The 51,670-nt window shown below is 45.8% G+C and overlaps 2 protein-coding genes and 1 long non-coding RNA gene across 9 annotated transcripts; 2 read left to right on the top strand and 1 right to left on the bottom strand.

The window, feature by feature from the left end:
• The first annotated feature begins 6,800 nt into the window (after positions 1 to 6,800).
• Positions 6,801 to 29,454, top strand: LOC311531809 (C-type lectin domain family 2 member L-like). Of its 2 annotated transcripts, XM_084649537.1 has the most exons (6): positions 6,801 to 7,391; positions 10,407 to 10,481; positions 14,116 to 14,276; positions 22,983 to 23,086; positions 23,388 to 23,546; positions 23,964 to 29,454. In XM_084649537.1, the coding sequence occupies exons 1-5, from the start codon at positions 7,013 to 7,015 to the stop codon at positions 23,503 to 23,505; spliced, it is 837 nt and encodes a 278-aa protein (XP_084505663.1). In that variant the 5' UTR covers positions 6,801 to 7,012; the 3' UTR covers positions 23,506 to 23,546; positions 23,964 to 29,454. The 2 variants fall into 2 exon arrangements, with proteins under 2 accessions (XP_084505663.1, XP_084505662.1); XM_084649536.1 differs by having other exon boundaries at positions 23,388 to 29,454.
• Positions 29,455 to 30,939: 1,485 nt separating this feature from the next.
• On the bottom strand, positions 30,940 to 36,564 carry LOC311531251. 4 transcript variants are annotated; one of them, XR_014714161.1, is made up of 4 exons: positions 36,467 to 36,564; positions 36,347 to 36,389; positions 32,396 to 32,673; positions 30,940 to 31,295 (listed from the first exon to the last, which is right to left on the bottom strand). It is a non-coding gene; the product is annotated as an uncharacterized lncRNA (long non-coding RNA). The 4 variants fall into 4 exon arrangements; XR_014714162.1 differs by lacking the exon at positions 36,467 to 36,564 and having other exon boundaries at positions 36,347 to 36,458; XR_014714163.1 differs by lacking the exons at positions 36,347 to 36,389; positions 36,467 to 36,564 and adding an exon at positions 36,135 to 36,337 and having other exon boundaries at positions 31,371 to 32,673.
• LOC311531234 (C-type lectin domain family 2 member B-like) lies at positions 35,998 to 51,342 on the top strand. 3 transcript variants are annotated; one of them, XM_084648460.1, is made up of 7 exons: positions 35,998 to 36,062; positions 36,611 to 36,725; positions 41,269 to 41,367; positions 42,677 to 42,841; positions 43,710 to 43,864; positions 45,945 to 46,054; positions 49,190 to 51,334. In XM_084648460.1, the coding sequence occupies exons 2-7, from the start codon at positions 36,659 to 36,661 to the stop codon at positions 49,338 to 49,340; spliced, it is 747 nt and encodes a 248-aa protein (XP_084504586.1). In that variant the 5' UTR covers positions 35,998 to 36,062; positions 36,611 to 36,658; the 3' UTR covers positions 49,341 to 51,334. The 3 variants fall into 3 exon arrangements, with proteins under 3 accessions (XP_084504586.1, XP_084504585.1, XP_084504587.1); XM_084648459.1 differs by lacking the exon at positions 35,998 to 36,062 and having other exon boundaries at positions 36,642 to 36,725; positions 49,190 to 51,333; XM_084648461.1 differs by lacking the exons at positions 35,998 to 36,062; positions 41,269 to 41,367 and having other exon boundaries at positions 36,648 to 36,725; positions 49,190 to 51,342.
• Positions 51,343 to 51,670: the final 328 nt, after the last annotated feature.

Below are 51,670 nucleotides of genomic sequence, written 5' to 3'. Positions count from 1 at the left end.
CAACCACACACCACACAACAAAAACACTAACCCAGGAACCTATCCTTGCAACAAAGCCCGATGCCAACTCTGTCCACATATTTATTCAAGTGACACCATCATAGGACCTAACCACATCAGCTACACCATCAGGGGCTCGTTCACCTGCACATCTACCAATGTGATATATGCCACCATGTACAAGCAATGCCCCTCTGCCATGTACATTGGCCAAAATGGATAGTCTCTACGCAAAAGAATAAATGGACACAAATCTGACGTCAGGAATCATAACATTCAAAAACCAGTAGGAGAACACTTCAACCTCTCTGGCCACTCAGTAAAAGACTTAAGGGTGGCAATTTTGCAGCAGAAAAGCTTCAAAAACAGACTGCAATGAGAAACTGCTGAGCTTGAATTAACATGCAAACTAGATACCATTAACTTGGGTTTGAATAGAGACTGGGAGTGGCTGGATCATTACACATATTGAATCTATTTCCCCATGTTAAGTATCCTCACACCTTCTTGTCAACTGTCTAAATGGACCATCTTGATTATCACTACAAAAGTTTTTTTTCTCCTGCTGATAATAGCTCATCTTAATTAATTAGCTTCTTACAGTTTATATAGCAACTTCCACCTTCTCTGTATGTATATATATATCTTCTTACTATATGTTCCATTCTATGCATCCGATGAAGTGGGCTGTAGCCCATGAAAGCTTATGCTCTAATAAATTTGTTAGTCTCTAAGGTGCCACAAGTACTTCTGTTCTTTTTGCGGATACAGACTAACACGGCTGCTACTCTGAAACCTCTCCTCTAGTAGCTTTCTCCACCTTCTGAAATAAAAAATTGTCTCCAATACATTCCAAGAACCTGTTGGATAATCTGTGCCCTGCTGTGTTATTTTCCCAACAGATGTCTGGGTAGTTAAAGTCCCCCAACACCACCAAGAACGTAAGGTTGTGCTTATTTGCTGACTTGTCCTAATTTGCTAAAAACTGCTAGCTGATGTAGCTAATTCCTACAGAGAGCAGTTTTGCACACCATAGCGTGTGTGAAACTGCTATCTGTAGGAATGTGCTACCTGTAGTAGCAACAGGTCCTACTTCGCTAAAAACTGCTATCTGATGTAGTTTCTCACACTCGGGGATGTGTGAAACTGCTATTGGTAGGAATTTGCTACCTGTAGCAGGGAGAGGTAGTGAATTGTTACCATTAGTAGTTACTGATACATATGATTGTTCTTATATGCTGACTTGTCCTAATTTGCTAAAACTTGACAGTGGTGTGGGATGGAAGCATAAACTGTTCAGCTTCCAAACGACCCTGCCTGGATTCATGTTAGTGGGACACGGGACATGTGGAGGATAATTTAAACTCTTAATTTTATTAGGGTTCACCTTCAATATACTTCTATGCTGGTGTGATCTCTGACCATTTCAGTTCATCAACGCAGCAGGCAGGCACAGGCAGCAAGTCACTTACCCTGTTGCCTTGACTGAGAAAGGTTTCTGATCAAAGGGCGTGTAGATTCCAGCAAGCTCCCGGGATAATATCTCATTGGAGATGAAAGGGCTTGTTCAGAAAGAGATTTTGAAGTCTGTAGGGTAAATATGAGCCAGATGGGTTTGTCCCCATGCAGCTATATTTTATTCTCTGGTGGCTGGGTAGAAAGGAGAGAGAAGTATTTTGGATTTCCTATTTCCCTTACTGAGGAGCATCTATGCTCACCTGAAATTTTTCCTGGCAGAAGCAGTTCCTATCTATTTATTACAGGGTCAAAATATGGCTGCCATCACACAGAAGCATTAGCGGTGGCGGAGGTGAGAAGAGGGCCAAAAAGTCCTTTCTCTCCCCCAAACACTCCCATGCATGTGGAAGCCATAATGTTGCTGCTGCCTAAATACCCTGATGGCAAATGGGTAGGGGCAGAAGGCACTGCCAGTTATACTGAGCACCCCAGAGGAGCCATGCACTGTGTGGAGTGTATGCTGCTACACTTATTCTGTACTGGTGAGGGCAACCCGCACTCCCCAGTGCTCCTGGTGACTCCAGGGCTTCCCCTGGCTTCCACCAGCACAAACACCTCTCCTACCACCATTGCTTGAAGACGTACCACCTTCTCGTCCTCCTCAACATTGCTCAAGCTTTAGAGCCATAACTGAGCCTGCAGTTGGTAAAGTGCTCATGATCTCTATAAAACATGACATAGATTGATTATAACTGTTGCTACTGAGGATCTCAAACTCAGAGAAACCTTAGTGGAGAGGCAAAGAGTTCTATTGAAAAACTGATGTGAGATGAATAGCTCTTTAGAGGTTCAGACTTCTCCCACAAACAAATGAGCCAGCCAAGCAGCCTAGCAAAATAAACAAACCTACCCTGCTATTTACATTAGGAGGATAATTGATGCTGAATACTACAGTTGACAGAATGTGATGTAAACAAGTATCGCACAGAAAAAATATTTCACTGCAGTGTTTTCCACAGAAATTGAGATGGGGTGGAGGGGGTGTTCAAAAATACAGGGGGAGGGGTGAGGACTGATGAGAGGTGAGACTGTTAGGGTAAAGGTGGGCTGTATGGCACCATAGTAAACACTGAAAAATGTTTCACAACCATTTTATTAGATTTAACTCATGTTTTTAAATCATCACACAAATTAAAGTTGGCTATGCAAGCCTACTATGAAGCACTATATGTACATCCTTCTTGGTTTCTTGTTGTAATTTTGCACAACTTTGTTAATGAACTTCTCGCATGCAGTGCATTCATTTTTGGTGTCTTATCATGTGTCAGATACTTCCAGTCCTTTATGATATGCTCATGATCGGGCAGAAGGCGACTTCTTTCAGAATACAAAATTATATTCAATGAGGAAAAAGAATGCTCAACTGTAGCTATTGTGACTGGGAGTAGAAAGAGATGAATTCCTACTTCTTTCATTCCAGGAAACATAGCACAAAATTGGGTTGCACCATTAGTGATGATAAAGAAGAAGTTGAAACCAAATCTACATTGGTTCATCGTATGATATTCCAGTCTGTGTTCAAATGTTCTATTCTGTCCTGATCACATGGCAGCCCCATTGCTGGTAGTGCCCCACTCCACTCAATTCTCAGTGTTTTATAAGACAGGCATCTGTAAAAGCTACATAGAGGTTGATGGAATCCAAAAGTTGTTGTAAGAATCAAGTCAGTGTACTTTACTTTTTCAGCTGTCTTAACAAAAACATTTCTTTTCTTCTTCATTTAAGGAATTCATACAAGTGCCCTAATTAGTCAACTTCTGAATGGAAGTCTTTGCTTTTTCCAGTATGTTTTCAATGGATATCTCTCTCGATTGATCCAAGTGTAACTTCCATTGCTGGACAGAGATCTACTATTGTTGTAGCAGATGCCTGCTTGGCATTGTTTAATGACGTGAGTGGTTTCACCAGTAGACTTACAAGAGAGACTGGAGATTGTGTTCTCTAAACTTAGTAGCAAAAGTAGTCCACCAGCCTCACTACTTAGATCTGTCCCATCTCGATCAATACTTTCCAAAGCCAATAATAATGTTTACAGTAATTTTAAGACAACAGCCAAGGATCGCTCATGAGAAAGCCAGTAGATTTTCCCAGGTTGGACTCATTTGAACTTCTGTCCCAATGTATCGTCTATGTTTTCCAAGTCATTCAGTCCTTTTGGACTCTTTCTGAAAAAGAACGAGAAATACTTGTGGCACCTTACAGACTAACAAATTTATTTGTGCATAAACTTTCATGGGCTAAAACCCACTCATACAGACTAACACGGCTACCACCCTGAAAACTTTCTGGAAAAGAGTATAATGATGACATTAAATTTATATCTTTTGAAATGCCTTTTCAAGATTCTGCAGCTTGTACTAGTGCTAGCTGGAATAGATGGCCCCCTGAGGTGTGTATTGGAGAGATTAGAGTTACACTTTTCTCTGAGCAAAGCTTGTACTCCACTATGTCTTCCAGGGAGGTTTGCAGCTCAATCACATGCACAAGCAGCCATCTGTTTGGCGTTCAATTGACAGGCATTTAACTCTTCTAAGATGTGGGTTTTAGAGATGCAGCCGATGTGTCTTCTATAACCTGAACATCTAGAAATTCATCTACTGACCTACCACTTATATCAAGATAACATAGGCAGTGACTTAATACTTGACAACCATTTGCATCAGTGCATTCATCAGCCATGTATGCACATTTTCTGAATGCAGTGAGAAATTCTTCACTTTTTCAACTGCTGAGTCACTGTGGCACTGCATGCTTCTAACCAGTCAGTTGAATTTCTTGTAGAAAGATAGTGAGCATTTGCTGGTCTTGGTAGGAAACAGTGTCCAACTTCTGGATTAACAAATGACAATGCACTTAACATTGTCCTCCAGTTTGTAGAGTGTGGTATCGCTTGCTTAAAGAGAAAGTATGATGTGACAGCCATGTTTGTTCACATAAACTGTTGTATCTCCAGCATTCTTAACAGCCTCATTAAGTACTTCTAAAATTGGCTTTGACAATGACACAGCTGCTACGCTGAAACCTGGCTTATAAGGCTTTCTGCATGTCGATGCAGACCAGAGGACTGGTGTTTTGCAGCCTTTTCACATAGTTTGTCAGCACTGGATTTGCTGATCAGTCTGGCAAACCAAGCTCCTCCACTTTTACTATATAAATCCATGGTATGCTCACATCTTGAATACTGTGCAGTCCTAATTGCCTCATCTCAAAAAAAAAAAATAGTGGAGTTGGAAAAGGTACAGAGAAGGGCAATTAAAATGATTAGGCGTATGGAAGAGCTTCCATATGAGGAAAGATTAAAAAGACTGGGGGACTTTCCGGCTTGGACAAGAGACTACTATGTGGGGGATATAAAATTTTGACTGATGTGGAGAAAGTGAAAAGCTCCCTCACATAACACAAGAATTAGGGGTCTCCCAATGACATTAATAGGCAGCAGGTTTAAAACAAACAAAAGGAAGTACTTTTTCATACAACATACAGTCAACCTGTGGAACTTTTTGCCAGGGGCTGTTGTAAAGGCCAAAACTAAAGAAGGATTCAAAAAAGAACTAGATAAGTTCATGGAAGGTATGTCTATCAATGTCTGTTAGCCAGGATGGGCAGGGATGCAACACCATGCTCTGAGAGCATCTGTTTGCCCGAAGCTGGGAGTAGACGACAGGGGGATGGATCACTCAATAATTGCCCTGTTATGTTAATTCCTTTTGAAGCAGGTGGCACTGGCCTCTGTTGGAAGACAGGTTTCAGAGTAACAGCTGTGTTAGTCTGTATTCGCAAAAAGAAAAGGAGTACTTGTGGCACCTTAGAGACTAACCAATTTATTTGAGCATAAGCTTTCATGAGCTGTAGCTCACGAAAGCTTATGCTCAAATAAGTTGGTTAGTCTCTAAGGTGCCACAAGTACTCCTTTTCTTGTTGGAAGACAGAATACTGGGCTAGATGGACCATTGGTCTGACCCAATATGGCCATTCTTATATTCTTATGTAAAAATTAATTATAATATAATAAAAATGTTTAGTACAGAAATTCCCAACACCAGCCAAAATTGATCACTTGGGCAACACAACTCTTCCTGGTGGATACCTAGGAAAGGTAGGTGAGTTCATGGAAATACAATCTGGTCCTGAAGCCTTCCCCCCACCCTGGCTCATCATTAGCTGTCAGGGGAGAGTTCATTCAGACCTTGCTTACAAATCATAATTTTAAATGATAAGGTTGGCCAATTTGCCGAAACCAAGGCGCCAACATTGTCAGAAAAAACAACAGCTATGTGAGGAAGCTAGTCTTTCTTCATACTTTTCAAACCTATTATACTTTTTCAGGTACAAGTATTTTATCATATGTTGTATAGGCTTTTAAAGTGTATATTACTGTTTCAATTTCAATTCAAATTTCCAACCAATGACAAAATTGGCGACATTGTTGTAACTAGTTGATCACTGGGGGGTTGTGGGGGGGTATAGGGAAGGCCCAGTTTCACTGAGTTAAGTCTTCTGCTGCAGCACCTCAGTAGGTTACATCAAAGAGGAGCTGCAGTGACTAGGCATTCAGTTGCCTGTGCCTTTAAGAACCCAGCCCTAGGAAACCCATGTTGAGAAGTACTGTCTGTGGGAGGGGAACTAAAAAAGCCCCTCTGCTTCCCCTACCCTATTTTTTGCCAAACACTGGTGTCTCAGTCCACTGGGGTAACTGTTACCCCCTCTGCCGGGGTTTTGCCCTCTGACATCCCCTGGCAGCGCCTCACCCTGGGGCTTAACTCCATCTCCTTTCCTCCCTCACCCCTTATTTTGCCTTCAGTTCCTATCCTAACCCTGCTTCCAGCTGCTTGACACCCCCCCCACACCAGTCAATTTTCACCACTTGCTCAGACCTTGGCCACCCCCCTCCTTTGATTTGCCCCCTTTGCAAGCCCTGTAAAAAGCAGTCAGCAGAATCTTACGGCTAACAAGGGCAGGGTGAAGAGTAGTGGCTTCAGCAGATGTTTCTGAGCATGTTCAATTTGTGTGACGTGCAAAAAAGCCCCTCTGCTCCACACACCTATTTTTTTTTTTAAAACAAACACTGGTGTCTCACTCCAGAAGGGGAGCTGTTACCCCCTCTGCCCCTCCTTGTGCTGGGGTTTTACCCTCTGGCAGCGCCTCACCCCAGGGTTTAACTCCGTCTTCCCCCCCCCCCCCCATCATCCCTGATTTTGCCTTCAGCCACTATCCTAACCCTACTTCCAGCTACTCGAGCCCCCCCAACCGGTCAATTTCCGCCCCCTGTTCAGTCGCTGCCGCCCCCCTTTGCAAGCCCTGTAAAAAGCAGTCCGCAGACTCTTAGGGCTGAGAAGGGCAGGGAGAAGGGCGGCGGCGCCTCCCGTGGGGGTTACTGAGCCTGCTCTGTAAACCACAAGCGGCACAGGGCCACCAGGGGGAGTTTCCCCGCCGCGGCGCTCGCGCCAAATTTGAATTTTTATTTTCCCCCTTTCCGGAGCAGGCGGCCGTGCTGATGGAGGCGGTTCCGGAGCTGGAGCTGCGGACGCCTGTGCAAGGACCGAAGACAGCGGAAAGGCCGGGCCCGGACTCCGGCTATGACTCCAGCATCCGCTGGCATCCGCGGCGCCGGCAGGACTCGCCCGAGGCGGTGGTGGGAAAGTTCTCGCTCTCCGGAGCCGAGTGCGATTCCGGCCCCAGTAGCCCCGCAGCCGCCGCCTCGGATGCGGAGGGACGCGCGGACACCTCCGGCTGCAGCCTCCTGGCGAAGGCCGAGCCGCCTGCGAGCGGCAGCTGCTCCCCGCTCGGCGATGGCGACGGGCGGCTCCCCCGGGGCGGCGACGGGCAAGGAGAGACTCCGAGCCCCCAGCGCCTGCCGCTGAAGCGCCGTTGTGGTGAGAGGAGAGGGAAGGCAGCAGGGCAGCTCCGTGGGGTCACTTTCCAGCCGCCCCGCTCCTGGTGCTGGCGGGCCTGTGGGCGGGTGTCCCGCCTGGGGAGGGCAGGGGGATCCCTACAGGGTCCCCCTCGAGGACCGTCCCAGGCCGGGCCAGCTCCAGGATTTTTGCTGCCCCCAAGCAAAACAATTTTTGGATGCCCCTATTTTTTTTTCGTGCCCCCCGCTCCTTCCCCAATCCCCAGCCCTACCGCCTCCTCCCCTGGGCCTGCCGCATTCTTTCCCCATGGCTTCCGGCGGCTCCTCAACTTCTCCTCCCTCCCAGGCTTCCGGCGCCAAAGGGGCAAGCCTAGGAGGGAGGAGAAGCGGCGTGGTGGGGGGGGGTGCTCAGGGGAGCAGGCGGAGGCGAGCTGGGGGCACATTTCTAGGGGCGGCATAGCCAGCACCGGAATTAATGTAAATGGGGGAGGTTAGGTTCTAGGGAAATTTTTTTCACCAGACAAAAAACTATATATATTTAAACTATATATATATCACACACACAGTATAAGTTTTAAACAATTTAATACTGTACACAGCAATGATGATTGTGAAGCTTGGATAAGGTAGTTAAGTTAGAGGGTAGGATATTTCCCAGGGAATGTCTTACTGCTAAATGATGAACTAGCACTCGGCTGAGCCCTCAAGGGTTAACACGTTGTTAATGTAGCCTCACACTCTACAAGGGGGCACGAATGGAGGGAGGGGATACGGTATGGCAGACAGAGACACACACCCTGTCTGTGTGAGAGAGAGACGCATTGCTCCGTTAAGTATTCTGACACCATTCTAAGTACCTTGCCTTTAAAACGATCAGGAAGTTGAGACAGCAGCTGCCGCCACCAAGCTTCCCCTGGCCTGTCCCCATCCTGCTCTATATGGAGAAGGCGTAAGCAGGGGGCAGAAGTAGGGGGGAGGGGGACATCCTGACATTAATCCCCCTCCTCCCCCCTCCCTTGCACAGCAAGCAGGAGGCTCTGGAGAGCAGCTCCAAGGAAGAGGGCAGGAGCAGCACATGGCAGTGGTGGGAGGAACAACTGAACTGCCAGCAATTGATAGCCTGCTGGGCAGCTGCTGCACAGCGAAATTAGGGGAGTGGGGAGCTGATAGGGGGGCTGTCAGTCCACCCTGGTTCCAAGCCCCCACCAGCTAGCTCCAACGGGCTGCTCTTTCTTCAAGCAGTGGACAAAGCAGACAGCTGCCAAACAACGTCTTAAGGGAGCATTGTACAACTTTAAATGAGCATGTTCCCTAATTGATCAGCAAGGAAACAACATTAACTGGGATGACTTTCATTGAGGGGTTACTCTGTGTGTGTGTGTGGTCCCATCAGCAAGGGAGAAACAGACTTTCAAAGGAGATATGTACAAAGTTATTGCAAATGCACAAAAAATCTGAAAAAATAGGGTTTTTTCTTCTAATCTCTCAATTCTAGTAATTCTAATAGACAAAATAATTCAGAGATGTATGAAACTCCAGTCCTGTAAATTGTTCCATGCAAGCATGGAACTTGGACAACTAGTAACTAATAGCTCAGTGGTTCTCAAACTTTTGTATTGGTGACTCCTTTCACACAGCAAGTCTTTGAGTGTGACCACCTCCTTATATATTAAAAACACATTTTTTATATTTAACAGTTAAAAATGCTGCAGGCGAAACAAGGTTTGGGGGTGGAGGCTGACAGCTCATGACCCTCACATAATAACCTCACGACCCCCAGTTTGAGAACCCCTGTAATAGCTGAATCTGCTTTTTAAATTTTTGAAATGACTAGATTTCAACTAATGGTGTCCCTTTTTAAACAACAAAAAGACTGGTTTAGTGCTTCAGTCTGGGAATTTATCCTTACAAGGCCCATGTTCTGTACCTGGCTCTGCCACTGACTGTGAGGCCTTGTCTATACTGCAAATGCTTTGCCAATATAACTGTTCTGGTATAGACTGGCAGAGCCTGTTAGTATAGATGCAGGATATGCCAAAAGAAGATTTTTTTTGTCACTACCATAGTGGCACCTCCCTGCATGATGTTAGCTCTCTTCTGTCAACACAGCTGGGTCTATGATGGGGGTTTTGCTGGCACAGTTGTGTCTGCTGGGGAGGAGGATTCACATCCCTGACCTCATAGCGAGGCTGACAAAACCTTATAGTGTAGGCCTGACCTCATGATAGTGATCTTGGGAAAGTGACTATGGGTATGTCAAGGCTATGTCTACACTGCAGTCAGGAGATGTGATTGCAGCACTTCTTACACAAGCTAGCTTTGATCTAGCTACAATGCAATAGCATGGCAACTCAAAGCCAAGCAGTCTCTGATCTGGATGAGTGATACGGAAGAAGTTTCTTACAGAGGGAGCAGCTTGTTCCCATTCTGCACATTGCAGCATGTATCATCTGCCATGCAGATGGTTGGTAACATAGTGCAGATTGGTCTTCTGCTGATGTGTTGTTGCAAGGCACCTCCCATATATTTAAATCTCCATATCTCTGTTTACCCATATTTGCTTCACAAGGATGTTGTAGGCCTTACAGAGATACTGCCAACCTGAAACTTAGTCAGTTTCAAAAAAAAAAAAAAAAAAAAAAAGACTTTAAAAGTAGTTCCTGGTCCCACACTTAATCTTGAGTCCCCATGATACTGTATCTAACTTTACCATTATAGTTTTCTGTTTTTAAAATGTTTTCTTTTCTCTTGCTATCTGAAAGTAACACAGAGACTGACTGACAATGAAGAGTGCTATCACATAAATAAAATATATTGAAAAATAGAAGTAACTAATTTTTTCTTTAATTTTTCACTTATCATCATTGGGATTACTTGTTACAATGTTCAGACAATGTCACTGTTTAAAGTAGATGTAGTCATTTTAATTCCTTAAGTGCTCTGAGAACCTCCAATGGAAAGTAATGTAAAAAGACAAGGCATTCATAAGCATTATATTCAGAATAATAAGACTTGGTGCTGACTCTTCTGATTTCAGGTCAGTACTCCAACATCCTCTGGAAAGTAATAGCTGGTGTACAGACTGTGGTTATTTTGGTGTTGCTTCTGACAGGTAAGGGCTTTAGAATAAGGGGAGAACATCTCCTTGGACATTTTCATCTTCTGGCTTGTTTCTAGAACTGTGAGAGTGAAACTAATGCAAATGCCCACAATATGAAGAAGGCTTAGATTCTCCCTTGCATCCCTGGCCAAAACTCCTGATGGTACATTAAGTAATATATAGCACTTGCATGACACTTCCTGGTTATCGGATACACATTTAAAATCTGAACACCTATCTCAGGTTAAGTATCGGTATTTCCATTTTATTCAAGCTTCCCAACCTTAGTTTGTTCCACCCCATACTCCATTCACTAAACAATGTTGATTTTTGAGACCGCTAAATTCTTACTGTAGCAGCTCCCTGTTAATTTGTATTGTGTGCTCACTCTCAGGAGAGTTCAAATTTGGCATTTTCTTTTCTTTTGTATACTCCTTTTTAAACAGCAGCAGAATTCAAATTGGTTTATCAGTTCATGATCCAAAATACTTAAAGCATTCTAGTTCCAACTTGAATTACTATATTTTCTTTCTCTGAAATTCCCCTCATCAGCTTAATTGGATTCAGTAGTCGTTTTGTCCCCTCAAACTGTTTTATAGTGTTCTGTGTGCAGCTAACCAGAAAGGATTGAAAACTACAAAGTTACAAGGACTGGTAACTGATATCAAATCCTGAATCAATGCCTAGAAAACAATCAAGTCACAGTTCTGAGGTCTGATACCTTAGAAAACCAGCAGGACTAGAGAGTTCTGCTATGTATTTTAGGGTAGAGCCCATTATTAGCAAATGCACAAGTGGTACAATAAAGATGGGAAAAGGTTCAAAATATAAAGCAGAGAAATAAAACAGAAATGTATAAATAAAAAAGTCAAAAGAGCTAGGTAGATATGACACATATTTTAGCCATTCGATAGCTTCAGGGTCAGCAGTATGGAGTATGAAAAGGTCTCCTGGTAGACCAGCAGAAGATGAGCAGCCATTCAGTAGATGTATGGTGTCTCCAGGTGCACGTCAGCTACACAGATGGCTGTTCCTGAGTCCCGAGGTGTGGTCATTTCCTGCACTTCACCCTGCATCTGAACTGGTTGAGCTTGCCCCAGAGATAGCATGGCAGCTCAAAGCCAGGCAGTCTCTGATCTGCATGAGTGATGTAGAAGGAGTTTCTTACAAAGGGAGCAACTTGTTCCCATTCTGCTCACCACAGTGTGATCACATCTGTTGTGGAGATGGTTGGTAATGTAGTACAAGATTGGTCTTCTGCTGATGAGTTGTGGCGAGGTGCCTTGTACATATCTTTGAAAAGTGGCAATTGTGGTGTCAGGTTTTTTGCTGCAATATAATGCCTGAATTAGGTGATGAGATATTTGAAAGGACTGGCAGCTGCTCTGTGCTGGTTGGTCTCATAGCCCTTGTTGTTCTCATTGTCTGATTCAATTGCACATCAACTAGCGTTGTGCTTTGGTGTGGTTAAGCTCTCCCTGCACAATACTATATTCTCCAACTGAGTAGCAGAGAGCTACATCACTGTACTATATAAACAGCATATGCCAATGGAAAGCTGGAAACAAATGTTGTGTGCCATCACGGTAGATACAAGCCTTTAAATCACACAATTCATTAATATCATCCCTTTTCTTCCTAGTTCTCAATTCTGAACTGATTTTGGTAGCTGCTGTGTCAAATTATTGGAGCTCGTAACCAAAGCTTTATGCTACATGAAAGCAACTGGGAATTGCAGTGGGAGTATGTGGCGGTTCAATGACAAGACAGGACACAGCTTTTAGCAAGCAAGCAGGCTGGTCTACTAACCGACTTCTGCCTGTCAGCTTTCCACGTTCCCCTTTATTCTCTCTCTCCCCCCGCGCATTACATTCTCCAACAGATAAAAGGAATACACTGGCTTTGTTTAACATTCTCATTTACCAATTTCTATCTACCGCATTCCTTGCTCTCGGGCCTTGAGCCCAGTCCTGGGAGGCTTCCCACGGTTCATGCCATCTGGGCGAGATTCCAAGGTTGATGCCCTTGAGAGGAGCTGTGTGTGCACAGGTCCAGCACAACACTCCGGGTGTGCCCTGAATTTTGCCAAGCGCATGAACCTTGTATGAATCCTACAGGAGTACATGGGTATGAGTGAGACTGGAATTTGGTTCCTGTCTCTTGCTTCATTTTCTTCAGTGTATTCACTTTTCTGTCTCATCTGATGCTTTCTTTTGTATCTCTTTGTTTCTTTTCTTTCCCTTTCATTAGCTACTTTCTTTCTGTCTCTCACATTACGTTTTACTCTCCACTCTGCTTCTTCACTTTTTTTTTCCTTCTAGCTTTAGAGGTAAACTGCAAAAGAAAAATAAGGGATATGGGCACTTTATTCCCTGCTGCATTATTATTTATAGAGAAGGACTATGAGATTATTTTTAAATGAAGGGGTTTGTTCTGCTTGGTTTTTTAAATGAAAACTTCAGCTCTTGCCTTCTCGGAAAAACACTGTGAGCTCTATGCATAAGATAAGTTGCCAGAGGAATAACTTTAAAAAATGTTTGTTTGTTTTTTCTGGGTTTTTATATGTCATAAGAAACTAAAGACAACTTCCCCACCCTTTTCTTTGCGTGTCACCTTTAACCAGTTTTTCCTGTCCTTTTTTCCTCCGTTCCTGTCCTTTCTTCCTCACCCATGCTCCCTCCTCCTCCTCTACTCCAAATGTGTTCAGAGGAAAACCAAAAGCTGCTTTCCTTCTCCTTTAGTCTGTGAGGAGACAAGTCAAGACTTAACTGCAGCTCCAGATTGCCAAATGCAGCATTTTGTTCTTTCTGCATCCTGTGTGCAGCACAGAGGGAATGACGGTCACTTCAACTGCCTGCAGAGAGCAGCACTGCTACTAGCTTCAGAAGGAGAAGAGGGAGCACTATGCCACTGACTTGCTGTCTTCTGGCCTTTGGGAAAATGACTTGCTCTTCTGTCTCAATTTCCCCATCTACAAAATGGAGATAATATTTGCCCACCTGCCTAGGGTTGTGAGGATTAATTAATAGCTGTATAGTGCTTTGAACATATAAATCACTATTTATAAAAAAAAATGCTAAGTATTCTGAAAAATCAGGCACTCTTATTCTGGCATAAGAACATCCACACATGGAGTTAATCAGGAACAGCTATTTTGGAATAACTCCCTCTGAAGACAAGCTCTTATTTGGATTTTTGAAGCTATCACACACTAGTGCTTTACAGCCTATAGAGAGAGGAATCATTTCTCCCACCAGTGAAATGCAGCTATCACTGTAAGTGCTATGTGGCAGCTGTTTAACAATACACAGCAACATTGCAGAAAATTTGGGACAGAAAGTGGGTCTATCTTTTTATGGCTTTCATACCACGGCTTATCACTAGGGTAGCAGAGCCCCTAGTGAAGAACATTGTGCCCTTGTGAAATTGCAAGACACAGGTAGGGTGGTTGCACTAGGTACCTATTCAAATTTAGTTTGTCCAGGACAACGGGCACTCTAGAACTTCAGCTGGAATTTCAATGATATTCAGACTGAGGTTTAGTGATATTCAGGTGTTCTACTCTATCTCAGCAGCCTGTAATATGGCTGAGGAGAAAATAACATGTCTTAGAATGTGACTACGCTGTTTGCCTTATGTCTCCCAGGAACTCTCTCTCCACAGGTCAGGCAGTGTCCAGAAGACTGGATATGTTTTGGAGGGAACTGTTATTATTTTTCCACTGATACAAAGAGCTGGGATGCCAGTAAGGAGTACTGCACCTCACATGGTGCAACACTTCCTGTGATAAAAGAGAAACTGCAACTGGTGAGAATGTGAAACTACTGTACCTGTTTTAACAAACATCCCATTACTGACTTATCTTATGTACCTAATGAAGTCCGTTCTGGAGGTTTCCTGTATTGATTATTTGTACAGCAATATAAATGACTGTGGGAGAATTATAGACAAGACAATGCTGCACCCACAGTCTAAAGGTAAAATATTGCATTATCATCCTCTAGAAATAGAGCAGGTGGGGAATGTTCCAGAAAGTCAAAACAGAAGGTCAGTGTGGTGGCAGGTGAGAGAGAGGATTAATAGGTATTTGGGATGGACCACTTATCTTCACAGTCACTTGTAAAATAGTGGAACAAATATTCAGAGGAGAAAACATGCTATTCTTCCACTACAGGATATGAATAATTCCAGTTGAAATCAATGACTTATGTCTTTTGGGATAATTGGGGCTCAGAGTGGAGCCAATAGTAATGGCATGAACATAAGAAAGTGGAGACTGAATGTTTGGGTATGGGGTATAATAGGATATGAAGTAGGGAAATGATGGCAACCCCATTGCTTCAGAACCTCAAAACTAGAGTTGACAGAACACTAGAAAATGAACTACAGGGAATAGTCCTTCACTGGCCCTTTGGAGATGCAGTAAATGACCTCATAGTGTTTCTGGGATCAGTCAACCAAGAAACTCTGTTATTTAAAGGGTGAGTGCCTGCTGAAAAACTGTTCTTAAATAATCCTTACATGGAAAAGCCCAGTGGCTATCTCCTTCCCATGCATGGGTGATAAAATGACAATCAAAGTTTATAGTGCAGACAAGAGCTAAGTATGGGCAATGGGATGCAAATTTAGGAATAATGGCAGTTGAATAGGGTAAGAGGAATTTGTGGAGATGTGCAGGAAAGTATGGTAGTGAGAGCCCTGGAGCTGGGGCTTTCTGAGGACTTTTAGAATAAAGTGGTGACTATGTGGAAACAATCTCATTAGCCTCTGCTGTTGATGGAAATGACGTTTTTTTTTTTTTTTTGTGAATTACGGTGGAAGTTAGTTCTATGTTGTGCAAGTCTTCCCCTTCAAAATAGATCTTTTCAATTCCATCTGTGGAGACAATGGCGGCCTTCCAAGATTGCATCTATCCCTACGTTTTTATCTACAAGCCCTATAAAATACTGAAAAGAGTAAGGAGGAAGCAAATGGATTTCAATAGAAATCTCCGTGGACACAATATTAGGAACAGGAAGAAATTAATCCCCTGTCTTTTTTAATAAGTAGACTACTTCGTTTGAAATACCACTTACTCAAGTCATAATGCCAATAATCAATACTCCTGAATAAGGCTGCGAGTCTTTCACGGAGGTCACAGATTCCATGAATTTCCGGGACCTCCATGGCTTCCACAGTGAATGGTGGGGCTGACCCCTGAGCTGCTGGCCCCGAGCAGCGGCTGGCCTGAGGGACTGCCTGAACAGTGGCCCCAGGGGCCTCGGAGCAGTGGGTGGCTGGTGCCCTCCAGATCAGCTACAGTAGTCATGGGTATTTATAGTAAAAGTCATGGACAGGTTACAGGCCATTAATTTTTGTTTATTGTCCGTGACCTGTCCATGACTTTTACTAAAAATACCCATGACTAAATCTTAGCCTTACTCATGAACCAAGAGTAGGATTTGTGAGGGAGTGTCATTCCCCCAGGAATCCATAGCAGTGAGTGGGGAAAAACAGTTAGTCACCTTTTTTAACTGTTCGAGATATGTTGCTCATAGCCATTCCAATTAGGTGTGCGCGCGCTGCGTGCACGGCTGTCAGAAAGTTTTTCACCCAGCAGCATCCGTTGGGTCAGCTGTGGAGCCCCCTGGTGTGGCGCCTCCATGGCACTCAATATATGACCCTGACGACCTGGCACCCCCTCAGTTCCTTCTTGCCGGCTACTCCAACAGAGGGGAAGGGGGGCAGGTTTGGAATGGATGTGAGCAACACATTGAAGAACAACAGTTACAAGAGGTGAGTAACCATTTTTTCTTCTTCGAGTGATTGCGCATATCGATTCCAATTAGATGACTCCCAAGCCTTACTTAAGCGGTGGGGTCGGAGTTAAGGAATGCTGATTGTAGTACCACCCTACCGAAAGCCATGTTGTCCCTGGCGTGCTGGACAATGGCGTAGTGCGAGGTGAAGGTATGCACCAAGGACCAAGTTGCTGCCCTGCAGAGTTCTTGGATCGGTATTTGGGCCAGGAACGCCACTGGCGAGGTCTTGGCCCTAGTGGAGTGTGCGGTAAGAGCTGGGGTCAGCACCTCAGCCAGCTCATAGCAAGTGCGGATGCAGGACGTGATCCAGGAGGTTATTCCTTGAGAGGAGACTGGGAGGCCTTTCATCCGGTCCGCCACTGCTACGAATAGCTGGGTCAATTTTCTGAACGGCTTAGTGCACTCTGTGTAGAAAGCTAGGGCTCTGCAGACATCAAGGGAATGCAGCCACTGTTCCCGGGGACGAGCATGAGGTTTTGGGGAAAAGACGGGTAGGAAAATGTCCTGGCTGGTGTGAAAGTTCGACACCACCTTGGGGAGGAAGGCTGGGTGCGGTCTGAGTTGCACCTTATTATCCCTGTGGAGACCGTGTAAGGCGGTGCTGAGGTGAGGGCCTTCAGCTTGGAGACATGTCTCGCGGACATAATGGAGACCAAGAAAGATACAGGAGGGAGCACATGGCCAGTGGTTTGAACAGGGGCCCCATGCGCCTTGAAAGGGCCAGGTTAAGATCCTACGCAGGGACAGGCTGACAGATCTGAGGGTATAGATAGTCCAAGCCTTTGAGAAAGCGACCAACCATAGGGTAGGCGAAGACAGAGTGGCCAGATGTGCCCAGGTGGAAGGCTGAGATGGCAGCGAGGTGAACCCTTACAGACGACACTGCCAGGCCTTGCTGTTTCAGGTGCAGGCAGTACTCTAAAATAAGGGGTACCGGTGAGGGTGTGCAGCACTGGTCACACCAACACAAAATATATGATGGCTCTAGTAGAGGGCTTCCTGCTGCCTAGCAGGACCTGCTTTACTTGGTCCAAACACAGAAGCTCCACGAGGTTCAGCCATGCAGTGTCCAAGCTGTGAGGTGGAGGGACCGCAGGTCAGGAAGACACAGGCAAGCATGGTCCTCAGTGAGTAGATCGGGAAGGAGAGGCAACATGACCAGTATGTCCACAGACAGCTCCAGCAGCATGGTGTACCAGTGCTGGCGAGGCCATGCTGGAGCTATCAGAATCCGCTTTGCCCTCTCCCTGCAGATTTTCAGCAGGACTTTGTGCACGAGAGGGAACGGAGGAAAGGTGCAGAGCAGACGACCTGTCCAGGGTAGCAGGAATGCATCCGTGAGGGAGCCTGGGCTGCAACCCTGGAAGGAGCGGAATGCTGGGCACTTCGTGTTGCATCGGGTGGCAAACAGGTTGACTGGGGAAACCTCCATCTTTGGAAGATGGGGTGTACAACATCCGGTCGGAGAGACCATTCGTGCAAGTGGAAGGATCTGCTGAGGCGGTCCACCAGCGTGTTCTGGATCCCAGGAAGAAAGGATGCTACCAAGTGAATGGAATGGGCTATGCAGAACTCACATAGTCAGATGGCTTCCTGGCAGAGGGGGGTCGAACGCCGCCCCCTTGCTTGGTGATGTAAAACATGGCCGTGATGTTGTCCGTTAGAACCGCCATGCAGTGACCATGCAGTTGGGCCTGGAAGGCTTAGCAAGCAAGGTGCACCGCCGTTAGCTCCCTGACGTTGATATGGAGGAAGAGCTCAGTCTGTGACCATAGGCCCTGAGTCTGAAGGTTCCCCAGATGTGCTCCCCACCCCATAGCTGACGCATCCGTAACCAGGGACAAGGAAGGCTGGGGGCTGTGGAAGGGGACTCCATCGCACACCGCTCAGGGGTTGAGCTACCAGCGAAGGGAGGTGAACACCTGTCCCGGCACAATGACCACTGAATTCAAGCTGTTGTGCCCCGGCTGGTAGGCCAAGGTGAGCCACGCCTGCAACGGCCTGAGCCGGAGCTTGGCATGCCGGGTCATGTACGTGCAAGAAGCCATGTGGCCAAGGAGACTCATTCACGCTCTTGCTGTCGAGGTTGGGTTTTGCTGAAGGCCTTGAATGATGCCCGTGATAGCTTGGAAACGGGACTCCGGTAGGAGGGCTCAGGCCTGAACTGTGTCCAGCACCGCCCCCAATGAATTCTATCCTCTGGGTCGGTTCCAGGGTCGACTTTTCCACGTTGAGGAGGAGACCCAGCCGTTTGAACGTACACCTGACCAGGCAGAGTTGGGACTGCACCTGTTTTCTGGTGCGGCCCCGAAATAGCCAGTCGTCGAGGTAGGGATACGCTTGCACCTGCTGTTGACGGAGGGAGGCAGCCACGACCGACATGCACTTGGTGAACACTCGGGGGGGGGGGAGGGGAAGGGGGGCTGTTGAAAGGCCAAATTGAAGGACCGTAAACTGGTAATGTTCACGGTTGACCAGGAAGCACCTGTGCGCCGGATGAATTGATATGTGGAAGTACACATCCTTCATGTCGAGGGCGGCATTTGAAGATCCAGGGAGGGGATAATAGTGCCTCGGGAGACCATGCGGAACTTCAAATTTACCATGAATTTGTTGAGCCTGTGCAAGTCCAGGATGGACCTGAGGCCCCCTTTGGCCTTGGCGATTAGGAAATATTGGGAGTAGAACCCCTGGCCCCTTAGCTCCCACGGAACCTTCCCTACCGCTCCCATGGCGAGGAGTGCCTGACCATCCTGAATAAGGAGTTGCTCGTGAGAGGGGTCCCTGAAGAGGGACAGGGAAGGGGGATGGGAGGGTGCGTAGGAGCAGAATTGAAGAGAGTATCCCGCTTCCACCTTGTGAAGGACCCATTGGTCCAAAGTTATTTGGGACCACGCACAGTGGAAGTGGGATAGACTATTCAAAAATGGTGGGGAAGGATCCGGGGGTAAGTCCGGTACGCCATCCTCGAGCGTCCCTTCAAAAGGTCTGCTTGGAACCCGACGATGGTTTGGTTGGGCCCTGGCCTTGTCCAGACGGGGGTTGGAAGGCTTCCTTCTGCTATTCCGTCCCCTATGCCTGTAAAAGTCCTGCTTTGGTCAAAGAGGGTAGGAGTGCTGTTGCGGCTGCTGGGGCTTGAAGTCCTTCTGTTGGGTTGCCAGGGCGTGCATACCGAGGGACTTCATAGTTGCCCTCAAGTCCTTTAGGGTATGCAGCCTAGAATCAGTCTGTTCCGCCAACAAGCCCACCTCGTCGAAGGGCAGGTCCTGCAGAGTCTGCTGAACCTCAGGCAGCAGGCCCGAGGCTTGCAACCAAGAGGTGCGCCTCATGACAACTCCAGAGGACAAAGTATGCGCTGCCGAGTCCGCAGCATCCAGTGAGGACTGCAAAGAGATCTGTACCACCGTTTTGCGTTCATCAACAAGGGCCCCAAACTCCTCCCGGACTCAAGGGGAACAAGCTCCTTGAACTTGAGCATTGAGTTCCAGGAGTTGAAGTTATAACGGCTCAGGCATGCCTGCTTGTTGGCAATCCTGAGCTGGAGCCCCCCACGTGGAGTCCAGCTTGCGGCCAAACAAGTCCAGCCACTTGGCCTCTTTCGACTTGGACACTGGGGCCTGCTGACCCTGCCTCTCTTTCTCATTCATGGTTGCAACCACCAGGAAGCAGGGCTGCGGGTGCATAAAGAGATAATCATGCCCCTTCAAGGGCACGAAGTACTTGTGTTTGACCCCCTTGGCCGTAGGGGGGATGGAGGCCAGGGTCTGCCCGATGGTTTTGGCATTGGCCTGAATGGTTTTGATGGGGGGCAGGGCGGACCTTCCGGAGCCAAAATGTCTACCAGCGGATCCTCCAATTCTACCACCTCCTCTGCCTGCAGGCCCATATTGCGCACCACCCTGCGCAGAAGGTCCTGGTGGGCGCAGCTGTCTATGAGGGGTGGCCCAGAGACAGAGGTGCCTGCTACGGCCTCTTCAGGGGAGGATGACAAAGAGGCCAAGGGGGAGGAGAGGGTCATCCCAATCTTCCTGCTCTTTGGGAGCTCAATGCCCTCTGTCGCTGACCACCTCCGGCTCAGGAACCGGAGTTGGAAGTGGTTCCGAGGGGGGAAGGAGGCATGATGCCTCCTCTGCACCCCTAGAGATGGGCCGACTGGTTGAGGCTTCCGGCACCCTCTGTTCAGAGGTGGGCGACCAGGAAGCTGGGTCTGGTGGTATGCCCACGGAGTCCAAAATGGCCACTGAGTTGGCCCCTGCTATGGCCCTGCTCCCACATCAGGGCACCCACGGTCCAACCGGCGCCAGTCCTGCTCTGAGTACTGAGACGCTCTCTCCAACCCCGAGGAACAGGATCGGGACCACGAGGACCAGGGCAGCGCCGCAAGGCTGGGGAGCTGTGCCGGGACTGGGAGCTGTTCTGCAAAGGCGACTGGTGTGCGGAGTGGTGCCATGACTGGTAGCATTGACGCAACCGGCGTGCGGAGTGCTGCAGGGACTCCTAGCAGTGCCGAGATCTTGAGTGGTGCTGAGGCTCGACCAACAGTGCTGACCGTAGGATCAATGCTGGCTTGCCTCAAGACGGTGCCATATACTGAGGCACTGGAGGCTTGGTGTGGAGCAGAGGAGACCCTGGTGCCGTCATGGCAATGAGGTCCCTCGCGGCCGCAAATGTGTCTGGGGTGGACGGCAGCTGGACATCCACAATGCTCGGGGTTGGGGAGTCCAAGGGCACCAGACTCTACGGCTCCCCTGTGGGGCCGAAGTCGATAATGCCGTGGCCACAGACTGCCCCTGGGCACTCCTCTCTGGGACGTACCACAGCGGCCGGCTCCAGAGGGATGGGTCTCTGGGACGGAGAGCCACTTTTCTCCTGCTTCCAGTGCCGCTTCAGTGCCGGGGCGTGGGAGTGGTGCCAGGTAGATGCCACCGGCTTTGGTGCTGAGAACAGCAGTGCCGCAGGTCTCGGCCAGAGTCCATCCATGGTGCTGCTTCCACTACTGCTGCCGGGGCGCTGCGCACCAAAGAACTTGGTGCTGGATCCTGCCACACCAAAGGAGGCTGGGAGGTGCTTAAGGCGAAAGTTCCACTCCTTTTTGGTCCTAGGATAAAACCTTTTGCAGATCCTGCACTTTTCGGCTTGGTGAGCCTCCCACAGACGCTTCAGACAAGAGTCATGGGGGTCGCCTGTTGGCATGGGCTTGGAGCAGGACTTGCAGGGCTTGAATCCCGGGGACTTGGGCATGAGAGCCCTCTCAAGGAAAAGCAGTCGGGTGGAGGGTAACCCCCAGCCCCGCAACCCAACTGCCACTAACTATATAAGTAAGAAAACAAGAAGAACTACACCTCTACCCCGATATAACACAGGTTCGCATACAACGTGGTAAAGCTCCGACACGCTGCTCTGGGCAGTGTGTTAAGGGTGCTGGGCCAGGCTGGGACCAAGGAGTTGGATAAGGGGCGGAGGGTCTCGGGGGCAGTCAGGGGCTCCCGCGCCCCCAGGGTCTGGGAGACAGGAGCTGTTGGGGGGCACTTTTGGGGGCCCTGCAGTCCCAGAGTGGCTTGGGGGATTAGCGGGGGGCCGGGAGCAGCCTGCTCCGCTTCCCTCGCCCCAGCCCCAGCCGTGTCGCTCGCGGAAGGGGGCTTGGGGGAAGGGATCCCCCCACACCCACCGCCAGCTCCCAGCCATGGCGCTCAGTTTCCCGCCGCAGGTGAGTGTGGGGGGGCCTCCTTTCCCCAACTTCCCGCCGCGGCTGGGAGGTGGCGGAGTGGAGCGGGTTGGTCTCCACTTCCCACCGCTGCCAGGGGGTGGGAGGTGTGTATAGGGGTCAGAGCAGTCAGGGGACTGTGAACAGGGGGGTTGAGTATGGGGTGGGGTCTTGGGGGTGATTAGGGATGGGGGTCTCTGGAGTGGGCGGTCAGGGAACAAGGAACGCGGGGGGGCAAAGCAAGTTCGATATAACGCGGTCTCACCTATAAGGCGGTGACCTTTTTTTGTCTCCCGAGGACTGCGTTACATCGGGTAGAGGTGTACTAACAGAACCACTATGAAACAAGCTAGGGAAAACATGGAGAACTTGCTAAGCAAGATGCCACAGTTCCAACAACCGTCACGGAACTGATGGGGTGCCAGGTCAGCAGGGTCATTTTTTGAGCACCATGGAAGTGCCACTCAAGGGGGCTCCGCAGCTAACCCGATGGATGCTGCTAGGGGAGAAAATTTCCGACGGCTGTGCATGAGGCGTGTGCACACCTAATTGGAATCAATATGAGCAATCACTCAAAGAAAAAATGTTCATGTTGACAGTGGCTTCTTGAATGATTGACTAGCATCCAGTGGGTTTTTTTGCTGCCTTAGTTATCACCCCCCCCAACCCCGATACCCAGTAAAAATAGTAAGTTTATTAGCAGCTTATGCAGGGAAATGCAGAGACTTAAGTTGGTATTGGTTGACTCCTGCTTTGTAAATGTTCATGCACATCTTTTTGTCAACTGCCTGGAATCTAGTTTTCTTAAATATATTCATGTATTGAGGCCTGAGGTCCCTTTTACCCAAAGGAATAATTGTTTTGGTGGTAATGGGTAAGTATTTTTTTTAAATTCAAATCAATAGTGAAAGCTATTCCTGTCCTGTGTAGAGCAAATTGCATAAGAAGGGAGGTTCAATTTAGGATGGGCCACGAAGGAAAAAAAAATTCTGCTATTCTCAATTACAGGAGAACATCGAACGCTTGAGACAGAACCATTACTACTGGATTGGGCTAAGAAAGGAAGCAGCAGAATGGCAGTGGGATGATGGATCTCCATTTACTAATGATGTGTATGTTTTTTCAGCTGTGACTAGAAACTTGGTGGGGGGTATCGGCATATGTCTGACTGAAACCAGAAAGAAAATGAGTTGCTGTCAAAGCAGAGTTGAGAGACATTGTATGTAATTATTTGTAACTCATCAAGACACTTAACTTCTGCAACAACAACAAATAGGTTGTTTGCTGATTGCTTCTGTCTTTAGTTGCATAAATCTGGAGCTGTAGAAATGATTGGTGATCCTGGCTTTTCACAAACATTTATCTTCAGAACAGAAGTGATTCATTCCCATTTATTTTTTTTCTTCTCCCTAGCATCCAATTGGAAAATGAAGACGCGAAGCTGAAGTGTTCTTTCCTAAACAGTGACAAAATTGTTACTGTAGATTGCACATCTTCAAGACGCTGGATCTGTGTCAAAGAGTCCAAATGAGTAGTAGTCATCTCCAGTGAAGGGTTTGTTAGTAGTGCAAGGTACAAACATAATCTGATTTTTCCCAGTGGAGTTTATTACAACTTCTAAATTCTAACAAGAGTTTTTAGAGAAATGTAGCAGATAGAGCTCTCCTGAACATAAGATCTAAAGTGCTGTAATTGGAGGCCTGTTGCAAGGTGCATTGGGGATGCCTGTAACTGATGTGCCATCACAAGCAAAATCCAGCTCCTGTAGACATCTGCACTTATTTATTTGTATGTGTGTATATATACCTACATATGTATTATGATAGTGTTCAAAGTCAAGATCTGGATTATGCTAGATGCTGTACAAACTCAGTGAAGACATTGTCCTGAAGAGTCAGCACCCAAAAGTGTACTTTTGTTGGGGAGTGGGTGTGTGTGTGTGTGTGTGTATACACATAGTGATTCATATGTCCATGTAATACATTATAGGTCATTGAGCCCTGGTATGAATGACGCGTGCTTGACATGAATGCATGTGTTGCAAGTTAGCAACTGAAGCAAGAACTTAAGGTCAAGGACTATTAGAACTCTTTGTGCAAAAACAATCTTATGCTCCGAGGAAAAATACTGAAAATCATCAGAAAAGGAAATAACAACAGCTGGACTGATATAATATTGTATAAGAATTGGAGGAAATGGCATGTCTTGGATCATGGCAGCCCACCCAGGATTGTCTCTTTGGAGTTGTGTGGGTAGAAGGCCTAATAAAGGCAAAGGACCGATGACGCGACGGAATGGATTATGAATGGGTGCCTATTTTTTTTTTTTTGCAAATCGAAGTTGTTTATTGATCCAGAGAACCATGTGGATATAGATGTGATTTTCACCAGCTCCCCGCATCTTATGATCTTATCCTGATGGAAGGAACCTCGACTGGCCATTGGGAACATTCTGACTTTTGGACTCCGGTATAGTATGTTTGGGGTGTGAATATGGAGTGAGTAAGGTTTGTTTTGTAATCAGTGAAGAGCATTTAGAGTATTATATACCAACACTGTTTCCGGTATCTGCTTGCTCCCCATCTCGTAGGGAGACCTCTATTACAGGTCTAACACTTAGGTAATTCACAGACACATAAAAAGATTACATTGTTTAAAAAAAAAACACAAAAAAACCACAATGTGGGGAGAGAGAGTCTCAGCATGAGCTTTTCCCCGCCATTTATATTTTCTCTTCTCTGTCTTGCCTGTTGTTTTGTTTTTAGTCATTGTCCATGTCACTTTTTTAGTTTTTATCTCACGCCATTTGCCTCTTTGTCAGTGATGTTATTTCTAAGAAGCTAGGCAACAGTTACATACTAGGAATTTTGGTAATCTTTAATTTTTTCTTAGGAATTCTGCCCTTTCCTCACCATTTACCCTACTAGAACCTTTGGCTCCTTGGTTATATGACTTTATAACCTTTCCCTGCTCTTCCCAAATGCTCCTGCTACCTCCTCCCCATGCTTCAACTACATCACTCACCCCTTGAAACCCTCATTTTGTTGTTAACAGAAAAAAGTCTGTCTGGATTTTTTTCTTAATTTCTAACACTGACAAGGGATTAAGGGGAAAAATAACTTTTGTTTTGTGAACAGCATTTTATGTAAATTAATGTTCACTCTTTTCCCAGCAATTTGTGTGGATTTTTCCAACAGCAACAGGGAGAAAAACTTTTATTTTTTTTTTTTAATTGACTAGATTTCAAGTTCATGTTACCCACTTCAATTCAGTCCATTTCAGAGATTTGGGTGTGTGTGTGTGTTTGTTTTATAAATGTACTTGAATCTATAGCAGGATTTCCAATTTACCACAGACACAAAAGAGTTTTGTTGCAGAATTCAGCTCCCACTTGCTGGGCCTTCCTTAACATAAAATGCTCTAGAAAGCCAATTATAACTTAAGTGCTATATCATGGCTGTTTTAAGGCAATGGGTCTAAACTTCTTCTATACAGTGATCCTATGTGAAAACAGAAACAATTTTCAAGATCCTCCTTCTATCTAGCTATAAAGAAGGGAAAGGTGGTTGCAACTTCCTGAAACTTGTTTGTGACCTGACAAGGGTCACAGCTCCCAGGTTGAAAACCTGTTATCTCAGGTATCTGCCGTTATCAATCTGTGTAGCCAGGGGTGAGTTCCAGTGCCATATCTTGAATCTGTTGTTATAATTTTTACTAATTGTTTGTTCAGCTTTAGATTTCTGGGTTATTTGCCAGACACACTTCAGAAGCTAGGATCACGCTCCTCTGACAAGCTGCAAAATCAATTCTAAATCTGCAAAGCCTACAACTCTAACCTGCCTAGAAACCCAAATTGCATATTAAGGCCATGTGAGAATAGATGTAGTATGGTGTTTAGGATCCTCATGTCCCACTGAAGGTACCTGGCAGTATTAGACACTTTTAAACAGTTGGATACTTGAAGTTTGTATATTTTTAACACAACCCTTTTATCAATAACTATTTTTTAAACTAGATCATGTACACTTTTCTCAATGTATTCATTATTTTTAATTCAGAATGTGAAGCATCTTTCAGAACAGGGAGGGACAAAAATGTATAGAAGTAGCAAAGAAAGTGAGGGTGGCATTTGGCTTCTGTTTTATGTATCTACAGTGTTTGCTCATCCTGGGAAATAATTGGACATGGGGCCAAATTTCAAAGTCTTTTAGGCACCTAAAGATGCAGGTAGGCGCCTAGTGGGATTTTAGAAAACACATGAGTAAGTTGGGTGCCTAAGTCTGACTCAGTCCCATCTTAACCTTCTTAGGTGCTTTTGAAAATCCCACTAGGTGTTTATCTGCATCTTTAGGCACCCGAGTGCTTTTGAAAATCTGATCCATACATGTTTTTAAAATACCTTGTTTTCCAAACTGTATGGTAAATATAGTTCAGTTGACCATCTTATCAGAAATAATTATTATAATAAAAATCTAATCAAAGACCCTAGATCACTTTTTATAATGGTCTGGGAAAAAATATGTACATTGCAGAGATACATCCATAGAAAACCTGTGTATAGAAGTTCAGCATATTTGAATTTGATAATCTTTGATTAAAATAATTCCATTTGAATCTGTTATTTGATAATCTCAAATCATTATCAATCAGATTAATACAGGAAAGAAGACATATTTTACCACCTCCTGTACTACACGAATAGATAAGCTAAAAGAGTTCTAATGTGGTCATAATTAATAACATCTGTGACAACTGACAGTTCTTAATGAGTTAAACATCTTTTAATGGGTCCTTAATTTCAGTCATTACAAAAAACATTTGCTCTAACAAGTACCTCTTATTAATCACAGAACATAATTAGAGCATAGGCATCCCTTATCAATCACCCAGTCTTATTTGTAACATACTTTTGTAGACACACATTAGTTTGAGGGGTCTTTTCCTTAGACATTCAGATTCCCACAAGCTTGAAGACACCAGCAATAATGAGATACAGCCCAATACGGGAAATTCCTGAACACAAGTCACTCACAGGCTAAGAACCAATACTCTGGGACTTAGAATTCAAAGACAGTCTTTGCTAATATAAAAGATTCTGGGGTAATAGTTAATATGAAAATTAATTTAATATACAAGAAAGAGGACTAAAAAGATTAATATTTACCAACAAGTAGTTGTATGTAAAACTCAGCTATATAATGTCTTTGTATATATTTTTTTGTCTGTCTGTGTCTTGTCTCTTGCTCTCTCTATTTGTTTTATCATAACTGACTGAGAAATTGAGGATTAACACAAATATCTCCTGCAATTATTCTGATCCTATTCATGCTTTCTTGCGGGGTATGGATTACTACATGGCAGTGTTTATGGAAGGGTACAGCGGTGATGCAAAGATATTGTAAACAGCTGCATCTGATGCCAATGAACTAAGCACTGAATAACTCCCATGTTTTAACACACTCGAAAATCAGACAAGTGCCTAAATATGGATGTAACCTAACTTCAGGCTCTTATTTTTAAAAAACAAATTATAAAAACATTACAATAGCCTGGGGCTCAAAACTTAATGTGACCTTTTCATAAGAGTGCAAAGTCACCAAAGCTTGTAGCCTGAGCTGGGCATACTCCAGTGTAGATGGCTAATCAGTTCTGACAAGCTTAATTCTATGAGTCCAGACCAACTAACTGCTGTATGCTCCATAGGACCAGTAGGCCTGGGATTAAGAACATAAGAATGGCCATACTGGGTCAGACCAAAGGTCCATCTAGTCCAGTATCCTGTCTTCTGACAGTGACCAATGCCAGGTGCCCCAGAGGGAATGAACAGAACAGGTGGTAATCGAGTGATCCATTCCCAGCTTCTGGCAAACAGAGGCTAGGGACACCATCACTGCCCAACCTGGCTAATAGCCATTGATGGACCTATCCTCCATGAATTTATCAAGTCCTTTCTTGAACCCTGTTATAGTCTTGGCCTTCACAACATCCTCTGGCAAAGAGTTCCACAGGTTGTCTGTGCATTGTGTGAAGAACTACTTCCTTTTGTTTGTTTTAAACCTCCTGCCTATTAATTTCATTTGGTGACCCTGTGATGTTCTGTACCTCACGGGAATACCTTGCACTCCCATGTTCATCCTTATAAGATGATTGTGTGGTATCCACTGCAAAGCTTGTCATGTCAGGTGTCTTCGGAAGGCTCATGATGCACTGAGCATTGTTATAGTCATGTTATAAGTTGTAATTTCATGTATATAGTTATGGGGCTGAAAATGTCCTCATGGCTTAAAACAAGCACAGGCAAAACTCCAGGAACAGAGGAGCAGTTCACACCTCATCAGGGCATGTATGGGACAAACCCAGCCCAACCTCACAGGAACAAAGGACACTGGCCTAGGCAGCAACAAAGGATCTGTTGGACTCTCCAGTGAGTCACCCCTCTTCCCTTGGTCAGTCAGGGACTATGATGAGGTAATGCCCACCTGACCATGAATGGGGTGGGGGGTGCGAAAGGGGAGAGCCTGGCTGGGTCTGGTGAGAAGCATCTAAGTTTGTAAGAGCACTGAAAGTGTTAAGATCAGCTTAGAATGTGTTTTGCTTTTATTTCATTTGACCAAATTCAACTTGTTATGCTTTGATTTATAATCACTTAAAATCTATCTTTGTAGTTAATAAATTTGTTCATTCTACCTGAAGCAGTGCGTTTGGTTTGAAGTGTGTTAGAGATTCCCTTTGTGATAACAAGCCTGGTACATATCAATTTCTTTGATAAACTGAAAAACTCATATAAGCTTGCAGTGTCCAGGGTGAATAACTGGACACTGGAAGACAGAGGTTCCTAGGGTTGTGTCTGGGATCGGAGATATTGGCTAGTGTCATTTGGTTGCACAATCCAAGCAGCCCAGGAGTAGAAGCTGTCACAGCAGAGCAGGGTAAGCTGGCTCCCAGAGTAAAGGATTGGAGTGACCTAGCAGATCACCGGTCCAGATAACACCAGGGGAACATCAAAGACCCCTAGTTCTTGTGTTATGAGAAGAAGTAAATAATACTTCCTTATTTACTTTCTCCACACCAGTTGTTATTTCATAGACCTCTATCATATCCCCCTTTAGTCGTCTCTTTTCCAAGCTGAAAAGGCCCAGTCTTATTAATCTCTCCTCAACGGAAGCTGTTTGATACTCCTAATCATTTTTGTTGCCCTTTTCTGAACCTTTTCCAATTCCAATATATCTTTTTTGTGATGGGGCGACCACATCTGCACACAGTATTCAAGATGTGGGCATACCATGGATTTATATAGAAGCAATACGATATTTGCTTGTCTTATTATCTATCCCTTTTTTAATGATTCCCAACATTGTTTGCTTTTTTGACTGCTGCTGCACATCAAGTGGACGTTTTCAGAGAACTATCCACAATAACTCCAAGATTTTTCATGAGTTGGAGAACACTTCAATCTCTTTGGTCACTCGATTACAGACCTAAAAGTTGCAATTCTTCAACAAAAAAACTTCAGAAACAGCCTCCAATGAGAGACTGCTGAATTAATTTGAATACTGGATACAATTAACTTAGGCTTGAATAAAGACTGGGAGTGGATGGGTCATTACACAAAGTAAAACTATTTCCCCATGTTTATTCCCCCCTCCCACTGTTCCTCAGAAGTTCTTGTCAACTGCTGGATATGGCCCACCTTGATTATCACTACAAAAGGTTCCCCTCTCCCCCCGCTCTCCTGCTGGTAATAGCTCACCTTAAGTGATCACTCTCTTGTTACAGTGTGTATGGTAACACCCATTGTTTCATGTTCTCTGTGTATATAAATCTCCCCACTGTATTTTCCACTGAATGCATCCGATGAAGTGAGCTGTAGCTCACGAAAGCTTAGGCTCAAATAAATTGGTTAGTCTCTAAGGTGCCACAAGTACTCCTTTACATTTTGCGAATATAGACTAATACGGCTGCTACTCTGAAACCTTTCTGTAACTGTTGTTCTTCAAGATATGTTGCATATATCCATTCTAAGACCCACCCTACAACCCCTCTTTTGGAATTGGCCGGAAAGAAGGAACTGAGGGGGCACAGGGTCAGCTGGGCCCTTTATACTAGTGCTATGAGTGTGCACCAGAGCTAACCCAATGGCTACCACTGAGGGAAAAATTTCTGGGAGCTGTGTTTGGGGTGCTGTAGCAAAGGGGAGTGCCCTCCCTCAGAGACTGACAGCGAGGGAGAGTCCGACGTCCCCTGGTGTGCGGAACCCAGAAGGCTTAGGCCACCATGCCAGAAGTGGAATGGCAGGACAGGGACAGGAAGTATAAGAGGTGGACCCTGCAGCTCAGTTGGGCAGGAGCCACCAAAGGAGGCAGACGCTTCCAGCCTGCTGCTGGAGTCAGAACTCGCAGAAGACTTCTGCTGTCCCGAGGACACCTCCAATGAGGCCCATACCATGAAAGGTGCTTCTAATAAAGATTCCCCTCTTAAAGAGGTCCTAAGAACACATTTTCCTTGGGTCTCACATAATTCAGTATAATTATTATATTTGTTTCATGTAATATCTATCCTTTAAACATGATCTGAGAGAGACAAGAGTGGGTTGCAGATGCTGTACTAAAAAAAAACTTCCCATAAAATACCATGAAGGCTTGAAAGCTTTTTTTTCCCCAGACCATTTCCTGCTTGGATAGATTAGAAATATTAGATCTTGTCTTCTCTGTTCGCCTGGAACTCTATATGGATGATTGGAAAATGAGTGGGATTATGACACCACCTCTGATAGACTGCAACCTGAGCAGTTGAAGAGATTTTTAGTTAACATTAATTTAACTCACACAGTTGGGAGAGAACTCTGAAAGATTAAACACTTTGCCTCTTAAATTGCAGGTTCAGAAAGCTCCATCTAGTCCTCCAGCCAAACAGGAAAGACTAGACTTGGTAATCTTAATATTTCTAACTAAAAATATAACGAAAAGCACTTTTCCAGGTCTCCTTTATATATCATAAAACACAAAATAAAAGCACACATTTATTTTCCCTTTTCGGCAGGTCTCCTTTATGATATGTGTAATCAGTTAGGTCAGACATACGAGGAGCTAAACTTGTGGCTGAAGCATGGCATTGGTGTCTAAAATGTGGTGAACCTCAAACAGCTTTTGAAGCATTTTTAGGGCAGGATTGTGGCTATTTCCCATTCTTGTCATTCTGATAGTCACTGATTCTTTGTGCCAAAGTCACTGTTGAAGAATGTCAGCGTTCTCAATCTGGAAGTTGCATGCTTAATGTCTGCATTGCATTTATAACCCCACCTCCAGTCAAGGTAACAGAAGGACTACAAATGAAAAAGAAACAAAGTTTTAGGTCTTCAGAAATTTGTAAAACCCTTAAAAGAAAATCACTTACTCACGTCTTCCTTTTACACACACTCCACCATTGTCAATGACCACAAGCATCCAGTTCCTTAGTGGATTGTTTCCTGCATGATTATAAGACAGAACTTAGCATTTGTTATCCACAAGAGCACTTCCTGAAAATATGCCCAGTAAAAAGCTGTTTTTTAGGAAGGGTGCTTCTGTTACCGTTGTACTGCATTAAAACCCCTCAATGTTAATACTACTAGTCTTAACAATTGCTTAGGAACACAGGCCTCATTCTCCCCAGCCTGGCATCTAGTGTAATCATTTATACCAGTACAGAATGTGTGTAACATGTTGCCTCTTGTTTAAATGTATTCTGACTGGATAGCATGGTCCACTCACACTGCACAGGTGCAGTGGATGACATAAGGTGCTAAGCAGCGTACCTCCATCATAGCTGGTCTCAAGGCAGGAAGCCACATTGCTCTACTGCTCACTGTATCTGTTTTGTGGGTCAGAAACATTGCACAGCTTCCTCTGCCCCCAAGTCACATCTTTTCCCAGGGGACGTGACTCCGCTAACACACCTCACAATTGTCAAATACATTTTTTTAAAACTTAAATTTGGCCCATTTATTGAACCCACCCACCGATCGGCCAAGCCAGCAGCACTCTGAGCTCTGGTTCCACCATGCTAATTAGTAATGCTGCTGTCACTGGGAGGGGCTGCCCCATTTTTTAAACCAAAACAAATATCCCCACCAGTAAATAAAATGCTTCACTAAGGGTTGTGTTAACCTCACCTGCCCAAGTAGAATAGCTAAATAATCACAATGCTTTCAGAAGTTGGGCTCAAGGAAGCCAGGGAATGGAAGAAGGCACCTTTCATCTTCATTTGTTACACCAGGAAAATAAAAACCAGCAGGATCTTATTAAAGGGGATAAGGCAATATGCTGCTTTCATTGTGAATACAGAAAGAACCATAGTAAGCAGTCAGTTATAGCTATAACATTCCATTCAATTTCACATTCATTCATACACACACAGGTTCTGCAAGGTTGTTATCATAGTTACCAGACTTAGAGTTGCTTGTGCCAAGCCACTGGCCAGGTGGCCTGGACACGAGGAGGGAGCAGGGCCTTGTCAGATGTGAATCTGATGCTCCTGGAAGTTGGTTTGCAGAATCAGACCCAAAGTCTTCAGAGCCTATTTTTATAAGGATTTATCCTCATTCAAGTCTATAGGGCTTGCTTCCTCGTGCTGTTCTCATGTTTGGCTGCCGGCAGGTGCAGAGCACTCACTAATTTTTTCCTGTGGGTGCTCCAGCCCCGGAGCACCCATGGAGTCGGCGCCTATGGATCGAGGCGGAAACACAATCTCAACACATATTAAATGAGACAACCCCCTTCCCACCATAAAAGCAACTTAGTGTCACCATTTGTTAAATTCATTTTGAATGATAAGAATAACCACACAGCTTGGTATAATTACTCCTACAACAGAATTTACATTGGTGGCATTTGTATCTGTATGTGGTATACTTGAGATGATTGTAAGATAATCTGCTTCTGCTAAGGAGATCTCAGGGTTCACCTCTGGTAGCATTCTCTCAGTATTTGCTGATGAAGTTTGATGTTTCTCTCTCTGTGAGAGCTGATCTCCATTGTTCTCTCATCCCATTCTTGGGCAACATTGTTAGGGAAGAAAGAGTTTGCCTTCACTGTATTAATCATAATTTTACTTTATCATTAATATATTCTACAACAAGAACCCTCTCCTGACCACACTCAGTAACAGCTACTACTGGCATATTCTCTCACTTTATGTCCCTGGGCCAGGTTCTTCGCTAACACAAGCGGCATCCCACTGCAGACACATCTAACTAAAAAGTCATTTGCCAGCCAATGCAATTCTGAACTGCAAACAAAGGAGTCATGCAGCACGGAGGTAAAAGTCCTTCCATATATGGGAGTGCAGCTGGAAAACTGCATTTACTTACCGGAAAGGTAGGTAAATTGGAGTGAGTTCAAAGAGCAACCAAAATGGTTAGACAGCTGGAAAGATTAAACTGGGAGGAAAAACTAAAAGAGAAGTGTGTTTAGCCAGTGCCAGATTTACACTTTACATGCACCTAGGCACAGCATCTTCAGCGCCCTGCCCTGCCTACAGCGGACCTTTGTGTTTTCCGTAAAAAATTAAACTAAAAGAAATATAAATGATAATTTAAATACAATAGAACCTCAAAGATATGAACACCAGAGTTACAGACTGAGGGGTCAACAGGCCACGCTGTGGAACCAGAAGTCCTCAATCAGGCAGCAGCACAGACTTTAAAAAAAAAAAAAAATGCAAATACTGTACTATCTTAGGGCTCAAGGCTTCAGCTGCAGGGTGGTGGAGGGGCGGTCAAGGATCCAGGCTTCTGACCCTCGGGAGCATCGGGGCACAGAGCTTTAGGTGGGGGGCTCAGGGCTTCAGCACCACGACTGCTCCCGGTTTCAGCACTGTAGGGGGTGCTGGGACTCTGGGCTTCAGCCCCGCAGCTCTGTTCCTTCCTTTAGACCCACGGGGGGCATCAAGGCTTGGGGCTTTAGCCAGTTTCAGCCCCAGCACTCCCCCTGGAGCTAAAGCCCAGAGCCCTCCCGTCCTCCCCCGAAGCAGAGAGTCGAGCCGTGGAGAGCCCTGGCAAGGCTGAAACTGGGAATGGAGCTAGCACTCCCCCGATATCTAAAGTGCTGAGCCCCAGTGCTCCCACAGGGCAGAAGCCCTGAGCCCCCTGCCCTGAGCCCAAGTGCTCCAAGAGTCAGAAGCCCCAACTCTGTTTCTCCACCTGCCCCCCCCCCACCACATGTGGCTGAAGTCCATAACCTCTTCTTCAAAGTTACAGAACATTTCAGAGTTACAGACAACCTCCATTCCCGAGGTATCTGTAACTCTGAGGTTCTCACTTTTTACCCCTTTTAACTTTTAGACACCCCTAGGCACATGCCTCCTGTGCCTAAATGGAAATCCATCTCTCTGTCTAGTCTGGCTAAGGGCTTGATTCTCTGCGAAGTGCTGAACACTCTGCCCCCAATCCAGCAAGTCACTTAAGTACATGGTTAATTTTAAGCACGTGAGTAGTGCCATGCCCTAAGTGACAAGGTCCTGATCCTGCAGACAAGCACTTGCTTAACTTTAAGCACCCAACTAGGGTAGCCAGGAGTCCAGTTTTCGACCGAAACACCCGGTCGAAAAGGGACCCTGGTGGGTCCGGTCAGCAGTGCTGACTGGGCCACTAAAAGTCCAGTCAGCGGCGCAGTAGGGCTAAGGCAGGCTCTCTGCCTGCCCTGGCTCCACGGCTCCTGGAAGCAGCTGGCATATCTCTCTGGCTCCTCGGCACAGGGGCGGCCAGGGCGGCTCTGCATACTGCCCGTGCCCACAGGCACCATCCCCGCAGCTCCCATTGGCCACAGCTTCCGGACCAAGGCAAGCACAAGGGTGTTTGGTTTTCTGCAATCAGAAAGTTGGCAGCCCTACACTCAACTAACCCCACAGGACTAGGCACCTCCTTCAAATTAAAAACGTGCCTGTTTGCAGGATTTGAGAGATGTGAACAGTAAAGAAAGAGGGGGTGATTTGGGGTGGGACCAGAAGGCTCTTACTGGGAAGGATTCAAAGAAGCAGCAATAGCTCCCATTCTGAATTTCTCCCCACATATGTCACAGAGGCAGAGCAGGGCTTGTACCCTGCCAGTCAGTGCAGTGCTCTGCTTTGGGAGTCACTCTCTGCTTGGCTCTGACAGGAGCACAGAACAAGCCTGTTGGCTTCACAGCAGCAGTGAAAACACCCACCAAACAAGTGCAGGGCAGATATGCCTGTGGCTGAGCCTGCATGTCCCACAGGCTAACTTGGGTCTACCGGTATAGATGCTACTGCACCTATTACAACGAAATGGCCCACCTTGAGTATCACTACACAAAGTAAAACTATTTCCCCATGTTTATTCCCCCCTCCCACTGTTCCTCAGAAGTTCTTGTCAACTGCTGGATATGGCCCACCTTGATTATCACTACAAAAGGTTTTCTTCCTCCCCCCTCCTGCTGGTATTAGCTCATCTTAAGTGATCACTCTCCTTACAGTGTGTATGGTAACACCCATTGTTTCATGTTCTGTGTGTATATAAATCTCCCCACTGTATTTTCCACTGAATGCATCCGATGAAGTGAGCTGTAGCTCATGAAAGCTCATGCTCAAATCAATTGGTCAGTCTCTCAGGTGCCACAAGTCCTCCTTTTCGCGAATACAGACTAAGACTAACACGGCTGCCACTCTGAAACCTGTCTTAAGGCTGTACTTAAATAGCTGAAGCCCGCACGCACACAACAAAAGTTGGTCAGGCAGCAGCCAACCTCTGACCGTGTGCACAGGAGTTCACAGTGATTGGATTTGGAAGCGGAGGCTCACTTGAAGCAAAGAAACCACCCACTCAAGCAGGCCACATCAAAGCGCAAAGCAGCCGAGCCGCCCCGCCCGCTGGCTGGCTTTCACACATTCGCTATGCCGCTGATCTGTGGGCTGCACTCTCCAGCTCACAGCCGGCCCCGCCTCCCACGCAGCAGCTCCCTGCGGAACTGCCGCCGGAGCACCCCGCGCACAGACCGCTCAGCAACCGCAGCTGCAGCGCGCCCCGCGCCACCGCCCAGCTCTGACTCTAGGCAGACAATGCCCCAGGGCGCGCGCGCGCGCGCACGCGAGCAAGGTCGCGGCCAGGAGCTTGCGTGCTGACCCCCTCCTCGCGCGGTACTGTAATTCGCCCCAGGGGGAGAGCTACCGTAAAGTCTGTAGCACTGCAGCCTCAACCTGTTCTTCAGCTCCTTGCCGAAAGGAGCCTGCTCCCGCACGCTCGCCCCAGCTTTAGAACGCCTTGTCTTGAATGGTTCGGCCACTTGCCAAGAAGGATGGTTTTGTGCCTAAGGGGCAGGCCTAGGCAGCAGCAGGCCTAGGGTCTGTTTCCACCTCTAACAGTGGCCTCATTTTTCCTACCTCAAGCGGGAGCTGTAGGGTTCCTTCCTTCATTGCAGTTTTCCTGTGACAGAATGCAACATAATCACATTACATGAAATCCTTTCTTCTTTCTTTTTTGGTTATAAAAACAAGCCCTACCTTTCAGGCATGCACTAAGTTGTGTCCTCTGAACTCAAATACAAGCATCCTGTGCGGTTTACTTTGGTTAAAGTTCATAAGTGACCAGCCTCTCACTGCCCCTTCCTTCCTACTAACTTTCCATGGTTGCTTTTGCTGTGACAGGAAGGGTTGTTTGTTTCTCTTGGTTTCACTCTGCAAAAGAGGCTAGAGATGGAAGAGGGGGAGGATGGTTACACAGCCCTACGCTTCAAAGGAAGAAGGAAAAGATCGAATGGAAGTAAGAATAACATCTCCAGAGTTTATTTCTGTGCCATGTACCACCAGATAGTTTGATTTAGTGCAGTGGTTCTCACCTAGGGGTCTGGGGCCCTCTGGGGGGCTGCAAGCAGGTTTCAGGGGTCTGGCCTGCCAAGCAGGGCTAGCATTAGACTCACTGGGGCTCAGGGCAGAAAGCCGAAGCCCCACAGCCACTACATGGGACTCAAGCTCAGGGCCCTTAGCCCCACCACCGGCGGGCTGAAGCTGAAGCCTAAATGCTGTAGCTTCACGGGGGCTCCTGTAGCATGGGGCCCCAGGCAAATGCCCTGTTTGCTACGCCCTAATGCCAGCCCTGGCTTTTATATGCAGAAAACCAGATGTTGTGGCACGGGTGGGCCGTGGAGTTTTTATAGCATGTTGGGGGGACCTCAGAAAGAAAAAGGTTGAGAACCTGTGATTTAGCGGCTAGAGCAGGAAACGGAGTCACAACTAGAGCTGGGCAAAAATTTCTGCACGCTTTATTTGATGAAAAATACAGTTTTGACTGACCCAACAGTATGTGCAAATTTGGTACAAATAATATTGGCTAGTCACAAAATAGTGGAGGTGGTGGTGCTGCTGCTAGCCCCCCAACCTTTAGTCCAGGGGTGGGATGCAGGTGATCTGGCTTTGAATCCGTGCTCTGGAGCAGAGCCTGAACACCCTTTATTGATTCATCAAAAATTTTAAAAATCAAATCAGGTTCAGTTCAACCTGAACCAATTTTTCCCCCCCGTTGGTTTTTTTTTTTTTTTTGAACTGCCATCAAACTAAAAGATCAGTTATTTGTCCAGCTCTAGTCGGGACTCCTTGAGTACATCCACATGGCAAGCAGAAACCCAGAGCAGCGAGTCTGGCTCTAAAGAATGGGGTTCACAGGGCTCATGACACAGTGCAAAAATAGCTTTGTAGATGTTCAGGCTTGGGCTGGAGCTCAGGCTATTTTTAGCACTGTAGTGTGAGCCAGAGTTCACAGACCCAGGCTCTGAGACTTGCTGCCGCATGTTTCTGCTTGCCATATAGACATACCTCTTCGGTATTTATCCAATTCTGCCATTTGCTTGCTGCATGACCTCCAATTAAGCATGCTATTTAAACTTCCTGTATCTCAGTTTCCCCGTCTGTAAAATGTACTTGTTTCTGGATGTGGTGAAGCTTAATATTTATAAAACGTTTTGAGACCCTTCAATGAAAAGTACTATAAGGGTGCATAGGCATATTTATTTTCATTATATTTTTCTTTAATGAGATTTGATAATGCCATAACCACAGATAGGTTAGAATACGTTGAACAGAGAGGGCATGATTCCTCTTTCACTCATATGTCAGTGGAGTTACTCCTGATTTACACCAGCATAAGTGAGAGGAGAATCAGGCCAAGAGTCTTAACAGACTTACAGAAGCCCCATTTGCACATGAGATAATGTCTAATATGCCTAGCCTATACCGGCTGCTTTTGTAAACACTTTTGAAGAGAGTGACTGGGTAACAGCTTTTCCCTGGCACTACTGAAGCCACTGATAGGATTTGTCACTCTTCTATGGGTTACTCTTTAGCGAAATTAATACGTTATTTATAAAGTAATTATATCCGGAAGTCATCACAAAATGGTGCCTTAACCCACAGGTTCCTGCCCATTTATGTAAACATCAGCTAAAGCTCCACAGAGCGAGCGAGCACGCGGGTATGTGCTATCCCAGTGCAGCAAAACAGAAATGTGATTCTTAAAAAAAGAGAAAAAAATCACTTTAGGGCAGGGGTGGGCAAACTTTTTGGCCTGAGGGCCACATTGGGTTTCCAAAATTGTATGGAGAGCCGGTTAGGGGAGGCTGTGTCTCCACAAACAGCCAGGCGTGGCCTGGCCCCTGCCTCTTATCCGACCCCATCACTTCTCGCACTCTGACGGCTCCCCCGGGACTCCTGACCCATCCAACCCCCCCGTCCCCTGACGGCCCCCCCGGGACTCCTACCCCATCCACCGCTCCCTGTCCCCTGACCACCCCTGGACCCCCTCAACCCCTGACTGCCCCCTGCTGCCCCATCCAACCACCCCCTCTCATTCCTGACTTGCCCCCCGGGACCCTTGCCCCATCCAACCACCCCTTTTCCCTGTCCCCTTACTGCCCCCAGAACCCCTGCCCCTGACTGTCCCCCGCCACCCCATCCAACCCCCCTTCTCCTTCCTGACTGCCCCCCCGGGACCCCTGCCCCATCCAACCCCCCTGTTCCCTGCCCTCTGACTGCTCCGCCCTCTATCCACATCCCTGCCCCCTGGCCACCGCCACAACTCCCCTGCCCTCTGTGTGGCCCGTGGGTCGTAGTTTGCCCACCTCTGCTTTAGGGCAATGAGTAAGCCAAAGCTAATTACATCTTTCGTTGTTCTCTTAGGAGAGTGGTCATCTAGCACATATTTGGAGAGGGGTTTACAGAAGGAAAGGACTGCAACTCAGCTGTTCTCAACCTTTCCAGATTACTGTACCCCTTTCAGGAGTCTGATCTGTCTTGCATATCTCCAAGTTTCACCTCACTTAAAAACTACTTGCTTACAAAATCAGGCATAATAATACAAAAGTGTTACAACACGCTATTACTGACAAATTGCTTACTTTCTTATTTTTACCATATAATTATAAAATAAATCAATTGGAATATAAATATTGTACTTCCATTTCAGTATATAGTATATAGAGCAGTATAAACAAGTCATTTGTCTGGATGAAATTTAAATTTGTACTGACTTTGCTAGTGCTTTTTATGTAGCCTGCTGTAAAAATAAGCAAATATCTAGATGAGTTGATGTACCCCCTGGAAGACCTCTGCATACCCCTGGTTGAGAACCGTGGCTGTAACTTATCTGATCTCTGAGTAAAATGGAAGCAAGTATATTTGTATCATGGACCTAGAGAATGTAGAGTAAGAATTTAGAGGGTGAGGTGTGACTGAATGATTTGGGAGTAGTGGGAAATGGGTTGCCATGCAGCTCCACCTCAATGGTTTGAATGACTCAAGGAGATCGCATATAGAACCTTTTATCTCTAGGGCACAGTTTACATCCACTCTCAGGTCATGGGGAATGGGTTAAATAGAGCCTTCACCTCTGCAGAAGTCACCTTTTCCAATCTTGCCCTATGCATGTGGAGATTGAATAATTCAGGGGGGATGGAAGGGGATACTGACCCACTCAGCTTTAGGTGCCATCAGTTCCTATCTGTTCTATGCAGGTCAGTAGGGAGTGATCAGAAATCATTCCCATCTGCCAGCTGTTCAGTGCGTTGTGTGAAATTATTTAGGGTTGCAGTCTAATTTCTGATTGGACAGTTGTCCACATCACAAAACCCACTTCCATGGCTGGGATTGCTTACCCTTAATTGGCTCGCTCACAAGGAATGAATGGTTTACTGAGACCGAATTCCCTACTCAGCCCTCGAAGAGGGATCTTCAGATCATGATCAAGTCACTTTGATGGGGGGCTGATGTGTGTGTTGGAAGCTTGTACTGCCACTGCTTATACTATACCTGTTTGGAGAGATATACAAAGAGCTTCAGGTTCCTGGACTCGCAACCCAGCACCTTTTACCAACACTGTATTCACGGAAAGTAAACCACCAAAGAACAGAATAGAGATAGAAATGTCCTCTTCCTCCAACCAGGAGGCTGGTACAATCTCATTGACTACGGGAGGCTTGATGGTATATAGGTTCATAGTTCAAAATACTTAGTCCCTAGATTCATAGATTATAAAACTAGAAGGGTCCATTGGGATCATCTGATCTGACCTGTATAACGCAGGCCATAGAACTTCCCTAAATGAATTCCTGTTTGAGCTAAAGAGGAGATCGAAACATCCACAATGCACCATATGAAGCACCATTGCACCATATATACCATGAAAGGAAATTTCTTCCTGACCTCCAGAGAGTAGTTTATGCCCTGAAGCATTAGGAATGAGGGAAATATGTAACCCTTGTAGAGTCACTGCAGATGCTATTCTTATATTTTAATTCCTACAGAGCTATGTGCCTCAGTAGTAACCCAGATCAGTGCCGTCTGTTGGGCAATTCTAACTTTCTTTCCTTTTAAGTGCCCCCCTTGCCTTCTGTTATGGGTTAGGATGAATAAAAGTGCCCAGCTGGCCTTTGCCTTGGTGGGTGTCTTCCTATTTCTAACCAGGGGTCGGCAACCTTCGGCATGTGGCCCATCAGCGTAATCTGCTGGCGGGCCGCTAGACATTTTGTTTATGTTGACCGTCCACAGGCACAGCCCCCGCAGCTCCCAGCATCTGCAGTTTGTCATTCCTGGCTAATGGGAGGTGCAGGAAGTGGCAGCCCGCCGCTTCCTGAAGCTCTCATTGGCCGGGAACGGCAAACCGTGGACACTGGGAGCTGTGGGAGGCTGTGCTTGTGGACGATTAATGTAAACAAACTGCCTTGTGGCCCGCCAGTGGATTACCCTGATGGGCTGCATGCCGAAGGTTGCCAACCCCTGATTCTAAACTATGCTAACAGCTCCTTCTGTACTTGCAGCTTCTTCCAGGTCTTCTCCATTTTGCCATCCATTTACCATATCCCTAGGAGTAGCGGTGACCATTCTGCTTGGGACTGTGATGGGTTTGACTGTTCTGAGTAAGTTCTGGCTCCTTGTTTCAAAGCCAAGAAGTCACAAGAAGGGGAGGGTTAGTTCAATAATGGGTTAGACATGCCATAGGACCTCCATTTTCATGATCATATCTTCCATCCCTAATCCATCTGCCCTGAATATTACACTGGAAACACAACAGCTAGAGATTTCTAGCGCTCAGCCATTTTAATTGATGGAAGGAAAAGAGAGCCCATTGAAGAGGGAAAGAGTTTACATTTAGAAAAGCTTGGCATTTTCATTCACTGCTCCTGCTACTTGTCCATTTGGCAGGATGAGACAAGTGTAAAGCAATGACTGAGGCATAAAAGCAGACCTCTGCCACAGGCAATTTGGAGAGACAATCAGGCCATCTGTGGCAAAAAAAGGACAATATTAGATGGGCCTCATTTTTCCTCTATCAGCTCATCATAGGGTGACACTGCCCTTAGGAGTGAGCAGGGCCAGTGCCTCTGTGACTCATCAGCTGTCTCCCAGTTGTTTTAAAAGAACTTCTGAACGGCCATACTGGGGTCAGACCAAAGGTCCATCTAGCCCAGTATCCTGTCTTCTGACTGTGGCCAATGCCAGATGCTTCAGAGGGAATGAACAGAACAAATAATCATCAAGTGACTGTGATCCATCCTCTGTGGCCCATTCCCAGCTTCTGGCAAACAGGGGTTAGGGACACCATCCCAAAAGAGGGCACCTGGGCTGAGAGGGAGAGAAACCTGGCCAGTCAGAGCTCCCAGAGAGCAGGAGATGGGAGGAGTTGTCTGGTAGAGCCTATAGGGAGCAGATGCCTCTCTGCAGGCCTTCCCTGGAAAGAGGTGGGAATTATTAGGAAGGCAGTGGCGTGGCTGTCTAGCTGACCTTCCTGAGCCAGACAGACAAGCCAGGAGAGAGCTTAAGACTGAGAGCAGCAGAGGGAGATGCTTGCTGGCTCGTGGAGCCAGAGACCTGAAGCCGAAGGGACAGAGAGGGCGGAAGACTGGGAGAGAGGTATGGTGAGGGATGCCAGAGCCTGTGGTGAAGGACGCTGATTGATTTGATGTTGGGAATATGATTATGGGACTTGGGTTATGGGTTGTGTGCATGGGACTTTGGTAATTAACCCTGCAAGGGCTATGGTTGTACTCAAAGATAGTTTGGGCTATTCACTGGGGACTCTGAGAAAGGGGAAACTGAGGCAGATGTGCCTCTCATGCTGTGGCTTGCTGTAGAAGGGCACTCCAAGCAAGGTTACCGTGTGACACAGCTACTCATTTTGCTTAATTCATTACATGTATTTATATCTCTATGTGTTTTCTATTTAAGTCTTTCAAGGCTCTAGTCTCAGCTGCCTCAACAGTGCCCAGAATTTGTCTGAGGAACTCAGTGGAAATATCCAGAATCCATCCGATGACCTTCACAGAAGTACTGTGATGATGCTGGGCAAATTAAGGGAACACTTTTGTGGGGAGTTAGAGAGCGGGAAAGCAGGTAACAGCCTCGTGATATTCTCCTTCCTATGCATCACTGAAGCATGCAGAAACCTGTATCTTTTATTAATAATAGTTCATAGTTTTATGACTGTAGGCATTTATAAAGCCCCAATCACTGTAGTATCTTGGTGTACTTTGAATAATTTAGAGCAGGTTTAGAAACATTTTCCCCTCTCCCCAAATAGACAGTAAATACACCATCGCCCTCTGCAGCACCAAACTGGCTACCCAAAAAGGACATGGGGTGGACCACCTAGTGGTCTGAATGGCATTCCCGCAACCTGCACTTACTATAAAGTCTGAACAGAGAGATGGATCTTACATCACACTTTAAATGGAGCCAGGGTCAGATCAGATATTTTTTCCAGCAGAAGCGAATTCCAGAGGTGAGGACTGGAACATCCTGTCTATGGTGCCCATGAGTAGCCCCGCTCAGGTAGGCAGCAGGAGCATTCCTGCTGAGCATAGGTGCAATGACTGGACAGAGAGAGAGCTGTGGCCTAGAAACAGGGTCATATAGGTGATGATCAGTGCTTTGATTATCACCTATCGATGACCTGGCACCTCGGGAAGAGAAAGGAGCATGAGTATAATAAGCTGCTGTTGCTCTGCACCACTTAGAAAAAGCGGGCAGCTGCATTCCATGTTAGGTGAAGCATCTGGCTGGTTTTTAAGGGAGTCCCCAGATAGTGTGTGTTCCTGCAGTCTAGCCTTGAGTAGACAAAGGCAGGGATTGCCATGTCAAGCTCCACATCTGAGAAGAAAGGATGGTCTGTGAAAGAGAGAGGGAGCTGGATAATGAGAGGAAAAAGGAGGGTGGAGATACTCCATTGATCTCTTTATAGGACTCTTTCTTTACCCTGTAGAACATGCCCAGTGTGAGTACTGCCCACTTGGATGGGTTCTGCACCATGGGAAATGCTACTATTTCTCGGAGAAGAAAAAAAACTGGAGTGATAGCAAGTGGTACTGCAGCTCACAGGCAGCCAGCCTCGCTGTGATTGACAATGAGGAGGAGAAGGTGAGAAAACACCTCGTTCACAGTTCTAATGGAGAAAGGGGGAGCGATCCAACAAAGGAACATAAGAAATACCATACCAGAAGGAAGTCAAATGTAGCTCACTTCCTGCCACAGAGGGTCAGACCATTGTATGGTCTGTATCAAGCTCCTGACACACCAGACATGACCAGGAGTCCATTTGTCCAGGGTCCTTTATCTACTGCACCACTACTGGATCAGATCAATGGTGCATCTAATCCATTATTCTCTCTCAGCTTTTGCCATAGTGGAACAAACCAAAGGCTCATCTAGCCCTGTATCGTGTTTCTGACATGGTCAATGCGAGATGCTGGTGGGATGTATATCCACAATGCCCTATTATTATACTGGGGGATGGTGGAATTGCTTCCTTGAAAGTCTGTCTTCTCTGATTTTTTCGCTACAGGTCCTGTTGTGACAACTGGTCTATAACTTTTCCCTGCTTAGAAAATTACCATGGAAAGTAGGCTAAGTTATTTTCAATAAAAAAAAATGTTATAAGCGGGTGCAAAAGAATCAGAGAGACTGGATTAGCCTAAACCAAAAAGACCACATTGATATAATCCAAGGACTGTTGAAATTATGCTTGTTAAAACATTATGTGGAGCCAGATATTAATGAATTAAAAGTGGTATGTCAGTTATTAGGCCTAATTGCTGAACAAAACAATGAGGGACAGACTATCCCACCCACCATTCCTTTTGTGAATCCTTAAAGAAAAAGACTTCTGGGGAGGACTGAGTTTCACCATCATGGCTGCCACCCCCACCACCTCCTGGGATCCGTGGGCCTTCATTATCCTAACCTGAGAGTATGCTTGCACAGGGATAAAAACCCACGGCTGACCTGGGGCAGCTGACTTGGGCTCGTGCTCCAGGGTTGACAAATGAGTGTGTAGATGTTTGGGCTCAGTCTGAAACCTAAGCTCTGGGACCCTGTGAGGGTGGACAGTCCCAGGGCACAGGCTCCAGCCTGAGCCCAAACATCTACAGAGTGATTGTTAGCCCCACAGGCCAAGCCCCACCAGTCTGAGGCAGCTTCCTGTGTGGGGAAGTGAGATTATGCCAATAAGGCCCCATGTCACTTCACAAGCTAACCAGAGTCCCTTCAAAGTATCCTACTTCTGTCTAAGGACAAAGTACAGTAATAGAGATCTTTCTATCCAAAGTATACTAACATCAGAGAATCCTGGAAAGGCCTTATTATTATTATTATTACTATTATTACTATTTTTAGGCTGCACTTAGTCCAGTGCCCGCACCCCACTAGCCAGTTCAGTATTGTTCCTTGAAAAATATGCTCACTGTTCTTTATCTAACTCATTTCTTTAGAAGTTTCTAGATATGGTGTTTTAACCACTTCCCCAGGGGACTATTATGTATTCACAAGGGGAAGTTTCAGAGTAGCAGCCGTGTTAATCTGTATCTGCAAAAAGAAAAGGAGTACTTGTGGCACCTTAGAGACTCACAAATTTATTTGAGCATAAGCTTTCGTGAGCTACAGCTCACTTCATCGGATGCATCTCACAAAAGCTTATGCTCAAATAAATTTGTGAGTCTCTAAGGTGCCACAAGTTCTCCTTTTCTTTTTACAAGGGGAAGTGAGTGTTGCACTCAATTAATATGGGCTCAGAAAGAATAGTCTTGCAGTTAACATGCAGGTCTGGGAGTCAGGAGACCTGGATTCCATTCCTACTCTTGTCACAAGCTTGTATGACTTTTCAAATTACCTAAATTCTTTGGGTCAAATTCACCTATGTTCAGAAGGTCAAAAACAGTGTCTAAGCACCACTTAGTGGCATTCATTGGCCTGCTGCACAGGGGTGAATTTCACTCTTTGTACCTTAATTTCCCCATTTTTAAAATGGGGTTAATAAGACTTAGCTGATATTCATAAAGAGCTCTAGAATGGAAGCTGTCATGAAACTGCACATTATTATAATTTTATTTATGGATTATTTCCCGTAAGAGCATTGGGACAACTGGTTACATGTTTTTCTTTCTTTTGCCTTAATTAATATTATCCTGTCAATCTGAAACAGTTTTGGTCTTGTATCTTCCAGACCTTTATTATGAACAGGATGAAGATGGAAAAAGGCTACTATTGGGTTGGACTCAGTAAGGGGAAGGACGGATGGCTGTGGGTGACTGGTGCTGGGTTACCAGCAGAGAAGTATGTTGAATCCATTCCCTTTTATTATTATTAATTTTAAACTATTTGGATCAAATAAGGATTCTATTGTTTATGCAATGTCCTTACTGCACTAAATGAAAAGATCACAGGACTGAAGAGACCCCTGGCCCATCTAGTCTGGTATCCTGTCTGTGGCAGACAGGGCCGTCCTTAGGATTTATGGGGCCCTACGCAGTATTTTTAAACTGGTGCCCTTATGCCCAACTGAAGCCGGGGTTCACATGTGTATTTTAGATAAGGGTGGTCTTTTGAAGGATTTATTTAAAAAATGATATGTATGACAATCCAAGCATTTAAGGCTAAAGATGAATACTCAGATTGTGCATCTAAAAATCTATGCAAGGATTTTTTAGAGATCTGATTTTATAATCTTCAGCAACACACTAATGAAATATTTTTAAAGCAAATTTTAAACTAAGGTCCTGTAGACTAACATGTTCTGAATAAATATTACAGTAATGGACAACTGTTTTTTGTAAAACTGACAGTGTATACCTGGGGGTTGGCAAATGCCTGTTAAATGGCTTCCTTACCACTTGAAGAAAAGGAGTACTTGTGGCACCTTAGCGACTAACCAATTTATTTGAGCATAAGCTTTCGTGAGCTACAGCTCACTTCATGGCTCTTTAACAGTTTCACTGTGGTGTGAATAGGTCTGGCAGGCTGAAAGGCTTTTTCACTTTTAAGTACTAAATCCCCTCGGAGGAAGACTCACCAGGCTGCAGCAGCCAGCTGTGGTGGGAGCCTGCAGAAAGGGTCAAATTAGAACAGGGAAGCGGGAGGGTGGACACTAAGACTCTAAGGACAGCCCTAGTATCAGAAAGCAGTGCTTGATGCTTTTGAATAAGGTGAAAGTCCCCCAGAATGCAATCCTATGTTCAACATTGCACAACTGGAGCAGGGGTCGGTGCATAGGAGAAATTCCTTCTGTCACACACAGGTGATCATTTCATGCCCTGAAACAAGATACTGAGCTACAACTACTGTTACTGCTCATGCAATTATGCTACCTCTTTTAAAACCAGCTACAGTAGTAGGCTCTCACCTCCTGCAGCAGTGAGTGCCACAGGTCAACTGTCTTGTGTAACAAAAATTCATTTTATCCATTTGTAATTTGCTGTGTTTTCCTGTGTTCTTGAGTTATTAGGGAAGGGGATGGCTATTAGGAGTACCTGAGTGACCACCTCTACCATTCCTTTTGAGGAACACCTCTATTTAATTAATTAAATAGATCTGTTTTATACTGCTGCCCACCACTATAGTATCTGGGGCCAGATTTTTAAAGGCATGTAGGTGCTTAAAGATGTGGGTAGGCACCTAGTCAGAATTTCAAAAGTGCCTAGGCACCTACTTCTCATTGATGTGAATGAAATTGGGTGCATAGATGCCTAGTGGGAATTTCAGAAGCACCTATCTGCATCTTTAGGTGCCAAATACCTTTAGAAATCTGACCATCAGTGCCTTCCTTGTAAGACCTGTACTAAGTGCAAAGTCCCTTGTGGACCTCATGGAGTTGTTGGCACTTCTCCCTTCTGGGGGTTAAAACTTCTGGGGAATGGGTTTTGTTTTACATTTTGTTAATTTCCTATTTTTGGTTGGTCAGTAGGTGGGGGTTTAAGGAGTCAGTGTTTTGAGTGTCATTCTTACTGCAGAAAGGCTTTTTTAAAGAGGAAAGTTTTGCAGCATTTCCTTAAGACAGCCAGACTCTTGATTTGCCAGGTCTCCTCTGGAAAATTGTTCCACAGCCACATCCCGTTGGCTCAGAATACTTTGTGCCCAGCTGTCATGTGGGCAGTTCTGGGATTTGTCCCAGAGGTGGACAGCGATCTCAGCAGTTCATAGACCAAAATTTGATCTTCGATGGAAGCTAGGGCTTAATTCGCTAACTGCTTTGAGAAATAGTAACCAAGGCCTTAAACTGACAGCTGACTAGAAGCCAGGGAGGGGCTTGAATACAGGCCTGATGTACTCACAACTGCCTAAACCATGGAGAGGGGAGGCAGTCACGTTCTGTACCAACTGCAGCCTGTGCATTTTTTTTCACATTCAGCTATAGATACAGTGAATTACAGTAACCCGGACTCGATGCGACAAATGCATGGATCACTATTGCCAGGTCCTCATCTGGAAGGAAGGAACTAGGTTTCCTAGCAAGCTAACAGTGAAAGAGGGCAGTTTCAGATACTAATGCTCCTTGGATCCAAGGAGCTGAGTAAGGAGTCCAACCGGCCCCCGAGCTTTTTTATCACTTTGAAGAATGGGGGCTGTGTGCCTTCAGTCGAAGGTCATAACAATGTCTCATCTAGTTCTTCAAAGCATTTTCCCTCTCCAGCCAGCATCATTTGGGTCTTGCCTGCATTCAGCTTAAGCCAATTGCTCTTCATCCAAGAGCTGATCTCTTGTAGGCATTTTGACATTTTAGTAGTGTCCATGGTTGCATCAGTTGATATTGCATTCCCATCGTACTCTCGTCCATCTCAAGATTATGCCAGTTGGGATCAGTACTTTCTGCCCACTTATTATGTGTAGTATCATAGCACCTAGGAGTCCTAGTCATGGACCAGGGCCCCACAGTGCTAGCATTGGACAAACACTGAACAAAAAGGCTGTCCTTGCCCCATAGTGCTTACAGTCTTAAAAGTCCTCCTGTAGTTTGACTTGAAAACAGGATTCTTCCTTTCCTTTCCTAACCTGTTGTGTAGAGGTGCTTGGGCTTGTTCTAGATAACCTGCAAAGAAAACAACATATTGGGCCCTTGCCAAAAGTGGCCTGAAAGGGTTCCGGTTTTGTTTTGTATTTTATTTTAAATTTCCACCCCTACATTAGAAATTCAGGTCTTGTCTACCCTCTCTTAACTGAGAGACTCCATGGACAATGGGAGAACTAGTAGGTTTATGACATCACAAATACCAAAGGAGTGAAACTTGAATAACTGAGGTGAGGGCAGGGCAGAGCAGGAAATCCTTAGCCAGACTTTTTAAAACTGCTTGCTTCTGTTAATATCTATTTAACGCAAATGGTTGCGAGGAAAGCTCTCTTAGTGAAAGCTGTTAACATGCCCAACTGGCACATCACTGGAGTAAAATCTACTTCTCTGACACTCTCTTCCATTAGGCTTCATGTTACTGGCAGCACCGACAGCCATAGCTGTGTTGTTTGTGGAGTGGACGAGATTCTGGCTGAGAGCTGTTTCAACCCCAACAAATGGGTCTGTGAGAAAGCCACCATGGAGTTTCCAACTGTGGAGAGGGTCTCACTGAATTGAAATCCCCTCCCTGGTCCCAACAAAAGCTTGGTAAAAATAGGGCAAGGAGCACTGTTACATCAAATGCAATACTTTGGGCACAATGTAAGATTTGAGGCTAAAAGACTAAATAGGCCAGAGACTGAACTTCTCTTTTCCCTTGAGCTAGTCTCCCACAGGAGAATCCCTAAATGTGTATGTAATGCAGTGATTCCCAACCGGTGTGCGGTCAGGCCCAAACAGCTGTGCATGGAATTTTTTTAAAAACGACATGAGAACAAGTAGTTCTGATTGGCCACCTTCTGATTGGAAAGGCCGCCTTCTGATTGGCCATCTGCCTCACTGCCCCTCAACGTCCAGGGGCAGAGCAATGGGTCACCTCCTCTGCCCCTCCCCTTCCCTCCTGCAGCTGCCAGCCAGAGGTGAGGGGAAGAGCCCCTGGAGATGGAGGTATGCCAAGGCAGAGAAAAGGTTGGCAACCACTGATGTAATGTACAACGGAGAGAAAAAATAAAAAGTTAAAAAATCTTGGCTGATGGAGGAACCTCTGCCAAAGCCTAGCTACCCAAGCTAAGAGTCTTCAGGTTAATGTCTCCTACAGCATCTTTGTAGAACTATTGGTCTAGCCAACATCACGTCCTTAATACTATATTTTCCCAAGCCCCTTTCCAAGCATCAGCAGCATTGGTAACCACCCAGGCACCATCCACCTCCCTGGCTTGTACAGGCAAATTGAATTGTATATTACATAATTTTTCTTCCCCCTCACAAGCTCCTTGGGGCACTATCTGTTTCTACCCATCCCCTCCCTTTGCAAGGCCTGCCAATAAACATTTCCCCTTTGTTTGAGCATAACTCCATTTAAATTTGCTGTGCAGGACCTCTAACTTTTTATTTGACTCAGATAGCCAAAGTACACAGGCTATTTGTTTCAGGGAGGTCTTGAGGTGAGATCTAAGAATCGGGAGCTAGAGATCTGGCTTCTCATCCTGGCTATGACACCGATTTCCTGTATAGCCTTGGGTCTCTCTCTGCCGTAGTTTCCTGATACCTGAAACTGGGATAATGATAACTAACATGGCTGCTACTCTGAAACCTGGGGTAATGATACTTCCCTACCTCACAGGAGTGTTGTGAGGCTTAAGTCAGACATGGCTGTGAAGCACTCAAATACTACAGTGATGAGTGCCATAGGAATGTCTATAAATAAACAGGCAACTATCTGTAATTAGACTGTGGAATCCATATAGCTCAACCTACAACAACCCAAAATGCGGGACATGAAAAAATCATTCATGCAGGAAGTTTAGAATGCGGTGGGATTTGTTCCTTTAGGGTAAATACCACTTTCTATAACCTCAGGTCAATGATTCTGTATTCCAGATATAAGCAATTTTTCAACCATGAAAATGAGGAGACACCAGGGCTTGAGTCGTGCCAGAATGTTCCAGAATGCCGTTCTGTCACTTTTTTTGTGGTGAAGCTGAGTTTGGCAGAGCACTGGGGTCAGTTGCCTCTCACTAGCTCACTCCACCCCAAGCCAGGGGAAAGTGCTCTGGCCCACTGCTGGGATGCACTGGGGACTCGGCCAGAGATCCATGCTGCTGATAGATTGCCAATGCCAGCAGTGAGCCTGTGGGGGTGTCACGGGATGGTTTTTCCACATTTTCCCATGACAAACAGATTTCTAGGATCCCTGCATGAGACTCCTACTACTTCTATAGTGCAACCATCATTTAGAACAGCGGTTCTCAAACTGTGGGTTGGGACCCCAAAGTGGGTCGCCACCCCATTTTAATGGGGTCACTGGGGCTGGCATTAGACTTGCTTGCCAAAGAGCCCTGGTTGGTGGGGCTCAAGTTACAGATCCCAACCTGGGGCTTAAACTCTTGGCTTCTGCTTTGGCCCCCCACTCTGGGCAGTGGGGCTCGGGCAGGTTCAGGCTTCAGTCCCCACTCCTGGGCTCATGTAATAATTTTTCTTGTCAGAAGGGGGTCGTAATGCAGTGAAGTTTGAGAACCCTTGATTTAGAAAAAAACAACAAAATAAATTCCATATTGTCTTTTAAATCTAGTGGATTTAGTCCATACATTTTGATTGTATAAGCATTCTACCTTCTGTAAGGCTTACAATAGAAAAAGAGACATTATTCACATGTAGAAAGACAGTTTATCTGATTCACAAGACACACAAATGTGCAGCTTCTAATTTGGGGTGAAAAGCACATTAGAGACAGATCATCTAGTCTGACCTTCTGTATATCACAGGCCACCAGCACCCACATACTAAACCCAACAACTGAAATTAGACTAAAGTATTATATCCCACAGGAGTTTAAATTATTATGTGCC

Source organism: Lepidochelys olivacea, assembly GCF_965140295.1.
Source record: "Lepidochelys olivacea isolate rLepOli2 genome assembly, chromosome: 1".
NCBI lineage: Eukaryota > Metazoa > Chordata > Testudines > Cheloniidae > Lepidochelys > Lepidochelys olivacea.
This window is presented reverse-complemented; position numbering and strand designations above follow the sequence as displayed.

Excerpts from the sequence above, each read along its gene's own strand:
- LOC311531809 (XM_084649537.1), top strand. The coding sequence starts at position 7,013 with ATGGAGGCGGTTCCGGAGCTGGAGCTGCGGACGCCTGTGCAAGGACCG. Across the intron at positions 10,482-14,115 it reads TTTGGTGTTGCTTCTGACAG|GAACTCTCTCTCCACAGGTC; the intron begins GTAAGGGCTTTA and ends TATGTCTCCCAG. Across the intron at positions 14,277-22,982 it reads TAAAAGAGAAACTGCAACTG|GAGAACATCGAACGCTTGAG; the intron begins GTGAGAATGTGA and ends TCTCAATTACAG.
- LOC311531234 (XM_084648460.1), top strand. The coding sequence starts at position 36,659 with ATGGAAGAGGGGGAGGATGGTTACACAGCCCTACGCTTCAAAGGAAGA. Across the intron at positions 43,865-45,944 it reads TTGACAATGAGGAGGAGAAG|ACCTTTATTATGAACAGGAT; the intron begins GTGAGAAAACAC and ends TGTATCTTCCAG. Across the intron at positions 46,055-49,189 it reads GCTGGGTTACCAGCAGAGAA|GCTTCATGTTACTGGCAGCA; the intron begins GTATGTTGAATC and ends CTCTTCCATTAG.